Source organism: Hevea brasiliensis, chromosome 17, assembly GCF_030052815.1.
Source record: "Hevea brasiliensis isolate MT/VB/25A 57/8 chromosome 17, ASM3005281v1, whole genome shotgun sequence".
Lineage (NCBI taxonomy): Eukaryota > Viridiplantae > Streptophyta > Magnoliopsida > Malpighiales > Euphorbiaceae > Hevea > Hevea brasiliensis.
Genome location: NC_079509.1, coordinates 25356753 through 25428841, shown reverse-complemented (window position 1 = coordinate 25428841; position 72089 = coordinate 25356753). Strand labels below are relative to the sequence as shown.

At 34.2% G+C, this 72089-nt stretch overlaps 4 protein-coding genes across 5 annotated transcripts in view; 2 read left to right on the top strand and 2 right to left on the bottom strand.

Annotated features, from left to right (window-relative positions):
* LOC110661784 (uncharacterized) overlaps positions 1-973 on the top strand; it is a 4043-nt gene extending 3070 nt beyond the window's left edge. Inside the window, exon 5 of the mRNA XM_058139997.1 lies at positions 354-973. Coding sequence (XP_057995980.1) covers positions 354-620 — 267 coding nt within the window. The 3' untranslated portion in view covers positions 621-973. The remainder of the gene's footprint in view (positions 1-353) is intronic.
* Positions 974-45739: 44766 nt separating this feature from the next.
* LOC110661783 (two-component response regulator ARR12) lies at positions 45740-52086 on the top strand. 2 transcript variants are annotated; one of them, XM_021820541.2, is made up of 6 exons: positions 45740-46429; positions 46906-47058; positions 47289-47693; positions 47792-47868; positions 48247-49506; positions 51761-52086. In XM_021820541.2, the coding sequence occupies exons 1-6, from the start codon at positions 46294-46296 to the stop codon at positions 51833-51835; spliced, it is 2106 nt and encodes a 701-aa protein (XP_021676233.2). In that variant the 5' UTR covers positions 45740-46293; the 3' UTR covers positions 51836-52086. The 2 variants fall into 2 exon arrangements, with proteins under 2 accessions (XP_021676233.2, XP_021676234.2); XM_021820542.2 differs by having other exon boundaries at positions 45742-46429; positions 51764-52086.
* Positions 52087-66201: 14115 nt separating this feature from the next.
* Positions 66202-71023, bottom strand: LOC110661782 (calmodulin-binding protein 60 E). Its single transcript, XM_021820540.2, has 7 exons — positions 70508-71023; positions 70100-70175; positions 69601-69659; positions 68866-69365; positions 67905-68065; positions 67573-67776; positions 66202-67078 (listed from the first exon to the last, which is right to left on the bottom strand). The coding sequence occupies exons 1-7, from the start codon at positions 70618-70620 to the stop codon at positions 66344-66346; spliced, it is 1848 nt and encodes a 615-aa protein (XP_021676232.2). The 5' UTR covers positions 70621-71023; the 3' UTR covers positions 66202-66343.
* A 631-nt stretch (positions 71024-71654) lies between these two features.
* The window catches only part of LOC110661781 (uncharacterized), a 3126-nt gene continuing 2691 nt past the window's right edge, over positions 71655-72089 (bottom strand). The window contains exon 3 of the mRNA XM_021820539.2: positions 71655-72089. This exon is cut by the window's right edge and continues 117 nt beyond it. Coding sequence (XP_021676231.1) covers positions 71905-72089 — 185 coding nt within the window. The 3' untranslated portion in view covers positions 71655-71904.

Sequence of the window (72089 nt, the reverse complement as noted above, 5' to 3'; positions counted from 1 at the left end):
CAATCCTTCAATTTCATAGAAATTGTAAACCCTCATGTGAAGAAAATAATGCATGGTTATCAAACCAGATTTGCACATTGCTCAAATTAGTAGAAACTAGAATACTGAGGATCAAGCTTCTGTCATTTTCTTCCTATATCTGGCACATCCACAATTTCTCTCTGCTTATGTTTATGAGCATGGTTGTTATCATATGGTTGCTTGCATATACCTTTGGTATCAGACACCCCTTAATCGCAAATATATGCTCGTCTCATATGTGACTATTTACTCTACCATGATTCTAATTGGTTTCTGGTTGAATCTGTACATTTGCATTTTCATTGCTGATTTTTGTCATTAAACATTCCCAGGGAACAAATGATGACATTGTTGATTGGTCTCATGGGAAGCGCCTATGGGAACTTGCCAAGGAAAAGTACGACCCTTTATGGGTCAAAGGTGGTGGCCATTGCAACCTTGAAACTTATCCCGAGTATATCAAGCACTTGCGGAAGTTCATGAATGCAATGGAGAAAATATCCATTGCGAAACCAGCAAAGCAGCTCACTTCTAATCCAAGCATTGACATAAAACAGAACAAGTGCTTAAGATGGAAAAAGGCAGCAACTCAAGAGTAGTTCATTAATACAGATAGTTTCATCGCAAGAAGAATCCATATCCAAGATTAAATCTGCTTGCTTTGTGGACTCGGCAATTAGCAGCAAGCATGTTACTGCCTGGTATGTTTCTACAGATAAGGAATTAATCGCAATTACACCTTGTATGTTTGATCCAAGTCCTGTTAAGATAAATTTTTTAGGCTGGGGAGCTTCTATATCTGTCTTTGAAAACGATGTTCCTAATGTTGTATTGGAAAGGTAACCCAAATGTGCTTGATCTGGGTTTCTTGTATAATTTAACAGAGTTGTTGTGTGTAAAATCTGTTTCAGAAAAGCAAATACATGATAGTTCCTTTTGTTTCTTTTGACCATTGGCCTTTTTCTTTCTGTGAGTCTTCAATACATTAAACTTCAAATTAGTCTGCCTTGTGCCTTCCCATTCCATTCAATCTTTAAGTTGCACTTCTAATATATGATCTATCCATGCCTTTGTGGCATATTACTTGTAAGTGCATACTTAGGATGATTTGGCATTCAGCAGTTCTTTTATTTTTCTGAGATGTAACCATGGATCAAGTGAAACTATATATATATATATATATAATACTAGAATTTAGTAGAATTTGAGGACCATGACAGTATGTTCTTGAATGAGAGCTTTTCGAAGTGAGGTATGGAAACATGCACGGCATGCCGTTGTAAATTATTGGGTTTCCTTCTTTTCTTTCAAATAAATAATAAAGCCGCTACTAAATAGAAAATAATAACTCAGCAGTATTGTCGTCATCTTTCAAGACTAAGATCTCGAGTTTGAGATCTCGAGTTTGAGTCTCAGTTTGAGTACAACTAATACACAACTTTGTTCTGATGTGGCTCGCAGTAGGGTGACATTGAACATTCCATCTAACCCTCAAATATCAATTTCAATCTTTCTGTCCAAGATAAGTACCTATTCTAAGATGGAAGTTAAGATCAGTAATGCCCAACCTAAACTAGGCAGGCTTTGTTCTCGTGGAACAATGCTAAGGCCCAAACAGATTTTATTATTATTGGCACTAGTAGTTTAATTGAGATTCGAACTGTATCTCATAATTTTAAAGAAAACAAAAGTCGTTAGTTATATTTTTTTTTTATTAAACTAATTGAAAATAAAGCAAATGATGGGAAAAATTTTATAATTGATGTTATCTAATTTGAAATTAAGATTAAGTTGTTTATATTAAATTAGTTGGGTAAATTGAGATTATTAAATACTTGAATAATATAAAAAAAATATAAAATCATATTTAGTCTCCACTTAATAAATTTTCAATTTTATTTAAAAATATATTTTTTAAAATAAATATACTAAATAATTAATTTCATTAGAGTATAAAAATTAAATAATATTTTTTTTTTATTAAAAAAATTAAAATAAAATAAAACTATAAAAAAATATTTAATCGATGTTAACTAATTTGAAATATGGGGTTGGGTTTAGTATAACATTAATATAATATTTTTAAATATCCAAATAATATTAACAAAGTAACAATGACCTCTTATTAATTTCATATCAACCAATCCCAAATTCTACCCTTCAATCAAACACATGTATTAAATTGGTCGGGTAAGTTGACATTATTACCATTTGTCATTTGAGATTCTAGGTGCTTATTCTCATTATTGTATCCACTTTTTGTTTTTCAACGTGAATGAACGGCCACTGACATAAAATTGGTAATTCAAAGAGGGATTTCATATGCCATTGGAATTTCATCACTTGATAGACTGTTTTCTTCTCATGTAGAAAATTAAAATTTTAAATTTTGATAATTTTTTTTTAAAGAATTTTTATATACAAAACTATACTTAATAACAGCTTTTAAATAATGTTTGGTATTTTAGCCTTCAAAATATTATTTTTTTTTATTTATATTGTCCGGTTATATAATGTTTATATTATTATGTAGAGATTTAGAGAGTGGTTCATAAAAAGTTAATATGATAATAACATTATTTTTATATTTTGCAGGTAATTCAATAATTATTTTTATTAAATATTTTTATTTTAAATCACTATATAAATAATTAATTAATAATAATTAATATATAATAGCTAATAGTTATTAAAATAGTTAATACTGCTAAATAAGTCATTAAAAAAGTCATTTGAAATTTTTTTTACATTATTTAGATGAAGGTAAAATAAAGTAAAATTTCTAAAATAAGATTTTTTATAATTTTAAACCTTTATAATTTTTTATTATTTAAGAGAAAATTAAAAATCTTGAATGTATTTAGAGGTTTTGAAGTAAAAATTATTCTCAAATTGGTGAGTTAAAAAATAAAAATTTTCAAAAGCTTAAAAAAAACTTTTACGTTGAAAATTATAAATTCTCTCAAACATATAAATTCAGAATTTTTTTTTTAACTTTAAAAAATCTATCATTACCTTTGACATTAGAATGTTAATGATTTTGAGAAGGATATGGATAAAACATTAAATTAATACTTAAAATGAAAGAATATCTTTTAATGGATAGAAGATTAATGGTTAAAAATTTTATCAGCTTTTTTTTTAATGTATAAAAATAATTATATTTATAAATATATTATTGAGCTCAGTTAAAAATGAGTTTTAAAATATTTGTTTAAGTTAAAGCTTTTTTGTACTTCTTTTAGTTTCCCAACTAAACAGCCCATTGTTTATTAGGTTAATCCATTCTGTGTCCTTTGTTAGTGGCCACAACATGGCACAGATGAATTCATGGAATATCCCAAAAATATCTTTTACAACTGATCTAAATCTAATGATTAAAATTTGAATATTTTAAGAGTTGAATTATACCACTTTGTTTATTGAAAAAGATGAATTTAACACATTTTAATTTTTTTATCTAATTTAATTTTTAAATTTTAATTTAAATTTAATTTAACTTAAAAATTAAAAAAATTAAAAAATTAAACTTCTTAATTTTATATTTAAATCAAGAAATTAAAAAATTTAATCCTAATATAAAAAATTAAACTTCTTAATTTTTTTATTAAAATTAAAAAAGTTTAGTTCATAAATTTTAATTTTTAAATTAAATTAAATTAAAAATTTTAAATTAATTTAAATAAAAAATTAATAATAGACTAAATTAAAATTTTCTAATAAATACAGGTGTTAAATTAAATATTTTGCCATTTTAAGAATAACTTATATTTGGTAATTAAGCGTCTATTTAGTAGTGTTAATAAAAGAAAAAATAATTTAAAAAATTTATTTTATTATTTTAATATTTTTCTCAACATTTACCTAAATAGTAATATCAAACCAATGTTTTTCTTTTTTTTTTTTTTCAAAAATTTAAACCTTTAAGCCACTCTACTCATCTAGTGCTATATAATCTAATTGTGATGCTAATTAGTCCCATATTTATTTTAATTTTTTTAATTTTAATTGAATTAAAATTCAATATTTCTCACTTTTAAAAATGATTTGTAAATCATTAAATTAAAGTTTATGATAATGCCTCAAATATCATTAATTAGATAGGTAATATTATAGTTAATAGAGATGTTTTAGCATATACTTCAGCAAAATTAATCAACCTAAGAATGTCATCACATTAAATAATTTAGTTATAAAAAATATATTTTTATTTAAAAAAAAGAAAATAAAACTTTTATTATAAATAAAAACAGTGAAAACAATTTAAAATTATTTTTAAATTTTAATTAAATTCTAAAAAATTAAACGATTAATTTTTTATTCAAAAAACTGACACATATAAATACGAATTCTATTTTTTTAAAAAATTTCAAATAACTACCTCAATTTTCACAATTAAATAAATCCTAAATATTTTGATATTTATATATTAAACTCTTATTTTTCAATTACGTGCTATTAAGCTCACAAATTTTTTAATTTTAAAGAAAAATTAAAAAACTTATTTAACAGTAAAATAAAAATTACAAATTTGCTAACAACAATTTGAAAAATATTAAAGAAAGAGTATTATTTTCCATGCTTAAATTAAAATAATTATTATGGGGAGAGAGTTGTTGACTTGGATATTTTGATAATCTTAAAAGTCACTTAAACTTGAATTTGATTAATATTTTTAAAATTTAAATTAATCTCAAATTTGATTATTATTATTTAAAAAATACTTAAATTTAATTAATTTTATATATTTTAATTAATAATTTACATAAAATTTATTTTTCATTAATAATTTATATTTTAAAAATTTAATAATTTTATAAAATATTTAAATTCTTTTTTATTTAAAATAAAATATAAAATTTATAAATATTATTATAAAAAATATATATTTTATATTTAATTAAATATTAGATATTTAACATGTAAAACTCAATTTCGTTATGGATACTATTTTTCAAATTAGAATCCATCCCAAACCCGATTATGTATTACCCACATCTATCCTATTCGGATTTGGTCGGGTTGAATATCTGCGAAAATTCGACTTATTGTTATCCTTAGTCTAGTTTTTTTTTTTTTTTTTTTTTTTTTTTCTCTTTTAAGTGTCCTACATACCTGAATTTATAGTAATAAACATAGATAATCAATTTGTTTGAATGATATAGTTATATTAGTGGACCACAAATTTCATGTTTAATTATATGAAGTTTCTAGAAAATAATGTTTGAAAGAAAAATATGATTTTTAAAAACATGAAATGGAGCTCTTATCTGCCTAAATATTATTAAATTAAAGACATAAGACAATAATTTTTTTTATCCTTTAAAGAAAAGCCATAGCCAGTTGTGAGTACTAAACCACCAACTTAGAGCAATTAATAATTCTCTTAACATATACAATTGCAATTGATTAGGAGATCTATTAGACTTGGATGCATGTAGAGAATCATAATAAACTATCAAATTTTATTAAAAAACATATATTAAATTTATTAATTATAAAAATATGAGATTTACTTTTTTAAAAAATACTTTTAATTATATAATTCTACAATAAGACTATAGTATTAGTTCATCAATGAATCTCAAATGCAAGTGCTAATTTTGAAACAATAAAAATAAAATATATTATAAACAAATTCTAAAAATGATTAATTAATCCAATTTTATTATTATTATTAAATAATATTACTAATTAATTTTTACACATCATATTAAATATACATTTCAATTCAATAGTTTATTAAAAAAAAAAAAGCTTTTCAATGAAATAATAATAAAGTATATTTGAATGCATTATATGATTGACACTAGCTATAGTACTTTGTAGCTATGCCAACATTTTCCAAATAAAGTGGAACAAAATATTTTCTTAGGAAGGGATTATAGCAATTTGATTAAGAAAATGATTGAGAGCATATCCACTTGGACTTGGGTAATTTTTTTTTTTTTTTTTTTTTTTTGCAAGATTTGGGTAAACTTTAATTGAAGCTTTCATTCTCAACTTTAAAAGTGGAGATTGAAAGTTTAGCATAAAATGCCTTAAAAAAAAAAAAAAGCCACCAAATTCTCAACTTTATGAAGCCCTTTTAACAAGTGAATCTCTAAGCCACATGGCTAGACCTCATTTCACCTAATAGACTTTACCCTATGAAAATTAATGGGCATTTAGATGCAAAATGATTTGTTACTTCCTTTTGGTATAATTTTTTGGCTTTCTTTTCCCTCCAATATATTTCTTAATTAATTTAAAGACAGCTTTGTTCCCACTGCTTGAGGGAAGTGGGTCCTTGTCTTCAGCTTTCTTTTTGTTATTTTTAAGGTTTTATGTTCTGTTCCTGTGGTTGGAACATGTAACAAAAGTTTTAAGATTTTTTGAAATATTTTTCCTTTCCCATATTATAAAGGGAGCTCTAAGCTTAATTAAGCTTCTTTGATCAACTTGGATGACTAATTCAATTTGCAATTGAATTTACTTTTAAATTTATTAATAAAAAAAAATTAAATTTTGAGATCAAATTATAAAAATATTATTTTTTTATAAATTCTTTAATTTTGATATTAATGATTTAATTAATCATAGAGATGAATTTAACAGAATGTAAGAAAATTGATATGTAATATCATTTTACAAGCAATTTAAAAAAAAAAAAAAAAGGCTTTGATTGAAATGTTCTGTGGTTGGGGGACAAAGAACCAACCTTATATTGAAATTTTTATATAGCATCTCTATTTAAAAGGAGATGCTTATATTAATATGACATTGTTTGACTGTTTGGTTAGTATATACCTGCTCTCCTAAAACAAAAGTTCAATATTAATACAAGGGCTTGGTGGGTCCTCTTATGATAAATTATATAATAAAACAATTATTTCATATTAGTATTTCATATGAAATGATAATTCAATAATAATTAGACATATATGTAAATATAGTAACTATTTTTGAAAAAATATTAGAAGATGGTTATAAATTTTTGAGTCCTACCCATACATATCACTCATGCATATATATTCATTCACTATTGGGTTATCATTTCATATAAGATATCCTATGTGAAATAACTCGGCTCATGACTCTACTCTCTTAAATACTTTATTTCATCTCTCATATATATATATATATATATATATATATATATATATATATATATATAAAAGCAAAGATGGAATGTGTCACGACCCAACCTATGGGCCGGACCGGCACTAGGACCTGGGCCAGCCTAAAGCCCCCGAGGCCCGTAGTAAGCCTTAACTATTCATTAACCCAACTCTAAGGCCCATTTGGGCCCAATATCAAGAAAACAAACGGACAGAGTCCGGCCATAAAATGGACTTTCCAACGGGGAGTTTTCGACTCACCCGACCTGTAAACACAATAAACAATCCATTGGGGAGCTCAGCTCACCCTCCACATACTCATCAACATAATAATAAATGGGAGCTCAGCTCCCTCATCCAATCCATCAAACAGACTTAAAATATTAAGTTTACAGGTCCAACATGAATATAATATTACAGACCAATTTCAAATAATTACTGCTAACACATGCGGAAATTCTAGGAGTAATTAAAATTACACAATATTGATAAACAACCTGCGAGGTAAAAAGGCAGGTTAACCCAGAACAAAATATCCTCCTGTGGCCTGTAAAAATTTTTGAACAGAAGTGAGCGTTCGACTCAGAGAGTAAAATATCAATCTTAACTATAATCTCTATAACTATCTCAAACTAATGCAACCTTTGTAGAGTGAAATGCAACATACACAACATTTTCACATCATAACATCAAAAGGTAATTTGGAGCACTCACACACCTGTAGTATCAATCATAACATATGGGAGCCGATCCTATCTGACTCTCTTAAATCCAACATGGTGCGGTAATTACTCAAGCTCGGACTTCCACTTAATAACCAAATCGAGGGTCCCAGCGAATTACTCAAGCCGTGACTACCCCTCGAAGGAACGGGTCCCAGCGAATTACTCAAGCCGTGACTACCCCGTCCTATCCATAGTCCACACCACATCACACGCACGCCAACGCACGCACACTGCTCCAAATTACCACAACAACATCCATGGTACATCAACAGTTATGAATGCAACATAAATCGTGCCTAGAGTTTAACTACATAAATATATGCATATAAGTGATGCATGGGCATGCTGAACATATAATAATATCGAAATTATAATTAAAATTAATATTTTACTCACAGACTTGACGACAAATTACTGTGGCGGCTGGGCGGAGGAAGAAGGCTGTCCCGGCTCACCTGACAATCATATTACATTTATTTAATACAAATGACTCAATACAAATCAAGAAAAGACCCAATACGTCCTAAGTCGTGCCGAAAATCCGGCAGAGTCTCCCCTATACCTAGGACCTACCCAACCTGCAAAAGGGCTCAAAACACACTTCTATATCCACAATCCATATATATACAACTCAATCACATCACACAGCCCCTCCTGGGCCCATCAAATCAATCATTCATCACAATATGTAAAATTTCAATTTAGTCCTTATAATTGATCATTTTTGCAAAAACTGCTCAAATAAGCTCTAAAAATTATAAAACTCTGCCCCGCTGTCCTTAGAAATATTACTAAGCTATTGCAAAAAGAATCGTAATTTTCTAAGCTACCACGAATATTTTATGGATTTTCAATCCTATTTAAGCACTAGAAAATTACGAAAAAGCAAGGTTCGGGTTTACCTCTGCCGATTCCGACTTCGGGAACGCGCTCGGGATGCCTGACAATGGTGGGGTAGCCAAAACCTCGATCCAATTCGGAGACTTTTCCGGTAGCTGGTCTGTCTGGCCGGAAATTCACAGATCCGGACAACTGTCGAATTTCCGCGAATTGAGGATACCTACACGAAGCCCAATAATAATATATAAAAAATCAGGGGTGTTACATTCTTCCCCCCTTACAGAAAATTCGTCCTCGAATTTTACACAAGGCAGAATAAATCACATGATTATGCATTGAACAAGTAAGGGTACTTGCTACGCATGTCCCGCTCTGACTCCCAGGTGCACTCTTCCACTGACTGACTCCTCCACAAAACCTTAACCATAGGGATCTGTTTGGATCTCAGCTGTCTCACTTGGTAGTCCACTATGGCTACTGTCGCTCCTCAAATGTCAAGTTCTCTTTTAGCTCTATCACATCCTTGCAAAGACATGAGAAGGATCAGAATGTATTTCTGAGCATGGAGATGTGAAACACGGATGAACGTGAGAAAGGTTGGGTGGTAGCTCCAACCGGTAGGCAATCGCTCCACTCTATCAGTAACCTCAAAAGGTCCAATATCTTTGAGGTGCCAACTTGCCCTTTTCCAAATCTCATGACTCCCTTCATTGGAGAAACCTTCAGAATACATAGTCGCCCATCGCAAACTCCACATCCCTCGTCTGGGTCCGTGCATAACTCTTCTGCCTACTGAAAGTTGTTTTCAGTCGTTCCCTGATTAAAGGAACTACCTCTGAAGTGTACTGCACTAGGTCTACATCATGCACCTTCGCTTCCCCCATTTCCGTCCAACACAGAGGAGACCTACACTTTCTTCCATATAGTGCCTCATAGGGTGGCATCCCTATGCTGGAGTGATAACTGTTGTAGGCAAACTCCACCAAAGCTAGCTGCTCATCCCATTGACCTCCAAAATCCAAAACACTCATGCGAAGCATGTCTTCCAGTGTTTGGATTGTCCTTTCGGACTGTCCGTGCATGCGAGGGTGGAAAGCCGTCATGAAGTTCAATCAGGTGCCAAGTGCCTCCTGCAACTTTCTCCAAAACCGAGAAGTGAACTGGGGCCCTCTGTCAGATATTATGGAAGCCGGAACTCCATGCAATCTGACTATTTCTCGAATGTAGAGCCAGGCATACTGTGCCACAGAATATGTAGTCTTCACAGGCAAGAAGTGAGCTGATTGGTTAGGCGGTCTACAATTACCCATATCGAATCATATCCTTGCGTGGTACGAGGCAGCCCAGTCACAAAATCCATAGAAATCATTTCCCACTCCCATTCTGGGATAGGGAGCTCTTGCAACTTTCCTGACGGTCTCTCGTGTTCAAACTTCACCTTCTGACAAGTCAAGCACTTGGACACAAAGTCTGCTATGTCTCTCTTCATGCCATTCCACCAATAGCTATCTTTCACATCATGGTACATCTTGGTGGAACTTGGGTGGACATTGTACAGTGTATAGTGTGCCTCTCGCATGATTTCATCTCTGAGATTGTCTACATCTGGCACACATATCCTAGAACCTTGCACTAGGGTACCATCATTGGCAAATCCAAACTCACCACCTTCACCTTGCTGTACTCTTTCTATGATCTTCATTAATTGTTGGTCTCTGTGTTGGGAAACTCTAACTCTATCTCGCAAGTCCGCCTCACCAAAAACGAGCCAACAAGACCCCTCATCTGAAAGATCTAGGATTAAACCTTGATCCATCAACTCATGTACTTCCCGATTAACGGTCTCTTCTCTGTGAAATGTGCCAAGCGCGTAAGATTTTTACGCTTAAAGCATCTGCTACTACATTGGCCTTCCCAGGGTGGTAATGGATGGGGCACTCATAGTCTTCAAGAAGCTCCATCCATCTCCTCTGTCTCAAGTGTAAATACCTCTGTTGGAAGATGTACTTCAAACTCTTATGGTCGGTGTATATCTCGCACACTTCACCATACAGTAGTGTCTCCAGATTTTTAGTGCGAAGACTACACCGCCATTTCCAAATCATGGGTGGGATAGTTACGCTCATGCCTCTTCACCGCCTTGAAGCATAAGCCACTACTTTTCCATTCCGCATCAAAACACACCTAGGCCAACTCTGGTGGCGTCAAAGTACACGGTGTATCCTTCACCGATCATAGGTAGTGTTAACACAGGGGCAGTGGTTAGACACTCCTTATCCTCATCATTATAACTGACTCTATCGAGCTCTCTTCCTGTCCTTTGCATCTTATCCACTTCCCTTTTCCTATTTTTGGTATTGTTGGTATCATTTCAACTCATGTACTTATTCCTTAATTTTAGTCCTATCTCATCCTTACACCTTTTCCTTCAAAGATGTTTATCCCATCATCAACTTTAACTTTCTTTTTATGTCGTAGTGTTATTTTTAATACTTGTTTAATTACTTCAATAATTCTAACCCTAGTATTTACTTCTACAATCTAATTCTTCACCTTATGTAACACTTTTAATTACCCATTTAAATTTTTTTTTTTTTCTTGTATCCCCTTTTTTCCAACTTAACTATCGTAACATTATCATTCCCTATCACCTTAGTAGGAAATTGCTTATCCTGGATGAATATGAGCCCCATAAACTATAAGTTCCATCCGAACTAACACTACTGTAGGAAATATGTGTCATGCCTTAATTCCAAACAAGATACTTCACGTGTTCATTCTCCTTACTATAATCATATATACCGCCCATAGCTTTCTAAACTTCAACCTCAAATTACCCATCAAGAACAATTTCATCTATTGAATCTCAACCATAAAAAGATTTCCTCCTCATAGTTTAAAATAATTGCAAGCCTTAGTAGCTAACTCAATTTAACTCCTATCATTACTGTCATTCCTTTCATACTTAATACTAGGTATGCACTTACTGTCATTCTCATATCAGAAATTATGTATGAATTTGTGCCTACTAAACTCTCAATAACTAGGTCTCCTTGACTCAGTTTCTGTTCCTTATATAACCTTCTAGAACCAAAAGCACAAGCTAAACTTGAAAAGAAAGAAAAATATCCTCTTATATTCAACTACACCCGATTGTCATATTATAACGTTTCACCTAAGTTTCTTGGTCTTTCTCTCCAAATTTCATCATCTCCTAGCACAATTATGCTCTACCTATAAGGTATCATCTGCATGAACCCTTTACCGTACCATTTTCCTTCTTGACATAATATTTTATAATTTATTAACTTTACTTATACTCGACCTATGATTCATATCTATCATCATTTTTATTGTGCCCTTAACTTTTGTTGATTCCTGAAAGATTTCTCTCACTAATAAATTCTTCCAACACTAATTCCACCCTTATCTATGGTCATTAATTTGATCCTTGAACTTTCTAGTGATTTATAACCACCCAAACTTGTCTTTTTTTTTTTTATGGGTTGTTACATTCTTCCCCCCTTAAGAAAAATTCGTCCTCGAATTTTCGAAGAAACAAGAGATATGGAAAAGAAGATTATCGGAACAAGTGAAATCATTACTCCTCCAGCTATGCAGGGATTGGTAAAACATTTATTCTTCAAACTCTTGTAACTATTCATTGACCATTTTTCTGACATTTCAAGTATTCGCTACACCTCACTGTTCTTAACTTGATATCTCATAACCTCAATCAACTTTGGGGCTTACCCCACTTTTATTACGCCCTAACGTGTCTCTTGGTGACTTCAGTCCTCACTCCTTTGTTTCAATAATCTCTTTTTCCCCAACGACATAACTTATGTTCCTTATTCTATGGTATCCTATGAGTAGCTTTCCTATAGCACCTAATCTAGGCATCTTGTTCGAAATCTTTACTTGTCTTATGACCTTAATAGCCAACACCTATGCATCTTTTTACCTTCATGATACCTCAAATTTTTAATCTCTTTTGTGTCATTACTAAGGTACTACATTTACCACCTTGCCCAAAACCCTGTCAAATTAATGTCTCCTTTATCATATCATAGCTTTGTAAATCATCAATTCATAGTTTCGACCTTCTCTAAGTAGTAGGGTTGTACTTTATTCCATACTGATACACACAAGGTATTCTATTCTCACTAAGTTCTAAGCAAAACGTCTATCGTTCTGCAAAAACCATCCAAAATTCCATACCGAAGACTAGATGGTCTCACTCTATAGGTATCAACTTTACTTTGCAACTAGTCCGAAACCTGCAGTCCGATGGCAACTCTTCAGAACTCTAGCTCATGCTAGGGTAACTGAGTCACTGACTCTAGTTACCACCCAACTGTGACCTTTCGATATTCTAGCTCTAGACTCTTAACCAGGAGTTCCCAACTCCTTTGCAGATATAGAACTCTGTTCTGGTATTACTGTACCAAAATAGAGACTGCCTGCAACATCCTCATTATGGAGCACCACGGGGATGCACGCAGCTCTACACAATAATCTCATGTCGATCAGAATCTGCACTTACGTAATGTATATCGAGAACATTGTATAGTTACTACGATACGTCCGATGACTAGGTCTCACAATTTCTTATCTCTCTTGAATCTTCTATTATCAAAAACTTATTCTGACTGGGTCATCTACTGATGATTGCCAGCAGTGGTATCCTCATCCTTATCTAGGGCAATTGTACTTTCAGGACTTACTTTTATGTACTCGTGCCTTGCACGAAATGGGCACACTATTTAAAGCCATACAGACAGAAACATAGCATTTCTTGGAGTACGTATCCTCATGATAGACCTCACATGTCTACTAACTCTATTTCACATTTCTGTGTACTCCACGAAAACCAAGACACTAATTGAGGCACTTTTATATTTCCCGAGGTATAACGCAGAATCTAGAAACAAAGAATTACAGAAAAGACAAAACAGAATCCTATACTCCGCATGTAACATCCTAACAAGACTCCCTTTACACTCCCAATTATATTATTTCCCATGAATCTAGAGCCTAAGCTCTGATACCAACTTTGTCACGACCCAACCTATGGGCCGGACCGGCACTAGGACCTGGGCCAGCCTAAAGCCCCCGAGGCCCGTAGTAAGCCTTAACTATTCATTAACCCAACTCTAAGGCCCATTTGGGCCCAATATCAAGAAAACAAACGGACAGAGTCCGGCCATAAAATGGACTTTCCAACGGGAGTTTCGACTCACCCGACTGTAAACACAATAAACAATCCATTGGGGAGCTCACCACCCTCCACATACTCATCAACATAATAATAAATGGGAGCTCACTCCTCATCCAATCCATCAAATAGACTTAAAATATTAAGTTTACAGTCCAACATGAATATAATATTACGGACCAATTTCAAATAATTACACGCTAACACATGCGAAATTCTAGGAGTAATTAAAATTACACAATATTGATAAACAACTGCGAGGTAAAAAGGCGAGTTAACCTAACAAAATATCCTCCCGTGGCTGTAAAAATTTTTGAACAGAGTGAGCGTTCGACTCAGAGAGTAAAATATCAATCTTAACTATAATCTCTATAACTATCTCAAACTAATGCAACTGTAGAGTGAAATGCAACATACACAACATTTTCACATCATAACATCAAAAGGTAATTTGGAGCACTCACACACCCTGTAGTATCAATCATAACATATGGGAGCTGATCCCCTATACAGCTCTCTTAAATCCAACCTGGTGCCAGCGAATTACTCAAGCTCGGACTTCCACTTAATAACCAAATCGAGGGTCCCAGCGAATTACTCAAGCCGTGACTACCCTCAAGGAATGGGTCCCAGCGAATTACTCAAGCCGTGACTACCCCGTCCTATCCATAGTCCACACCACATCACACGCACGCCAACGCACGCACACTGCTCCAAAATACCCACAACAACCTCCATGGTACATCATCAGTTATGAATGCAACATAAATCGTGCCTAGAGTTTAACTACATAAATATATGCATATAAGTGATGCATGGGCATGCTGAACATATAATAATATCGAAATTATAATTAAAATTAATATTTTACTCACAGACTTGACGACAAATTACTGTGGCGGCTGGGCGGAGGAAGAAGGCTGTCCCGGCTCACCTGACAATCATATTACATTTATTTAATACAAATGACTCAATACAAATCAAGAAAAGACCCAATACGTCCTAAGTCGTGCCGAAAATCCGGCAGAGTCTCCCCTATACCTAGGACCTACCCAACCTGCAAAAGGGCTCAAAACACACTTCTATATCCACAATCCATATATATACAACTCAATCACATCACACAGCCCCTCCTGGGCCCATCAAATCAATCATTCATCACAATATGTAAAATTTCAATTTAGCCCTTATAATTGATCATTTTTGCAAAAACTGCTCAAATAAGCTCTAAAAATTATAAAACTCTGCCCCGCTGTCCTTAGAAATATTACTAAGCTATTGCAAAAAGAATCGTAATTTTCTAAGCTACCACGAATATTTTATGGATTTTCAATCCTATTTAAGCACTAGAAAATTACGAAAAAGCAAGGTTCGGGTTTACCTGCGATTCCGACTTCGAACGCTCGGGATGCCCGACAATGGTGGGGTAGCCAAAACCTCGATCCAATTCGAGACTTTTCCAGAGTCGGTCTGTTCGCCGGAAATTCACAGATCCGGACAACTGTCGAATTTCCGCGAATTGAGGATACCTACACGAAGCCCAATAATAATATATAAAAAAATCAGGGGTGTTACAGAATGGACCACACAAGAAGAAATTATTGTGCTAAATATGCCATTTAAAGGATTGGATTAAGACCCTAACTTAAGTACTTGGAGTTTACTTACCTTATGTTGACCACATCAAGTATCATTTCAGTGAAGGGAATATGTCTTTTAATTGGTCCTTATCTATTATTGTGAGAATTCAAGTTTAGATATTTAATCAAATTCTTGCCCTTTTTTTTTTCTGTTCCTAGTCTTCATCAAGCTCCAAATTGTGCCTTTAAGAAACTCCTTTACTAAACTAACCAACACACTATATTACATAAAAACCCATTAAAAGAAGCATAAATTTAAAAAATTCAACCACTTCAATTTTTTAATATAAATGAATTGAATCAAACTAAAAATTACATTAAAAAAAAAATCAAACTGAACCAACTAAAAAATAAAATAATTAAACTAAAACAATTTGATTTAATGTTTTAATCATACTCAAATTTTCTCACTCCTATTATTATATTCACATATATCTAAAGATATGTCCCAATAGGGCTTCAACTAAAAATTACCTAACCTTTCATATTCCCTGAGTGTGCATGCTACCTTGAACCACAAATTGTTGCATCACTCAAATTCACTTCTTCCTTATTTGGGTAGCCATGACCCAACCACTTCACCTGCAATTGCACTCATTTCCTTTTGTTGAGCATGTGGTGTGGGTTTTTAAAGCAATAAAGAAGCTTATTGCAAACATCACATGGGGCTCAAATTTCAACTATGAAGTTATTTGGCTGGCAATTGGTTGTCACTTGTCATCAAGGAGAGAAATGCATCTAATTCACATATACAATAATTAATTAATTAACCCATTAAGCTGCTTTAATCAGTCAACACATGTGATTTCTAATTATATAATGTTTTTATAAATCAAATATACCTTTGACTTGAAGGATTAATTAAATGTTTTTTTTTTTTACTATTATTTGGTTTTTTCAATTCCATTTTCTTACTCATAAGGATTAAATAGTACTTCTTAATGTCCAATATTGTTTGGTTGAAAAGCATCCAAGCCAACTCTAAAATGTTCTCTTCACTAGCCATTAATATTGCACACAAAATGATGAAGTTAAGCTAGCTAAATTATAAATTTAGGTATATCCTTAATGAAGCAAAGCAATTATGGGATATTAGCTAAGGTAAGGGTTCCTTTTAGTCAAAGAAATTCTACTATATATCCCATATTTATTTCCATTACCATTTGGTGTTGGTTCCAACATAAATTATTGCTATGCCTTCACATTAGCTATACTACTATGCATACTCTAAAAACTTACGATCAGAATAGTTTGGTTTAATAGTTAAAGATATATAATTCATTTAGCAGAGCCAAATTCAAGTTTTTATTCCTTTAATCTCTTGTTTAATATATATATATAAGCATTATTAACTAAATAACTCAAGTGGGCATAAACCAGTAGTGCCTACACACATATTGAATTTGAGAGACTCAAATTCAATTCTTCTCCTTCACACGTAATAAGGAAAAAAATAACCCAATAATAAAAGCAAAAAAGAAAAATTAACTGGCTCATAAAATTAATTGGGTCATAAGGTACTAAATGCTTCTATCCTTATAGGTTTTACTAACTTTATTATTATTTTTTTTAATGGTTGGCTAAGGGAAAAAAATATATTAATTTTTTTAATTATAAATTTTGAGAGTGTTTTATTTAATTTATAAATCAATTAAATTTATTTATAAATGAAAAAATATAAGTAATTAATATTTAATTATTCTTATATATATATATATATATATATAGAAATAAAAAAAACTTTTTAAAATGTATTCATGCAATTAATGAGTCCATTGCATGTTATGTCAAATCCTTCATTCAACTCTTAACAAAACTATGAAATGAAATGACTTCTTTTGATACTATGAAAGGTTTTGGAAAATGTGAATTCAGAATTCAGACTACGTGGGAGAGGCCCTCTCGCTTTAATAAATGCATTTTAAGAATTTTTTTGTATTACCATCATTTACTTATTATTATTTGCAAATTACATATTTGATCCATGAACTTTCATTTTATTGAGTTCTCATACATTTATTGTAATCCAACCATCCATGATTGAAGAAGTAATCATTGCTTCATCCAACAATCTCACAACGACACAATTGGTGGATTTTAAGATAATCCTAATCAAATGTGTCCATATAGTTGGAACAATCTCACTCATTGGCTAAACTTGCTCTTATCTTAGAGGTATTGATGAAAAGGATTCCTCCTCCCATTAGAGAGCTTGTTTATCGGGACATAATAAAAAAATTAATCCTAAATCATCTAGAATTAAGAGAGTATTTAGTTCATGTTTTAGATATAGTTGATAGTTGATAAATACCAAATAAATGAGATAGAGTATTTAATGAATTTGAAAAAATAAAACTGATAACTGATAGATAATTGATATGATATAGTTTGTATCAACTCTATTTGTAGAGCTATTTATTATCAACTGATAGCTGATTTGATTTTATTTTTTTATTTAAATTATTTTTTTCATATAATTTGAAAATTAATATTATTAATATTTTTTTTTCATTTATAATCTTAACATCTTAATTATCATAACTTTATTAAAATATTTTTTATTAATAACGTAAAATATAAAATATTTATTTATTATAATAAAATACATTTTTTACATCTAAAAATTTAAAATTAGCTAAAAGTTTTTTTTCAACAATAATAATTACTTTATTATTTTATAATTACAATTTTAAAGTTATTTAATTATTTTTAAAAAAAATTAATTATTTTCTTATTTCAATAATAAAATAAGTAATATAATATGATAAATAGGTAATTATATATTTATTTTAATAATATAATAAATGATGTAATAAATTAAACTAAAAATTATATATTTAATTTAATAATAAAATAAATAATATAATATAATATAATAAATTTATATTTATATTTTTATTTTAATAATAAAATAAATTATTTAATATATGTTATTATTAACTATTTTATTAAATAATTAATATAAATTAATTATTATCTATTATCAATTATTAATTAATAATAATAATAATTAACTAATAATAATAATAATTATCAACAAATAATTATCAATTATATTTATCGGTTAATAAGTTCTAAAACTAATTCAACCGTCTTGAAATTACTTCGTTTCTAATTTCCCTCGCTCTAACCAAACATGGCAGTAACAAAAGTATTCTGGTCGAATAATCCGGTACTACGCCGCAGCATGGACCTTCAAGTAGATGTTGTGTGGTCCCAGGAGAGTGCCACAGGTCCCGAAATGTCCTTAGGCTCTGATATCCTGCGACCGACGTGTCGGTATCAAGAAAGGCTGCATTTCTTTCTGGGTTTTGGAATCTCTAATGGGTCCCGCATAATGTGTTAGAGCTAATGAAAGAACGAAACGTGTCAAGCATCTGGAGCATGAGCAGGGGTGTATTCCGTGTCCACAACAACATGAGAAATGTACTTTTTGGTACTTTTAGGCAATGGCCAAAGCTGACCAAATTTCAGATTTTTTATTTTCTTTCCCACTCTCCCTTTACTGCCATTCACACACACGCTCCCTCTACTTATAGTTTCATCGTGGGAATGTGTGAAAAGCTACCTTATATTTTGTCACTTTAATATTTTAGGTTTTGATTTAAATTTTAGTAAAAATAAAATCTAAAGTTGTCTTTATAATCACTTAAAAGAATAAATTATATATATATATATATATATATATATATATATATATATATATATATATATATATATATATTTTACAGATAATACTAAGCTGATATTCAATTTTAATCAAATCGAATCAAATTAAATAATTAAAATTCCATTAACCAAATATTTATATTTAGAAATCAAATTGAATCGAAATAAATAAAAAGTAGAATAAAATTGAATCGCTCTATTTCTATTCAGTTAGGTTCAAATCGATAGGTTTCTGAATTTAAATTAGTTTTTTAATTTAGATTTGATTTTTAAATTATTTAGTTTGATTTTGACCTTAATTTAAACTTAATAACCATTAATCAATGAAAATAAATAATTTATATATTAAAATTATATATAATTCATAAATTCCTTATAAAAATAAATTAATTTAAAAATCTATAAAGTAATTCAGTTTAGTTCGGTTCAATTGATTTTTTTTCTCTCCATAATCAAATCAAACCGAAATAACTGAAATTCTTAAAATACAAAACTGAACTGGATTATCTTAAAATTGAACCTAATTATGAAATCAAAGTAGTTTGGCTCAGTTTATTCGATTTAAATTGAATAGTACTTACCCCTAGATAACACACAAAATAAGTGTGATATACTCTTCTTAACAAAATCATGATAAATTTATTAATGACTTAAAGTTTAATTATATTTCTATATTTATTAGAGAAGTTTAATTTAGTTTTTTTTTTACTTTTTATCCAAATTAATTTAAAAATTTTAATTTAAACTTAATTTAGCATAAAAATTAAGAAATTGAATCTCTTGATTTTTTGGCTTAAATAAAAAAATTAAGAAATTTAATCTTAAAATTAAGAAATTGAGCTTCTTAATTTTTTTTATTTAAATCAAGAAATTAAAAAATTTAGTTCATAAATTTTAATTTTTAGACTAAATTAAGTTTATATTGAAATTTTTAGGTTAATTTAAATAAAAATTAAAATAGATTAAATTAAACTTCTCCAATAAATATAGAAACTAAATTAAATATTTTACTATTTATTAATGTATACTAATTTATATATTTTATACATATACAACTCTCCGTAAGCCATATGAGATTTTGAAGAATCAACTCCCATATGCTTAGACACTGAAAAAATTACATACAGTATCTTACCAACACAAGCACTGTTATAAATAGCTTGTATGTTAGACAGTATAGAGAGAAAGAATTCCTATATTGTTAAAATATAAGAAAATGAAGGAATGGCTAGAGTGAAATATGTATAGAATTATATATATATAATTCAATATATATTATTCTATTATGGCACTTGACATGTATATATGTAAAATAAAATAATTATCATATTATAATTTTCGTAAATAAATCATAAACAGATGTGTTAATAAATAAACATGTCTATTGCACAAACAGTTGTATCTATTAGAGATAAACATATTTGTCTATCTAGAAAATGTGCCATGACTTTTCATTCTTTATAAATATGGATGAGTTTTTCAATTCAGAAATATATTACTTCTACTTCTTCTTCTTTTCTTTTAGTCTCTCTAAATTTAGTTCATATAAAGAGTTCTTAAGGAAAATCTTCAGAGTTCTTTGTCACAGATTTGTGCTTTGTTATATCCTGGAGGTATATTGCCATAACCTTGCAGCAATCTAGTAGGGGCAATTAATACCTTAAAGATAGTGATTCATTACGCCTCAAAGTCTATTCTCCATCCACTGCCTCAACAATTTTAAGGTATTAATCACAATAGAGTTTAAGGCTGTTTCCGTGATGAATCAAGAATTCGTGAAACTTGATCGTTTTAAGGAACAAATTATGTTCACTAAGAAGGTGAAAGCAGATTCGAAAAAGAATATGAATTGCCATACAGAGGTCATATTCTCAACAACTCATCAGATAGGTTATAAGATTTGTTTACATCCGTCAAGTCTCCAGGAGAAATCTGAAATTCGTTAGAATTCGAATACAATAAAAAAAAAAGGTATAGATAAATTTCTCATTATGAAATTTTTTAAATTCCAAATAGTTAATAATATGCTTATTATGGATAAGGCCATGAGTTATGTATCTTTGTTTCAAAGTTTAAGGATTTCAAAGTGATAGTTCCTAAATCACTGCAATTAGAGGAATAATAGCACATCATACTTCTAGTTTGAATGATTATAGGAAGAAATTACTGTATGTCATATACGACTTTTCTCTTAACCAGATTCAGAAACACTTACACATTAAAAAAAAATTTTACATGATAATTTATCTTTATGTTAATGACATGCTTATAATTAGAAGAAATATAAGGTTATATTATGATGCTAAAGTTCATGTCAAATGTATTAAAGAAGGTAATAAGATTTGTGCATAAGTCGAAAAATACTTTTTGTATGCATAAATCATAATTCATATTGATTGTGTCTATCACTAACTAGGTGGGGATATTGTTAAAAATATTAGTGATAGAAAAATTTGTCTCATTTCAAAAGAGTTATGTCTATTCATTAAAAGGCATCAAAATGAACTATTTATTACCGATAGTTATATCTGTTTTAAAAGGTATAAGTGAACAGATATAATTGTTCTAAGAGATACAAAGTGAATGGTTGTATCTATTGTAAAAGGTATAAGTGAACAAATATAATTGTTCTAAGAGATACAAAGTGAATGGTTGTATCTGTTCTAAGAGGTATAAGTGAATGGTTGTATCTGTTCTAAGAGATATAAATGAATTGTTGTATATGTTCTAAGAGGCATAAGTGAATAAATGTAATTATTCTAAGAGATACAAAGTGGATGGTTGTATCTGTTGTAAAAGGTATAAGTGAACATGTATAATTATTCTAATAGATACAATGTGAACTGTTGTATATGTTCAAAGAGATGCAAATACTTTATAAATAGAAGTTTGGAACAAAAATCTATTAACTTTTCTTTTTTATCTCTTCTCTTCATTTTTACCTATAATCAACATTATTATTCTTTAATTTATTCTTGAGAGAATTTTAAAATTGCTATCTAGATTTATATTTTGATTATTATCATTGAGGGATCTGCCTAAAACTACCTAACTGCAACATAGTGGAGGTTTTACTCTTTGTCAATTTCATTATATTGAGAGAAACAAATGCTCCATATGATATTTATTGCAAATTGACTGAAATTTTTAATAGAATAATTGCTCAAATTGAGTGTGCTATTGTTATTGGTAGCTTAATGTATGCTATGCATTGTATTACTCCTGATATTGCTTTTATAGTATGTAAATTGTCAAGATATACTAATAATCCCAGTATGGAATATTGAAAAAAAAATTTCAAGGTTTTTTAGATATTTAAAAAAGGAATTATAAACTATAGATTATTCTGCGATAAATTTTCAATTGTGCTAAAACCATATAAAGAGTTGTATCCATGCAAAGAGTTATGTCCCTTGGCCAAAAGATGTAACTAAATGAAAAGATGCAATTCTTCTAAATAGTTACATGCATGAAGAGATGAACTAATTGGCCAAAATGTTGATACATTTTGAGTTGTAAATATAAGAGCCTTACAAGTCATTTGTAAGAAGTGACAAAAGGACAAATGAGTATACATTTGTGTGTGTGTGCAAGTTTAGCTTAGTTCTTTATTTTTGGATGCTCTCATTTTAAATAAGATGGAGCAATTTATTTCTGCAAATAAAGTATATATTTATACTGAGAATTATTTATATAGTTCATGTTATAAACATGTGATTATATGGTTGACTAATGAAACAAATATGGTGGAGATTCTAGAGTTATACAAATGCCAATTGGATAAGTAGTACTAAGGATAATAAGTTAACCTTTGGTTGGGTGTCCACTTTAAGTGGAGGTTCTGTTTCTTGGGTATCAAAGAAACAAACTTGTATAACTCATTCTACGGTGGAATTCGAATTGATAACTTTGGCAAATGTTGGTAAAGAAGCAGAATCGCTGAAAAACTTGTTACCGGATATTAAATTGTGACCACAACCTGTGCCATCTATTTCTTTATATTGTAATAGTCAAAATAATGATGACTCAAGCTTATAGTAAAATATATAATTGAAAGTATATACATATAAGCTTAAGACATGAAAATGTAAGACAATTAGTCTCTAATAGTGTTATTACCATGTTATGTTAAATCCTATAATAATCTAGCAAATCCTTTAATAAAAGGGCTCTCGAGAGTTATGATCATAAGTACATATGCTGATTAGGATTTAGAATATTCCATTAAATTTACTACTGATGGGAACCCTACTTTATAGTATTATTACTAAATAAAGTTTAAAGGGTAACAACAAGTTATTAGTAAATGTTGTAATTAAGTACTTAGTGTACTAAGTTAATGGAATGAGGATGAGTTTTTATACTCTTAATAAAGTTTAATATTAATACAAAAGAAACTTCACCTATATGAACATAGGAAGTGGTGCCGCTTCAACAAAAGTGAGAATAACTTTTGTAAATGTTCATAAAAACAGGAGGTGGCACAAGGCCATATTCGTGCTAAAATTTTGGTGAACTTTTTAAGTCGAACTAATTGATTCGTGTGTGTAGCATTTCCGGTTCTATTTAATAGGAATCTAGGTTTAAGCTAAGGCTACCATGATTTCTTTAGAACTTTGAAATACTTACACTAAGGAAAAGTTTAAATCGAAAGATACTTTTCATTATGCATGAAGCAATGGGATCTAACAATACAAGCTAAGTGGGGGATTGTTATAAATAGCTTGTATGTTAGACAGTATAAAGAGAAAGAATTCCTATATTGTTAAAATATAAGAAAATGAAGGAATGGCTAGAGTGAAATATGTATAGAATTATATATATATAATTCAATATATATTATTCTATTATGGCACTTGACATGTATATGTGTAAAATAAAATAATTATCATATTATAATTTTCGTAAATAAATCATGAACAGATGTGTTAATAAACAAACATGTCTATTGCACAAACAGTTGTATCTATTAGAGATAAACATATTTGTCTATCTAGAAAATGCGCCATGACTTTTCATTCTTTATAAATATGGATGAGTTTTTCAATTCAGAAATATACTACTTCTACTTCTTCTTCTTTTCTTTTAGTCTCTCTAAATTTAGTTTATATAAAGAGTTCTTAAGGGAAATCTTCAGGAGTTGCTGTCTGCAGATTTCAGGCTTTGTTGTATCCTGGAGGTATATTGCCATAACCTTGCAGCAATCTAGTATGGGCAATTAATAACTTAAAGATAGTGATTCATCACGCCTCAAATCCTATTCTCCATCCACTGCCTCAACAAGCACAATTTTAGGTTTTCTCCTTTTGCAGGGAACACACACAATTTTAGCATAATTAAATTATTTTAATACAATTAGTTTGTTAATGTAATAATATAAAATAATATTTTTAATATAATGAGTTTTATAAATAATTAAGAATTAAAAATATAATAAAATGAGTTGAAATTTATAATTACTAATAAAGATAATTTATTTACTTAATAAAAATAAAAATCTTTAAATTCATTATTTATCTTTTAAATAAATTTCAAAAAAATAAGAAATCGAAAACCCAACTATATTTTTTCTACTTTTTGCCATAAACAAAGCAAATCAATCAATAATTTTTCTCTACAACGGTGAACATAGCCAGTGATAACTGTATATATATTTTAAGATTCATATCCAACCCTTTCCTTCCCTACATCTATCATAATAATTAAAAAAAAAAAAGGCTTCTCTCTCTCTCTCTCTCTCTCTCTCTCTCTCTCTCTCTCTTTTGTTAATGGGAGAAGTTCAATCAATAATCACCTCTGTTATTTCTCATCTTCTTTCTTTTACTTTTGTTGTGAAGGCCTCCTTTGCGAAGTAAAAAAAATTATTTCTCAATCATTAAACAAATAAATCAATGGGATTTAGCACAATGAAAATGGAGTGGTCTCCAGTTCTAAAAAATTTTAAATTTAAATTCTAATTTATGTTAAATGAACTAAAAAGATAAATAAAAATACAAAGCACACTTTGGTGTATGGATTTTCGCGTTTTTGCACTTCAGGGTTTAAAGTAAGTCTCATTGCAATTCAAGAATTTCACTTTCTTGCCTATTCATGCTAATAACATTAATGCCATGCTGATGTTAACTCCATGTTAAATGTCAAGTCAATAATTTTTATGTCTTTTTAATTTTTTGTGACTTAAGTGCTAAAGGTTAAAAGTCTCTAAGAACGTCGAAATTTTGAAACATAATGGAAAATATTTAGGAAAGAGAGGGAGAGGGACAGGGAGAGAAATTAAAGAAAAAAAGTGGAAAGAGCGAGAGGCATAGGAGAGATAGAGAGACAGAGTGGGAGAGACATGGATAGAGAGACACATAGTGAAAGGGAGAGAGAGAGAGAGAGAGATATATAAGGATAGAAGCATAGAAGGTTCACTTTGTCTTTCTCTTTCTCTCCATATCTCTCTCACTTTGTCTCGCTCTCTCTCTCCTGTAGAAAAGTCACTTTGCCTCTTCCTCACCCTTTCTCTCTCTCTTTCCTAATTTTTTATCTGTCAATTGGCCGAAGCCAAAGAGAAAGGGGGATAGTTGGATAAAAATTAGGAGATATGGGGAGAAAACAAGAGAGCTTTAGAGAAAGGCAATAGGAAGAGAGAGAGAGAGAGAGAGAGAGAGAGAGAGAGAGAGAGAGAATGCCCCTCTCCCTATATATCTCTCTTTCCTAATTTTTTTCCTATGTCCTTTTAAAAGTTTTGCACTTTTAGCATTCATTACTTGGACTTCGACCCCTTTGCATTAGATCACAAAATGAAAAAAGACATAAAATTGCTAACATGACATTGATGTTAGACATGGCGTATAACATGGACCTAACATTAGTGTGCCATGTCAATACCCTATTAGTCATTTCTTCATAGAAAAGTGGAATTATTGAATGCAATGAAAATTTTACTTTAGACCCTAAAGTGCAAAAGTACAAAAGTCTCGAGTAGTAAAATATACTTTGTCCTAAATAAAATTGAAACACAAAGCTGAACAATGTCTACTAGGGAAATTTTCTAAACCCATACAAAGACTAATCAATTAGCATTGAAGAAGATGATTTGAGCTCTAGATAAGAGCCATCAAGGTTTCATTTTGATTATTTCTTTCTTATATGGATCTAATTTTGATGGGAAAGAGCTCAAACGAATTAGACTAATTGTTTTGTGCATATGGATTTGAATTTACAGATTTAAGTGTTTATGAGACAAATATATTGACAGTGAATGATTAAGTGTTTGTGAACCATTGTTGTTGTACTTAGGTATTGATAAAAGTAAAGAACAAAAGGCAATGCTTGAGTAGCAGAGAGGGTGAGTCAAAAATAGATTTGTTGAGAACTTGATGGGATTGATAGAAAATGAGTTGATTTCCTTGCCTATTTCTTAGGGTTTTAGGAAGAAAAGTAGATCTATTTGATGAGTTTCAAACTTTTTATTTCTTATAAATTATTTTTATTAAAATTTTTCTATTAAAAAATTATTTTCATTTATTTATGAGACTATATTAAAAAAATTATTTTATAATATCACATTAGTGCTAAAATAATTTTTTTTAACGCTAATAGAGATAAATTCATATTTAGAGTGTCAAAACATGAAATTATATTTGTACTTTCCCTTTTTACTTTTACCTTTTAAACAAAAATTATATATAATTTACATGTTTCTCTAAAATTATAGATAGGGATGATAATAGATAGGATACTCGTAAAAATAACTTTAGTTAAATTTGAACCCGATTAATAATTTTAATATCAAAACTCGTCTCAAACTCAATTAAAATTTATTTTAATCTATCTGTATTTATCCCAAATCTAACTGCATATTACATGAACTCATTTAATTTAATATATTTTAGTTAGTAATTTATATACAAAATATTTTTATTAATAATTTGTATTTTGAAAAAATAATTATCTTATAAAAATGTTTAAAATCAAATTAGTTAAAATATAATATTCTAAAAATTTATAAATATTATTTTAAAATATAATATTTATATTTAATTATTTATTCATATAACAACTCAAATTCATAACTATTACCGGCACTAGGGACATGTAAACTGAAGACCACGGGAACCCATAGCAAGCTTGAATATGCTTTTTTGGATACATTCATGTTATAAAACTTTAAATAAATAATTCATAAAAACATAATTTTAATATTACTAGACATTGGTATGGCAAGCATAGTAACAAGGTATAGAATTTACATGATATAATCAAGAAGTTTCACAAAATGTATATATATCTTATATGCTAAACCAAGATAATAACATCTGGAACTCTTAGCTTGATGTTGCTGACTATGTCACTACAAGCTCTTTTACTTGTCCCTGAAAGGAAAAAGTAGAAAAAGGGATGTGATAGCCAATACTAGTAAGTATAGGAATTGCAAGGAAGTTAAACCAAACATTTTTATCTAAATATATTTCAAGCACATAAGATGCATCATACAAGATTCTATATTATATACAAAAACATTTTTATCAAATTCATTGATTTAAAATATCTAATAATTTGATACTTGAAATAACTTTTTAAAAAATAATAGATTTTTTTTTTTCTTGAAACATTTTAAAAAATAATAGTTAGTTTATTTGTGATTTAAAGGACACTACTACCAAATGGATGTGGTCACAACTCATAGATAAATAAAATAAGTAATCATAATTACATCCATTTTTGTATGTAATGATTATTAATGTTACGACCCAACCTATGGCCGGACCGGCACTTGGACCTGAGCCAGCCTAAAGCCCCCGAGACCCGTACTAAGCCTAACTATTCCTCAACCCAACTCTAGGGCTCGTTTTGGCCCAATTTCAAGAATCCAACCGGATAGAGTCTGGCCATAAAATGGACCATTTAACAGGGAGTTTTTGACTCGCCCGACCTGTAAACACAATATATATTAAATTGGGGAGCTTAGCTCACCCTCCATATAATCAAAATATCATAACTCAAATGGGAGCTCAGCTCCCTCATCCAATCCCATCATGCATACAATTAATAATCTTACAAGTCCAACATAACTTTTATTATACAGGCCCAAATAAATTAAGTGCTTCTAATACATGCGGAGTCTAAAAATTTAACTCAATGGTATAAAATATATTAAATACTATCAATGGACCTGCGAAGAAGAAGAACAGGTTAGCCACAACAATAATCCTCCTGTAGCCTAAAAAAATAGATGAACAGGAGTGAGCGTTCGACTCAGAAAGTAAATATTAATTTTAACCATACTCTCTATAGCTATCTAAAGTTAATGCACCCTGTGGAGTGAAATGCAATATCGTCAATATTTTCATATCATAACAGTAAAAAGGCAATTTGGAGCACTCACACACCAAACACTGTCAAACAATACATATATGGGAGCTGATCCCCTATACAGCCCTCTTAATCCAATCTCTACCAGCGAGTGTCTCTCAAGCCGAACTTTTGCTTAATAAACTAAATGCGGGGTCCCAGCGAGTGTCTCTTAAGCCGTGTCTACCCGTCCTGTCCATATCCAATACCATACCACAAGCACACCACGCACACACACTGCTCTAAATTACCACAAACAACATCCATGACACTTCAACAATTATGAATGCAATATAAAATATGCCTAGTGTTTAACTACATAGATACATATTTATAAGTAATGCATGGGCATGCTTGAATATATAATAATATCAAAATTACAATTAAAATTAATATTTTACTCACAGACTTAACTGAAGTCACTGTGGTGGCTGGGCAGAGGAGGAAGGCTGTCCTGGCTCACTTGACAATTTTATTACAATTATTTAATACATTTGACTCAATACAAACTAAGAAAAGACCAAAGATATCCTAAGTCGTGTCGAAAATCCAGCAGAGTCTCCCCTATACCTAGGACCTACCCAACCTACAAAGGGCTTAAAACGCACTTCTATATCCACAAACCACACACCCACAACTCAATCACATCACACAGCCCCTCCTGGGCCCATCCAAATAGTCAACAATCATAATATGAAAAACTACAGTTTAGTCATTATAATTATCCCTTTTGCAAAAACTATCCAAATGAGCTCTAAAAATTCTAAAACTTTGCCCCGCAGTCCTTAGCAATATTACTAAGCTAATGCAAAAGTAATTATAATTTTCTAAGCTACTACGAATATTTTATGAATTTTTAATCTAATTCAAGCACTAGATAATTAAGAAAAAGTAAGGTTCGGGTTTACCTATGCTGATTTTGACCCAGAGGACACGTTCGGGATGTCTAACAACGGTGGGGCAGCCAAAATCTCGACCCAATTCTAAGACTTTTTCGATAGCTTATCTGTCTGACCCGGAATTTACAAACCTAGGTAACCGTTGAATTTCCCAGAATTGAAGGAACCTACACGAAGCCCACAACATGGGGGTTAGTAGATAATATTTACAGAATTTTCTAAACTCATTTAGTGCTCAGAAAAACACTACGAAATTTCGCGAGACCTATCAAAAAATGGTGTCAGAAAATTTTGAAATTGGTATTGCCGCGAAGCTCTCGATGAGTAGAGCACTCCGGTACTCTTGGTTTTCTCGTGGGAATCACGGTTTGCAAGAAATTTAGCCCAAAAGTTGAAATAGGCTAAAACTTTCCAGACAAGAATTGGGCAAACTGCTGAATGAATTTTGGTGTTCTTGGTGTCTATGGAAAGCTCTCGAGGTGTAGAAGAGTTTTGACACAAGACCCGATCCGATTGGTGGTCGGATCGACTGGATTTTGACTGGAAAGGTGAAACGGAGCGCTACGCGAAGCGGAGGTTTCACGTGTCTTTTTCAGAGGCCTGGAGCGTCGGCTGGTGGTGGGGAGGGGCTGGGGTGGTGTACCGACGAGCTAGGAAGGCTGAGGTGGCAAAGGTGCGGCAAGAGGAAGAGAGAGGAGAGAGAAAATAGGAGAGAAAGAGGAAGTGTAGGGCTAAGGAAGAAGAAAAAGAAATGGTCAGTCCGATTCGACTAGTCCGATCCGGTCCAGTTCGATTCGGCCCATCCGATTCAGGATACAAAATTTTGAATTTTTACTCTGTCTTCGGACCAAAACGAGGCCCAAAAATTTTGAAAAAATTTTAGAAAACTCAAAAAAATTCGTAGAGTCCAAATATATTTTTAGTTTTACCATGTGGTCTTTAAATTAATTTTTAAAAATCATCAAAATTTTATATTTTCAAAAAATCGAACCCGATTTCTAAAATTTAAAAAATTTCAAATAATTTTCTAAAATTTAAATAAAATAAAATATTAATATTTACCCACAAAATAATAAATTTAAAAATTAGGGGTGTTACATTATTCCCCCCTTACAGAAAATTCGTCCTCGAATTTTACACTAGGCAGAATAAAGTACAGAATTACGCATTGAATAGATAAAGGTACTTACTACGCATATCCCGCTCTGACTCCCAGGTGTACTTTTCCACTGACTGGCTCCTCCACAAAATCTTAACCATAGGAATCTGTTTTAATCTTAGCTACCTCACTTGGTAGTCTACTATGGCTACAGGTTGCTCTTCAAACGTCAGGTCTTCTTTCAGCTCTACTACATCCGGCTGTAGCACATGAGATAGGATCAGGTATGTATTTCTTGAGCATGGAGATGTGAAATATAGGATGAACATGAGAAAGGTTGGGTGGTAACTCTAACAGATAGGCAACTGCTCCAACTCTATCAGTAACCTCAAAAGGTCCAATATATCGAGGTGCCAACTTGCCTTTCTTTCCAAATCTCATAACTCCCTTCATCGGAGAAACCTTTAGGAATACGTAATTGCCTACTACAAACTCTACATCCCTCCGTCGGGGATCTGCATAACTGTTCTGCCTACTGAAAGCTGTTTTCAATTATTCCTTGATTAAAGGAACTATCTCTGAAGTGTACTGCACTAGGTCTATATCATGCACCTTCGCTTCTCCCATTTCTATCCAATACAGAGGAGACCTACACTTTCTGCCATATAGTGTCTCATAGGGTGCCATCCCTATGCTGGAATGATAACTGTTGTTGTAGGTAAACTCCACCAAGGGTAGCTGATCATCCCATTGACCTCCAAAATTCAAACACACATGCGAAGCATGTTTTCCAATGTTTGGTTTGTCCTTTCAGACTGCCCATCCGTCTGAGGGTGAAAAGCGATACTAAAGTTCAACTGTGTGACAAGTGCCTCCTGTAACTTCTTCCAAAATTGAGAAGTAAACTGGAGCCCTCTGTCAGATATTATGGAAGTAGAAACTCCATGCAATCTGACTATTTCTCGAATATAGAGTTGAGCATACTGTGCAACAGAATATGTGGTCTTCACAGGCAAGAAATGAGCTGATTTAGTCAGACGGCCTACAATTACCCATATCGAATCATATCCCCGCGTGGTATGAGGCAACCCCATCACAAAATCCATAGTAATCATTTCCCACTTTCATTATGGGATAGGGAGCTCTTGCAGCTTCTCTGACGGCCTCTGGTGTTCAAACTTCACCTTCTGACAAGTTAAGCACTTGGACACAAAGTTTGCTATGTCTCTCTTCATGCCATTCCACCAATAGCTATCTTTCACATCATGATACATCTTGGTGGAGCCTGGATGGACATTGTACAGTGTATAGTGTGCCTCTCGCATGATTTCATTTCTGAGATTGTCCACGTTGGGCACACATATCCTGGAACCTTGCATAAGGACGCCATCATTGGCAAATCCAAACTCATCACCTTCACCCTGCTGTACTCTTTCTATGATCTTCATCAATTGTTGGTCTATGTGCTAAGAAACTCTGACTCTGTCTCGCAGGTCTGGTCTCACTGAAAAATGGGCTAATAATACTCCCTCATTTGAAAGATCTAAGATCAGACCTTGATCCATCAACTCATGTACTTACTGAATCAACGGTCTCTTCTCCGTTGATATGTGCACCAAGCTGCTAGAAGATTTTCTACTCAAAGCATTTGCTACTACATTGGCCTTCGCAGGGTGGTACTGCATGGTACAATCATAGTCCTTCAGAAGCTCCATCCATCTCCTCTGTCTCAAATTTAAATCCCTCTGTTGAAAGATGTACTTCAAACTCTTGTGGTCGGTGTATATCTCGCACACTTCACCATACAGGTAGTGTCTCCAGATCTTTAGTGCAAAGACTACAGCCGCCATTTTCAAATCATGGGTGGGGTAGTTCTGCTCATGCCTTTTTAGCTTCCTTGAAGCATAAGCCACTACTTTTTCATTCTGCATCAAAACACACTCTACGCCCACTCTGGAGGCATCACAATACATAGTATATCCTTCACCACTCATTGGTAATGTCAACACAGAGGCGGTGGTTAAACACTCCTTAAGCTTCTGAAAACTCTCCTCACAATCATCTGTCCAAATGAATGGAACATTCTTCCGAGTTAACTTGGTTAGGGTTGTTGCTATCTTGGAAAAATCCTACACAAAATGCCTATAGTAGCCAGCTAGGCCTAGAAAACTTCGCACCTCAGTGACTGTTGTAGGCCTAAGCCAATCAGTTACAGCCTCAATTTTCTTAGGATCCACTTGAATGCCTTCACTAGAAAACCACGTGTCCCAAGAATGAGATGCTTTCTAGACAAAATTCACATTTTGAAAATTTGGCATATAGCTGGTGCTCCCTCAAAGTCTGCAACACCATCCTCAAATGCCACACATGTTCTTTCTCGGTCCGAGAGTCTACCAAAATGTCATCTATGAATACGATGAAAAAACGGTCCAGGAATGGCCTGAACACCTAGTTCATCAAGTCCATAAAGGCTGCTGGTGCATTAGTGAGTCCAAAAGACATCACTAAGAACTCATAATGACCATATCTTGTCCTGAATGCTGTTTTGGACACATTCTCATTCCTGATTCTCAACTGATGATAGCATGATCATAGGTCTATCTTGGAAAAGAATCTAGTCCCTTGGAGCTGATTAAATAGATCATTGATCTGAGAAAGTGGATACTTGTTCTTCACAGTCACCTTGTTCAGCTGTCTATAATCAATACACAACCTTAATGACCCATCTTTCTTTCTCACAAATAGAACAGGAGCATCAGGGTGAAGTGCTCAGACGTATGAAACCCTTGTCCAAAAGCTCCTGTAGTTGCTCCTTTAGCTCTTTCAATTCTGCTGGTGCCATCCTGCAAGGCAGCATTGATATGGGGTTTGTACCTGGCACAACATCAATGCAGAACTCTATTTCCCTTCTTGGTGGCAACCCTGGAAGCTTCTCAGGGAAGATATCCATGAATTCTCTGACAACAGGAATATTTTTCATGTTGATACCTTCTACTGATATATCTCTCACCAATGCTGAATACCCTTGACATCCATGCCTCAACATTTTTCTAGCACTAATTGCTGATACCAAATTATATGGAGCCACGCTCCTATCACCATCAAAGCTAAACTCTTCCACACCAGGTATGTGGAAATACACTTTTTTGTTCCTACAATCTAAAGTGGCATAATGAGTTGCCAACCAATCCATTCCCAAAATTATATTGAAATCCATTACTGGTAGAGGAACCAAGTCTGCTGGGAGGATTCTTCTATCCACTACTACTGGACTACTCGAAAAAACCATATCTACATTAATATTATCACTAAGCAGGGTAGCTATAAACAAAGGGCATTTTAAAGTTGTAGGGTTCCTACCCAATCTCATGGCAAACGCTGGAGAGACAAATGAGTACGTAGCACCCGGATCTATCAAAACACGAGCCTCATAGGAACAGACTAGAATAATATCTATCACAACTGCATTGGAAGCCTGAGAATCCTAGTGGGTCAAGGTAAAAACCAAGCTTGACCCCTACCCTGCGTTGCAGAACCCTGATATTGACTTCTACCTCCTGACCTACCTCCAAATCCACGTCCTCCTTGTCCTTGGCCCTATTAGCCACTAAACTGACTGCTTGCCATGCTGGAAGCACCAGGATACAACTAACGAGGAACATTTGCAACAGAACCCTGTGACCCCATCTATGGCTCGTTGAACACTGGACATTCTCTAGCAAAGTGACCCTGCTGGCCACATCGGAAACATACTCCTGAACCCATCATACAGGGTCCTGAATGTCCTCTTCCACACTGTGTGCAAGGTGCAAAGGAGGATCCTGAACTAGACCCAGAACTGCTGTAACCCGAACTGTGACCACTGCTAGATCCGTACCCTGGTCTGAATCCTCGAGATTGGTGTTTAAAACCACCCTTCTTGTTGCTTCTACCTCTTCCTCTATAGTGACTTTGGTCACCACTATCCGTGGTACCCGTGTAGGGAACACTTGAAGAACCTTCTGCTCTATTCTTCTTTGCTCTTCCACTGTCATCTCCTGTATAGCTAATATTAATCTGTCAGGCTCGATCAACTACCATATCAAAAGACTGATCAGACATCATGGCCAGGTTTGCATACCTCCTATTCAGCCCCTTTAGGAACCTTTTACCTTCATACTTTCTGTAGCCACTGCTATAGGGGCATACCTGCTCAGTTCCAGAAATTCTGTAGCATATTCATCTACAGATCTGCCATTCTGCCTTAAAGCCTTAAAGGCCCACTGCTTTTGATCTCTGAAACTTCCTGGCACAAACCTGTTGATAAACAGTTCCACAAACTGGGTCCAAGATAATCCCTTAATAAGAGGTAGTACGTAGTCTGTCATCCACTGTCTTGGCACTGGCCCCAATACTGCAACTCCATCCCTGCTTTTTTGCAAGAATCCAAAAACCGATAGGCATTGTCTGACACATCATAAGTACCAGGCACCAACTTCTTGAAAATAATTATTTATTTGTAAGGTTCCCCTCTTTGTGCGGTGGGCTGCTGCTGTTGGGGAGGGTGGACCATATACTGTGCCATCATATCAATGGTTCTCTGCAATTTGGCTAAGGTAGCTGCCATTAGGTCCATGGGACCCTGAGCTATAAAAGACTGATCTTGAACTGGTGGCAGCTGCTCTTCTACTTAAGCAGCTCTAGGCCTCCTACCCCGCCTCCTCAGGGCAGCCGCCTCATCCTGCGTCCACACCTCGTCAGGCACATCCAGTTCTGGCGCAGTAGCAGCTCTTTTGCTTCTATGCATTTTCCTGAAATTCAACAGCATTAGCCCACAAAATTTCAAAATGGTATGTTACACAGCTCTATTGTAACACCCCTTATCCATCTACAGTGTAGCCAAGCAAGATATGCCACACAGTGTGCCAGAGCACCAAATCATATTTTTATTACAATTTACCCTTTTTAATTTATTTATTTATAATTTTGATTAATATGAATTTTTCGCAAATTTTATAGAAAATTCGACAGAGTGCCGGCTGTAAATTGGAAAAATAGTTCTTCTGAATCTGTTAAAAACACTTCCAATGTAATCATAATTTCAATCTCAGTCAACCACCAACATCTTTCCACAATTTCTCAAATGACATCAATATTTCAAAAATTCAATTCATTCATATCATACTCAATGCCATAAGAAAAACTCAAATTATTACTGAACATGGTTCATAAATAATTACATTAAAAGCATAATTACATGAGTTTAAAATATACATAACAAAAGTTTACAAATACAGAAGACCAAAAGTAGCCTAATGTCCTATCAATGCACTGCAAATGTGAGGTGACTCTGGACTCTATGTGCAGATCTGAAAGCTCACCCGGTATGAGGTCTGCTGGACTCTCCAGTTATGTCTCCAGTACCTGCGCGTGGCAAAAGTGATGCGCTAAGCAATTCTGCTTAGTGGTGACAATATAAAATAAAATAACTAAAATAAAGTGAATATGCAGAATGTATGTTTACATCTTTGGTAGACTTAATATCTGGCATTTATTGCAGTATTATTCGATTAAATTTGGTAAGATTCATTATCATTGCCCGAGTAACCCATACTAGTCGACTGGACTGGATAAACGGGTAAACTAGCACTGGATACTAAGTACCTCAGACCATCACACCATCAATCATATTGTGTTTTCCGGTGTGCAATAGAACAGTTAATAAGCTATAATAATCATCAGGGATAAAATTCAAGTATGATAACTCAATTAACATAGCCAAAGACTATTTTATCACAGAATGGCACGTGAGGCCATAAAACACAGAATGACATGAAGCCATATGTAGTACTGCTAACAGAACCCTATTCGCATACCAAGCTATCCAACCCAATCACATTAGGCCTAGTAGGGCATATTAAAAAATAATTTCTTGAATATTTGTATTTTACATGTAAGGTTACTATTCATTTCATTAGTCAAGTAAAATGTTGACTTTTTCATAGACAATAGGTATATTAGTTTTAATATCCCTAACATACCACATTTTGCATTCTAAAGTTATTGGTATTAGTTGCCAATACCATTTCTAAGCTTAATGTTAATTGTTCAAAATTTTCAGTTTTCAAGTTTTGTGTTTACTGTTCCATTAGTCATTTTTGTAGTGGGAATTTGGCAAAGTTGTCAACATGAAAGTTCTTCCTTATTGTGTCTAGTTATATTTCTTTTTTTGAATCACTCCATTTGGAGTTTTGTAGCTCAATTTGTGGCCTAAATACTATGACTGGCCGAATTGCCAACTTTCCATATTTTCTGGAATGACCAAATCTACAGTGTTTTATGCAGTGACTGCAGGTCACCTCTTGAACATGTTATGATCAAAATTTAAGTTAGGTTTCTTCATGAAAGTTGTAGATATATGTCTCAACTATTTTCTAGTAAAATTTTAGATCAATTGGACCTTTCTACACTGAGTTATGATCAACTGAATAAATACTGTTCATTTGGTCATTCTGCCCAGGCAGAATGCAGGTCACCCAGATTAGGGCAATCTTTAGGTCAACTTAGTTTGGTTTTCTAGGCATAGTTTCTTCACCAAAGTTGTACCATTATGTGTCTAGTTTTATGTCCAGTTAGCCTTGCACCAATTGAACCTCTACAACTCCAGTTATTGCTGCCCAAACCTGCTGGACTCATGCCCAGTCCTACAGGTCACCAAGAATAGCCACACTAACTTTAATTCCCACTAAACAAACCACTTCATTTCTTATTCACACACAGCCTAATGGTCAGTAATTGACCATTAAACTCTCTTTCACCAAATACATGAACAAAGTCTCAATTTGGGTCCAAACCCTAGCTCCACCATTCTAGATTGTTGCATTCACTTGCACTTCACCTTCCTAATCAATATATTAGTGTTAAGGGCAGCCATAATATCATTTTAATTCTAAGAAATCTTCAAAACTCAACCAAGTTCAAGGCTGCCAAAAATTTAGGATGGGCATACACATGATTTTTAACAAGTTTCTTTATAAATTTATACTCAATTATACTCCTTCAACATGAATTGAAAGAGAAAAGGCAAGTTAAGTTACTAACCTCTAATGGAGTGAATTTCAACCTTGCAAGAGTTCTTCTTTTACACTTCTTTTTGCTCCCAAAAGATTCACCAAGATGAAAGAGCAAATTTTGGTGTTGGGAACTTAGGCTTTAATGGGTAAAAAACCAAAGAAATCAAGCTTTGGTAAGCTTGATAATGGTGGACAATGGGAGAGAGGGTTTCAGCTTGGAGAAGAAAGAAGGAGCTTTTGATTTTTTTTCTTTCCTTTTTCTGCCCATTAAGTCTTTTTAAATAAGTTTGTGCCATGTGTTAACATTTAATTAGGTGGGAGGATTATAATAACATCATTATGATGTCATAAGTCCAATTTCTCTCATTTTCCATCCTTTTCTTGCCTATTTAATTCCAATTAAATTTTTAACAATATTTATTTACATTTTATGTCATATAAATTATTTATTTAACTGGACATGTTGGCCAAAAATCATCTCTGAAGACGAAATGACTAAAATGCCCTCCGATTGGCTTAACGAGCTAAAATTGTCTGTATCGATTGAAAAACTTTTCTAAGCATTTTCTTGGCATTCTAATGCCTTAGAAACCTCAATGACCCTTCTCTGGAGTCCCAAAAATTATTTTATGAATTTTTTCCTAGGTCTAGGGTTGTTAGCGGCCTTCACCGTCACTTCCCCTTCGGGTTACACATCACTGGGGTTTCGGCTCGTTTAACCTTAGTGTATTTCGTTCCTAAAAATTTTCCTTGATTTTATGAGCATTATTTGGTTTATTTATAACTCCTCACTCTAGTCTATTTATAATTTCAAACATTCTAGCTACCCGGACCGACATTAGTCGCTTGAACAGTAGACTGTACGAACTAGCTAAAGTGAGGATGTTGCATCTATAGACTTATATTTACACACAATTATATAAAGCAGAAACTAGAAGCAAAGATGACAATGCAAGATGAATGTGGACCCTATTCTCCGCATATGACTCCTATTAGACTCTTTCCAACACTTTAGACAGTTATTCCCTATGAATCTGGAGCCTAAGCTCTGATACTACATTTGTCACGACCCAACTTATGGGCCAGACTGGAACTAGGACCTGGGCCAGCCTAAAGACTTCGAGGCCCGTAGTAAGCCTAACTATTCCTCAATCCAATTCTAGGGCCCATTTGGGCCTAATTTCAAGAATCCAATTGGACAGAGTCTGGCTATAAAATGGACCATTTAACGGGGAGTTTTTGACTCGCCCGTCTGGTAAACACAATATATATTAAATTGGGGGGCTCAGCTCACCCTCCACATAATTAAAAGGTCATAACTTAAATAGGAGCTCAGCTCCTTCATCCAATCCCATCATGCATACAGTTAATAATCTTAAAAGTCCAACATAACTTTTATTATACTGGCCCAAATAAATTAAGTGCTTTTAACACATGCAGAGTCTAAAAATTTAACTCAATGGTACAAAATACATTAAATACTATCAATAGACCTGCGAAGAAGAAGAGCAGGTTAGCCACAACAATAATCCTCTTGTAGCCTGGAAAAATAGATGAACAGGAGTGAGCATTCGACTCAGAGAGTAAAATATCAATTTTAACCATAATCTCTATAGCTATCTAAAGCTAATGCACCCTATGGAGTGAAATGCAACATCGTCAATATTTTCATATCATAACAGCAAAAAGGCAATTTGAATCACTCACACACCCAACACTGTCAAACAATACATATATGGAAGCTGATCCCCTATACAGCCCTCTTAATCCAATCTCTGCCAGCGAGTATCTCTCAAGCCGGACTTTCGCTTAATAAACTAAATGCGAGATCCCAGCGAATGTCTCTCAAGCTGTGTCTATCCCGAAGGATTAGGTCCCAGCGAGTGTCTCTCAAGTCGTGTCTACCCGTCCTGTCCATATCCAATACCATACCACACGCACGCCCGCACACACACTGCTCCAAATTACCATAAACAACATCCATGACACTTCAACAATTATGAATGCAATATAAAACGTGCCTAGTGTTTAACTACATAGATAAATATTTATAAGTGATGCATGGGCATCCTTGAACATATAATAATATCGAAATTATAATTAAAATTAATATTTTGCTTATAGACTTAATCGAAGTCACTATGGTGGTTGGGCGGAGGAGGAAGACTGTCCTGACTTACCTGACAATTTTATTATAATTATTTAATACATTTGACTCAATGCAAACTAAGAAAAGACCAAAGATATCCTAAGTCGTGCCGAAAATTCGGCAGAGTCTCTCCTATACCTAGGACCTACCCAACCTGTAAAAAGGCTTAAAATGTACTTCTATATCCACAAATCACACACTCACAATTCAATCACATCACACAGCTTCTCCTGGGCCCATCCAAACAGTCAACAATCATAATATGAAAAATTACAGTTTAGTCCTTATAATTAACCCTTTTGCAAAAACTATCCAAATGAACTCTAAAAATTCTAAAACTTTGCCCCGCGGTCCTTAGTAATATTACTAAGCTAATGCAAAAGGAATTATAAATTTCTAAGCTATCACGAATATTTTATGAATTTTTAATCTAATTCAAGTACAGATAATTAAGAAAAAGTAAAGTTCAGGTTTACCTATGCCGATTCCGACCCTGGGAATGCGCTTGGGACGTTTGACAATGGTGGGGTAGCCAAAATCTCGGCCCAATTCTAAGACTTTTTCGGTAGCCTATCTGTTTTATCCGAAATTTACAGATCTTGGCAACCGTTGAATTTTTGCGAATTGAAGGTACCTACACGAAGGCCACAACACGGGGGGTTACAATATAATTTTTACCGAATTTTCTAAGCTCATTTAGTGCTCAGAAAAATACTATAAAGTTTCGCGGGACCCATCGAAAAATGGTATCGAAAAATTTTAAAATTGGTATTGCCGCGAAGCTCTCGACGAGTGGAGCACTCCTGTACTCTCAGTTTTCTCTTGGGGTTCACGATTTGCGAGAAATTTAACCCAAAAGTTGAAATGGGCTAAAACTTCCCGAACAAAAATTAAGCAAACTGCTGAATGGATTTTGGTATTCTTAGTGTCTATGAAAAGCTCTCGAGGTATAGAAGAGTTTTGACAGAAGACCCGATCCGATTGGTGGCCAAATCGGCCAGATTTTCGCTAGGAAGGCAAAACGGCGCGCTGCACAAAGGGGAGGTTTTGCGCGACTCTTCCGGCGGCCTGAAGCGTAGGCCGGAGGTAGGGAGGGGCTAGGGTGGCGCGTCGGCGAGTTGGGAAGGCTAGGGTGGAGGCGGCACGGCGAGAGGAGGAGAGAGGAGAGAAAAAACGGGACAGAAAGAGGAAGTGTCGGGCGCGTGCGTGGTGAAAGAAGAAAAATAAATGGCCGGTCTGATTCGATCGATACGATCTGATTAGGTTTGATTCGACAGGTCTGATTCAGGATACAAAATTTTAAATTTTTACTCAGCCTTAGGATCGAAAATGAGACCTAAAAATTTCGAAAAAATTCTAGAAAACTCAGAAAAATTCGTAGAGTCCAAGTATATTTCTAGTTTTGCCACGTGGTCTTTAAATTAATTTTTAAAAATCATCAAAGTTTTATATTTTTGGAAAATCTAACCCGATTTCTAAAATTCGAAAAATTTTAAATAATTTCTTAAAATTTAAATAAAATAAAATATTAATATTTACCCACAAGATAATAAATTTAAAAAATTAGAGGTGTTGCAATTAATTTACTTTAAATATAATTAATAAATTATCATTTTATTATGTAGATTTTTTTAATGTTATAAAAAATATAATATAATCATGATTACATTACAAATTCAATTACTCTATACCAAATATGACCAACATTGTTCTAAACTTTTTGAATATGAGAATATTCATTAAGTTTTCAACTCTTGCAAATCAAGATTCATCGTTTCTTCTTATTAAATAATTTTTTTTATCAATAAATTTTTGTTTAGCTAGGGAGATCAAATTTAAAAATAATATTTTATTTTTAATATTATAAAATTTAAAATATAAAGTTTAATTACATGTTATATAATTTATATTCGATATAATTCTATAATTAAAATTTCTTAAAATATATTAAACCACCAAAAAAATTTATACTCTCTAAATATTATATGAATAAAATTTATCCTTATTATATAATTTAAAATGGATTTATTTTTGATGTAGTCTAGTCCGAAATCTGAACTTAATGGGTTGGATCCAAACCGTATGGGTCATGCCAGTAGAAAATAATCACCTCCGATCTAAATGAGATCGGTGTGATTATCTCTGATATGAAGAAGATCAGTGTGAATGAAGGATGTTCAGTCTATTAGCACTAGGTGTTTGAGAGATTGGTTGGGAGATTGGTATGGTTATAGGATAAATGCCATTGAGTGCGCTTAGCGTGATTACTGTTACGTACAGCGTGCGGAAAGCTCAGATTGGCTTAGGGAATCCCAATAATCATGCTATGGTATCTCTTAACATCATATAAATGGATAGTCAATGCCTACTTAGGAATTTTTTTTTTTTTTTAGATTCTCACAATATTACTGTTTCATTGCCATATTAAATAGCATCACTAATTTGAGTGTCGGAGTGACTGCTAAACGACCACGAGTCTCTCTCTTATGTGTTTTCAAGCAATCATGGATGTAATTATTCTCATCTGTCAATCTAAAGAACCAAGGCAACATCAATTTCTAATTTCAAAATACTCTTAATATGATAAACTTTGTTATAATGAGTAAATTTATTTTAATCATACATAAATTATATTTAATATTTAATTTTAAATTATTTATTTTAAAAATTGTGTGTAAGAGAAAAGTGACAGAGAGATGGGGGAGTTAGAGAGATATAGATAGGAGAAAGAGAAAGAGCAGGAGGGGGGAAAGAGAATGAGAGAAAGATAAAAAAGAGTGATGCTGCCATGAGTTTGTTGGTATTTGAAACTTGTAACCTTAAGATGTGAAATAGGTTGGTTGGCCTTTGGCAACCATTCCAACATCTAAGTCAATAAAGAATTCATTAAGAGTTAAAAATAAATAAATATTGAGTTCAACAGAGTAAGCATATCTGGCATTTAAGGGTGAAGACCTTATATAGACCATTTGGAAATCGTTGTAGGCTATTAAAAAAATGTTCGTAGGATCCCAAGTTATTTGTGATTAGTTGGATAAAGGGTCCAAAAATCTTAGGTAGTAATATCTCTAGATGGTTGATAAAGTTCGAGTGACAATTGAACCATTGATCGTCTGAGTCATGAGATTCGAACCATCATTACACCGAACAATGATCCTTCTAAGAGAACGTGTTCAAGCAATTTTTAGGAGAGTCATACTGAAACGAATATGACTTTGAGTCTTTGGATTTTTGATACTTGGTTGTTCGAACTGTTTATTTTAGCTTTTGGAGGTGTATTGTATCTTAGAGAGAGAGAGAGAGAGGGGGAGAGAGGAGAAAGAAAGAGAGAGAGGTAGGAGAAAAAAAAATGTTGGAGAGAGAGAGAGAGAGATATTATAAGACTCTCAAAATCTAAGAAGTAGGGCATTTAAAATGAAGTACAAAGATTGTTAAAAAAAAGAAAGTTCCAAAGATTTATAGTACAATAAGTGAGGCTTTGTGACTTCGGTGAGAAGATTGAACAAACTTACAGGCAATGGTAACCTCCCAATGAGGAAAACGATTTCAATAATAGGGATCAACTTTTTCATTCTTGGATTCAAGAGGCCTTCCCATCAAAGATGTTTTAGATTTTTATATTTGGTATTTTAATTTTTTTAAAAAGAAATGATCAAAGTGTAAAAGAATTAGAAAAACATTAGACCTAAACTATTAGATTAATGCCGCATCCCATTAATTAAAAACTTCTCCTAGTATAATATATATTATATAAATATAATTTTTGACATACAATGCACATCTAAATAGTAGTTAAGCACAAAAAAATCACTTAATGCTTAGGCTCCACAGAAAATATTTTCTAAAATATATTTCCCATGAAAATATTTTTTATTGTTTAGTTACAATATTAAACTAATGGTATATGTTTATATTTATATCATATATATATATATAAGTTTTTTTTTCACATTTTAATAAAATTATTAAAATTTAGAAAATGATTTCTTATTTTGAAGAGAAGAATTAATTTTCCTTACAAAAGCTTAGCTTTCTCTTTAATTAGTAAATATTTTATTAACCCATTTTTTTAAATACCCTAAATATTAGAAAATACAAAAATTATCTTTTTAGAAAAATATTTTTTCCGAAACAAATGGAGCCTTAAATAAATATTACAATTAGTAAATTACCATTAATATATATATAATTCAAAATACCTAATTTATCATATAATATTAAATTCATCTCGAGAGAATTAAAAAAAAAAAATCTTTATGGTATTAACTTTACAATTTAAATTTAATAAATAACGTGAGAAGAAATTTATAAAGGAAAAAAATGTCATTAATGAAAGAATATTGAAGAGAGAGAAGAAATTATAAATCTAATAACTTAAATTTTGTAATTGATTAAATTATTTTTTTTTTCAAAATTATAAATGATTTTTTATTAATGAAATATGTGTATCATAATTTAAAATTTAATAATATTATTATTTTCTTTAATTTATAAAGTAGATGATGCTAAAACAAATTGGGCAAAAAAGATGATAAAAAATTGCAAATTGTAATGCATTACTTTCACCCATTTCTCTTATAATAATAATAATAATAATAATAATAATAATAATAATAATAATAATAATAATAATAATAATAATAATACAAAGGTGTGAACAATATGGAAATAGACTTATGCCTCTTTCTCATTGTGAAAGGATCAAATCAATCAAAGGTATATACTTAAGGTCTATATTAATCTTTAATTAATTAATTAATTAATTATTATTAATTAGAGTGACAAATAAGGGATGCCTAAAGATTTCTCATTTTTCACATGACCAAAATATGAAAGAAACATAAATTTGAATAGGCTTTTCCACTTTTATTTCATAGCTAATAATAATATTAATAATAATATTGCATACTTAGTTTAATTAAACCGTAAAGAAAGTTTCTTTATTTTTTTACACATAATTACTCCTTTTAGTAAAAATTTTTTTTCCACTTTTATCTGTAATTTTTTCAAAATTAATTTATCTAAAATTATTTGTGATTTTAAAAAAATTAAAAAATATTAATTAATTTTTTCTAATTTTACTTTTATCTTTACTAAATACAATAACTATTCCTACAATTTCTTAAAATTCATTTTATTATCTCCTCTCTCTTAATTAAGTAAAATAAAGAATATTTTAATCAAAATAAATAGAAATTTATTATAATTTAAATAATTTAATTACTTTTTTAATTATCATAAAAAACCTTAAAACGATATATAAGAGGGAATATATGAGGTGTTAAAAAAAAATTTAATTCCTTTAATAATTTTTACCGAAAGAAAAAGGAAAGACATTACTTCCTTTTAGCTTCAAATTAAGCAAAAAGACAAATTTGGACCTATTTAAATGTCATGATAGAGAAATAAAAATAAAGTTGAAGGTTAAATTGTCCTAAACACATTAATTATTAATTAATAATTACCTAATAAGCCTACACTCAGCAACCTCTGATCAAGGGGCATTTCAAAACCAAAGAAAGAAATTCTTTCAAGAATTTTTAATTTCATTTTTGGAAAATCAGAAAAATCATTAGCATTTAAATACCTAAATAATTAGTAGATCCTCATTGGATTTTAACCTTTTATTTTTTTCCAATTTTAAATTTTTATACAATCACTCGACCATTATAGTCTATTATTATTTATATTTATTTCTTAAAAAAAAAAATAAATTCACACTGAGCGATCAGAACCCATCAGAACTTAATGAACCCTCCCCTCTTATTGCCCTACAATTTTGCATCAAAAGCACACTTATCTGGCGGGAACAATCGTTAATTGACAAAATTTTGTGGGCACCACCTTAAATATACCACTAGGAAAGACTTTGGAGGGTCCCACTCCCATTCCCAGAGCGAAATCTGGCAGGCAGTATTGGTGAACATATACAAGGTATTTTGCACATGATATACAGATAATCATTTCTTGAAGGTCTTCTGAGTTCGTATGGAGAGAGAGAAAAGGAAAGAAAAAAAAAAAAGAAAGAAAGAAAGAAATATAGAAAGAAAGTCACCATTATCATTATATAAATCATAAACAATGCGAGGAAAAGAAAAAGGCTTTTGTGTTCTGTTAGGAAGAAGGGAAAGGAAAAGCTAAAGACAAATACGAGAGAGAGAGAGAGAGAGAGAGAGATAATAGGTTTCTGTTTTGTTGGGGTTGAAGCCTCCCTTCACTCTCTTCTGGCCATCACTATCATTGTCCCATTTGTACAGCTTTTGTTTTTTTACTCGCTTCCATTCTCTCTCTTTCTCTCTGTTTCTCTGTTCTCTTTCTGTTTCTTCTTTTGATTCACTCCCATTGAATCTCTCTCGTTCTTTATCTTTTTTGTAATCTGGGTTTTGTCGGAAAGGCTCAATAATTCGAGTAACAAAAGTTTAAATTTCAATATTGTGGGAAAAGTCTTTCTTTTTTTTTTTCTTTTTCGTTTTGTTTTGTTTTCGGGTTTGTGATATCTGTTTCATCTTCTTTTCTGTGTGTTTCGAGTTGCTTGATTCACAATGACTGTGGAGGACAAAAAGTGTGGTTTAGTCAATGAAGATAAGTTTCCAGTGGGCATGAGTATTTTAGCTGTTGATGATGACCCAATTTGCCTTAAAGTTCTAGAGAATCTGCTTCGGAAATGCCAGTATCAGGGTATACTTTTCTGTTTCATTCTATGTGACACGTTTGTGAATTTGTTCTTCCCTTGATTTTGGAACGTGGGTCGTTTGTTTTCCAATTCTTTTGTTGATTTGATCTTCAAAACCAAACTCTCTGTAGTACTGAGTACTCTACCAAGGTGCTCTGTTTCGTTTGTCTGTGTATATTCTAAATCTTTAATTCTACAATTCTGTTGACTCAAGTCTTTTTTGTGCCTGGTAATTGTTGGTTTCAATTCTCTTGTTATTATTAGTAAATTTGTAATTTTGGGTTGATTTTGATTTTTGTATATATTTGTTTGGTTCCTCCTAGCAACTTGAATATATTACTGTTACCCATATTGTGGGTTTTATGGATTTTTTGGTCCATGAAAATTGATCCATAATTATGGTATGAATCGTGAGTTTTGACTGTGGACGTTCTTTCAATTTTTGGTTTCTTTTTCTCACTGGACATTCATGATTCTGCAGTTACAACTACCAATCAAGCAATCACAGCTCTGAAAATGCTTAGAGAAAACAAAAACAAGTATGATCTGGTTATCAGCGATGTTAATATGCCTGACATGGATGGCTTTAAGCTACTTGAACTTGTGGGGCTTGAAATGGACCTACCTGTCATCAGTAAGCAAGGACCCTTTCCTTTATAATAGTGAATTATAGTTACTGTCTCCCTTTTTGCAATTTATGATTGTTGTTGTAAAATGCGAAAGAATCTTGATCAAGATCAGCTGAATTTTCTTGATATTTCATATAGTGCCTATTTTTGTTGTATCTTAAATACTACACGAAATTTCTTTTAAACAATGGATGGATTAGATTGAACATAGTTGTTTCTTTAAATTTTCTTATAGTGTTATCCGCACATAGCGACAAGGAGCTTGTATATAAGGGGGTTACACATGGTGCTGTTGACTACTTGCTAAAGCCTGTGAGAATTGAGGAACTCAAGAACATATGGCAACATGTGATTAGAAGAAAAAAATTACAACCTAAGGACCAAAAAAGGTCCCCAAATCAAGACAAACCTGTTGATGGAGAAGGAGAAGGTGGACAAGGAGTGTCATCAAGTGGTAGTGCGGATCAGAATGGAAAAGTGAATAGAAAAAGAAAGGACCAAGATGAAGACGAGGAAGAAGAGGGTGAGGAGAATTTACATGAGAATGAGGAACCAGGGACTCAGAAGAAGCCCCGAGTTGTCTGGTCTGTGGAGCTGCATAGGAAGTTTGTTGCAGCTGTTAATCAATTGGGTCTTGACAGTGAGTTCCTTTACATAGAAGTTGTGTTTTACATTTCTGTAACAATAATTCCTTTGTTTCTTTTCATTATACCTTAACTTTACATGAATCATTTGCAGAGGCTGTTCCAAAGAAAATTCTTGACCTTATGAATGTTGAAGGGCTTACAAGGGAAAATGTGGCAAGCCATCTGCAGGTTCTAAATTTACCAATTGGCTTCTTTTCCACAAAACTGTAGAAATGTCATGCATATGATTGAATTAATGGTTACTGGTCCTAGAATATATGGGGTAGCCATAAGCTATTTGTTAAGTGGCAAATTTGGTAATATCTCAAGACTTATGCAAAACAATGGAAGAAAGAATTTAGTGAAAATTCATGACCCTCACTATTTATATTTAAGTTATAGATGGTTAATGATTAATCTGGCAGTATTTTTTTTTTATAGGAATTAATATGGCAGTATATATGACAATTTGAGTAGATGTGCCTAATGAAATTCACACCTTAATTCAAGGAATTTGGATCTGAAAATGTTTTGGAAGAAAACTTATTGTTTTCCATTTTGTCACAGAAATATAGGCTTTATCTGAAAAGAATCAGTAGCGTAGCATCCCAGCAAGCCAATATGGTTGCTGCATTTGGGGGTAAAGATTCCTCTTATTTACGCATGGGTTCTCTAGATGGATTTGGAGATTTTCGCACTTTGAGTGGACCGGGGAGGCTTTCAAGCACATCTATATCATCATATTCTCCTGGCGGTATGCTTGGCAGATTGAACTCCCCCGCTGGTTTAGCCTTGCGGAGTATAGCTTCTTCTGGTCTTCTCCAGTCAGGTCATTCCCAAACCCTTAATAGTGCTGTTAATACTCTTGGAAAGCTTCAGCCATCTCTTTTGCCCGCAAGCCAAGGTGCAAATTTGCTTCAAGGTGTTCCATTATCAATGGAGCCCAATCAGCTGCAGGGAAAATCCAATACCCACATTGGAGAGTATAATCACAATGATGATACAGCAGGCTTTACACTTGCAACTAGCTTCTCAGATGCCAGAGTGACTATTGGAAGCTTGAATAATACTGTGCCCAGTCCCGCAAGTAACCCTCTGATGCTACAAGTGAACCCTCAACAAAGTCAGAGTAGGGGAGCATTTGCAACTCAATCTTCTCTAAGTGTGCCTTCATTGTATCAGGAATCTTTTGATGTTGGTGTCCATGGTTCTTCGAATTTTCTGGATCATAGTAGATGTACTGAAAACTGGCAGGGTGCAGTTCAATTGTCCAAATTTCAAACAAATTCTTTGCCTTTGAGTGAACCATTCAGTCATGATCCATTATCCAGTAGTAACTTGAGAGGCAATATATCATCCACCAGCTCCCAGATAGGTAACAGCCCGAATGATTTTTCTTCTTCTAGTGTGCTTGCCACACCTTTAGATTCCAGAGTAGACATGGAAGGGCAAACAGACTTGATTGGTAATATTGTGCAGAATATGAGTTACAATTCAAGGCAGAGGTGGGAAGAACATAGCCAGGATTATAATCCAAACCTAAATAACTCATTCAGCACCATAAACACAATGGTTTCTGGCAATGGTGGTGTGGGTTCATTGAGCCATAGTATGGACCAAAGAAAGAAGTTTGATATGCCTTTGGCTGGCCAATTAAACAGTGTAACTCCATGTATTTTCCAGCATGCTGAGGCTGAGAAATCTGCCTTTGACCCGAAAATGAGGCCCAATGAGAACTATCTTTTGGAGCAGACAAAGTCTCAGAATGGTTTTGCTCAAAATAACTATGATTCTTTGGATGATATAATGAATGCGATGATCAAACGGGTATGATCTCATGTCTTACTAGTTGTCTCAGTTACAATTTTTTGGATGTGTTTTATATTGTTTTTGAATGTGTTTCTTTTGCTTTTCTGATCATAAATTTTAGTTGGTTGTGTTTTATTAGATAAACAACAATAGAAGTCTATGTCCAATGCTAAATGTATCACTTCCCTTGTCTAAGCTCATGTGCAAAATCCAATCTGCTTCACGAAATTCTCTGTTGTCACTTTTATGTTCTGAAATAAAATTGTTTTATAAGGTCTTTGTTAAGTGGAAGTTTAACAAGGATAGGACATCAGATTCATACTAGCTTAGTAATATGAATCCGGGAATTTTTTTTTAATAGTGTATCAGAGCTGCGATTGTTGGTATCCAGAAATGTGGCATGAAATTTATAACTGCTTCAAAATGATATGAATTCTAAAATTTGTTAATGGAGTGTTAAATCTTCTAAATAACATTTATGAAAATTTTCAAAATTTTCTACTCTAATCCACATGGCATTATAATTATTATTATTGTTGCTGTTGTTGTCCACTTGTTTTTTTATGGCCTCTGTTTTGGTGGTAATAGGACGCACACAAAGAAATGATAGAGGGAAATGCCAGGGTTTGTAGCTTAGAATAAAAATATGGAGCTTCTAAATAAGCTTATTAAAAATTCATTTGCTAACCCTTCAGGCACATTATGATTGCATTGGCTCTAAAGGTATTTTAAGAATATTATATATTTCTTAACTTGCCAAATCTAAAAGCCATTTGGAATTTAATTGTTGTGATTGGACTGAAATCTGGGAAAGAGTTGTAGTGTTAAGAAAATGTTGTTCTGACAAGTAATTAGGAGCAAGACTCAGGCACTCAAATGTGATTTCTTCTTTATCTTTTTATTTCTGTGAATATTTTCTTATTTCCAGTCAAGACTTTTCAGAAACTTGTTGCTTTTCAGGTAAAAGTATTTCTAGCTATCTTCCAAAATACCATTCCAGGAGAAACTTAAAATATGGTCTTACACGGAACTATAGTGCTAAATGTTCTGTATTATTATTATTTTTTTCAACTGAGATAAAATATCAGGAGAAAATAAACTATATAACATCAATTTTCTGTTTGATTGGTTTTATCATGGGCATTCCCACTAAGTATTTTAATTCTCTGTTGTAGGCCAGACAAGCTCAAGTTATTTTAATCTTTCTTGAATCTATTAATTTTGCTTCTTTAGCATAAAGGAGAGTTGTAGTTAATTGGTTTTAGAATGTTGCATCTACATGGCTGCATAAGTTAATACTACACTTGTTGGCTACAACACATCTACGATGTCTAGTATTATAACGATGTAATCAGACCCATTAACCTAGGAATGCCATGGTAGTGATTTCAATAGTGCAGTGGGTAGTAGTAGAAGAATATAATTTACTCATTCTCTCTGTTTCTCTTTAACATTAAAATTAAGATAGGTACAGATCCTGCTTTAGTGAACCTATGATTTTGATGATTCGTTTTTCTAGTTTGCACTTTGTTCTGGCAACTTGTATTTGAGTATAATTTCTGTCAGACTTGCAAAAAAGCATCACTTAATGCATATTGAACGGTATATGTAGGCAGAATCAGCTTAACACTCTCCTTTCTTTAATATATATTTCTGGCATGAATCTTGGTTAGGAGCAGATTATAGAAAAATTTGTGGGTGTCAGGGAAGTTTGCTTATGGTCATGATGATAAAAGAGATGACTGAATTGTGAAAATTCAATATGCAAAACTTGTCGAGAAAAACAGAACCCTTTTTATTTGATCTGATGCTTGTAAACTGAAACAAGACCAAAGCACAAATGTTGTGATTAAATTATAAAGGAAAAGCTGGCCTGTCTTTGCACAGTCTTTGTGGTGCAGTAGTATGGGTTCAATGACTTTTGAGCCAATGCAATTTACCTACTGAAAATTTTATAACTTTTGACACTGGAGACAATGTGGTCTGTTCTTGGAGTGAAAGAAATGAGAGATTTTCTAAGTGCCAAGTTCTTTATTCACCCCAAGTGTAATTATTTGTGTATTATATTATCAATGATCAACTGTAAGTGTTGAGAATGGCTGATAAAAGGGAAGATCTTAATTATTACTACATTTCTAAATTTTTATTTATATTGCTACAGCTATTGTTCTAATTTAATCCAAAATAAGAGTAGTTTCTTTCGTGTCTTCTCTTTTACTCTGTTATCCTGAATTTTTCTTTCCTTCTGCAACTCACATCTGTGTATTTGAAGCAGGAGCAAAACGAGTCGATGCTAATGGATGGAGAGTTTGGATTTGATGCCTACTCCCTTGGATCATGTTTGTGAGACTTTGCTATAGCTGATTTGTAGAGAAACAGGGCAGCCAAAATCCCAAGTCCATTCTTCTTCTGGAGGAATTTGTACCATCTTGTAATCTATTATGAATTTATTTTTTCTTTTAACCCCATCTTCCCTTTTCCTGCCCTCATTCCCATATACTTTCTTCTTGCCCTTTCTTTGTTATTTCTCTGTTGCTATAGTTAATTCTTGCTTAAGATTTGATAGCATAATTCCTAGTTTCTTAATTTTTTTCTTAATCTCTTTATTCTTGTTGATAAAATTGCATATTTTCTTTAATTTCTCTTTGCAAATGATTATTAGATTGCTAATTCAGATTGCTTTGACTACTTAATCTGTGGGGTGAAAGTACTTGCAAATTGGGAAAAGAGGAACAAAGAGATTAACTCAGGTTCATTGATCCAGTTCGAAGTAGGGGGAAATAAAAAGAAATTAATTTGAAAATTATAGGAAATTTGATGTAGAAGGAAATGGTTTTGATTAATTATAATTTGAAATATAATCAAGGCAAATTATTCAAACAATTTAAGGAAAAAATTTTTCATTTAATTATAAATATAACAAAATTAAGGAAATTTGAAAAACAAAATTAAGGAAAATATTTAATTTCTTGCAATCATAATATAATTAAGGACAGAGAAAATCAATACATATAAGATAAACAGTATTTTATGATTACTTGATTTTATAATAAAATAAAATTATGTTATTACTGAAAATGAAATTATTATAAATTAATTCTTTTTTTCATATAAATAGTTAATTATGAAAATTTTATTAGTTCAAGAGAAACAACTAAAGTTTCTTTATATATAAAAAATACATATAATAATTTTAAAAAATTCAATAAAAAAATTATGTGTCAAATTTCATTAAAAAATTGTAACAAATTACACATTCATTTGAAAATGTCTTATGTAAAGTGTGTGAGCATATGAGTACTATTTTAATTATTTTAGTGTTTCCTATGATGAATATGTAACCTATTCCTATAATTTTTTTTAATAAAATTTGTCTTGCATAATTTATCTATTAGATTCATAATTTATCTATTAGATTTTTTTTAAAAAAATAATATATATATATTTTTTTATAAAAAAACTTTACTTTTTTTATTGGATTAATAAAATTTTTGTAATTAAGTTAATAAAATTTTTATAATTAGTTATTTTATAAAAAAATATTAATTTATAAAAATCTCATGTAAAATTTCCTTAAATACTTTTATTTTTTTTATAATGAAGTAATTTTACTTTATAATAAAATTAAATAATCATAGAAAACACCACAACATAAATATAAAAAAAATAACATAATTGAGAAAAAAAATAAAATATTATCATTGACATAATTTAGAATTCAATTGGACTACTAGTTTGACTCGTTCATCCAGTTCAAACTAGAAACAAACAAAAAAAATTAAGATGAAAAATAAAGAAAATTTGATATACAAGAAAATTTTTCGGATTAATTATAATTTGCAACATAATAATAAATGCAATTTAATCAAATTATTTAAGGAAAAAAATTTTCATTTAATTATAATTATAACATAATTAAGGAAAATTGAAAACAAAAATTAAGGAAAATATTTAATTATAATTAAGGAAAGCGGAAATCATTACATATAACATAACAATAAAAAAAATTAACATACTTAGAAAAATAAATAAAACTAATTAAATAATTATAGAAAATTAACATAATTGAAAAAAATGAAATAGTATAGTTGACATAATTAAAGGAAATTAACATAATTACTATACATAATTAAATAAAAAAAGTAATTTGACTAATTTTTTTTTTTTTTTAAAAAAGGGAAAAATAATTGAGGACTTTTGATTCGGTTTAGGACCAACCCTGACCACGAATCGAAATGGAACCTAGGCGCCATTTTCTTTATTTTTTTTTTTTAATTTTTTACTTCAGTTTTAGTTTACTATTATGTTCACTGAAACTTGATCTGGTAGTTTAATTATGTTGAATTGGCAAGTCAGTTGAATGCCTTAAAAATTAAAATTGAAAGTATAGATTATTTAAAAAAGAAAAAAGCTCAACTTGAAGGATTTTTTTCGTATTCTATTCTTCAAAGTATAGATTTTTTTTTTTTGTTTTGATTCTTCACCAAAATTTGAATCAAAATCGAATCAAAATCGAACCAAAATCATGCTAAACTAAAATAAACAAGAAATCAAATTAATGCGTGATTGTGGAGGTTTTTGGTTGGCTAAGTTTATTGTGTGGCTGGGGATCTGTACTTCAATGTAAGGATGGCAACGGTTAGGGTATTCGTGAAAATCACCCTACCCGAATTCAAAGTCGATTTGTAACACCCCAAAATTTTAAATTTTATGAGCATTTTTGGTATTTTAATTTTATTTAAATTTTAGGAATTTTTTTGAGATTTTTCGGATTTTAAAAATCAGGTTCGATTTTCCGAAAATATAAACTTTGATGATTTTTAAAAATTAATTTAAAGACCACGTGGCAAAACTAAAAATATATTTGGAGTCTATGTATTTTTCTGAGTTTTCTGGAATTTTTTCGGAATTTTTGGACCTCGTTTTCGGTCCCGAGGCAGAGTAAAAATTTAAAATTTTGTATTCTGAATCGAACCGGCCGAATCGAACCGGACCGGATCGGACCGATCAAATCGGACCGGCCTTTTCCTTCTTCCCTTTTTCTTCCCCGCGCGCGTCGTTCCCTCTCCCTTTTCTCTCTCTTTTCTCTCTCCTCCCCGCCACGCGCCACCACCCTGCCACCCCACCATCGGCCGCCACCGCCACCACAGCCGGCCGCCGCCCGGGAAACGCGCGATCTCTCCTCCTCGCACGCTGCAGCTGCTTCGCTTCCTCGCCAACCGCCGATCCAGCCACCAATTGGACCGGGTCTTGTGTCTAAAATCATCTACTCGGCGAGAGCTTTCCATAGACACCAAGAACGCCGAAATCCATCAAGCGGTTTGTCCGATTTTTGCTCGGGAAGATTTTAGCCCATTTCAACTTTTGGGCTAGATTTCTCAAAAACCGTGAATCCCACGAGAAAACCGAGGCTACCAACACGCTCCACTCATCCAGAGCTTCGCAACGACATAAATTTCGAATTTTTCTGACACCGTTTTTTGGTGGGTCCCACGGAACTTCGCAGTATTTTTCCGAGCATTAAATGAGCTTAGAAAATTCTGAAAAATTTATGTACTAACCCCCGTGTTATGGGCTTCGTGTAGGTATCCTCGATTCGCGGAAATTCGACAGTTGACCGGGTCTGCAAATTTCGGGCCAGACAGACCCGTTACCGGAAAAGTCTCCGAATTGGACCGAGGTTTTGGCTACCCCCCCATTGTCAGATGTCCCGAGTGCGTCCCCGAAGTCGGAATTGGCAAAGGTAAACCCCAACCTTACTTTTTCGTAATTTTCTAGTGCTTAAATAGGATTAAAAATCCATAAAATATTCGTGATAGCTTAGAAAATTACGATTCTTTTTGCAATAGCTTAGTAATATTGCTAAGGACCGCGGGGCAAAGTTTTATAATTTTTAGAGTTTGTTTGGGCAGTTTTTGCAAAAATGATCAATAATAAGGACTAAATTGAAATTTTGCGTATTGTGATGGATGACTGATTTGATGGGCCCAGGAGGGGCTGTGTGATATGATTGAACTGTGGATATATGGATTTTGAATATAGAAGTGTGTTTTGAGCCATTTTGCAGGTTGGGTAGGTCCTAGGTATAGGGGAGACTCTGCCGGATTTTCGGCACGACTTAGGACGTATTGGTCTTTTTCTTTGTTTGTATTGAGTCAAATTTATTAAATGATTGTGATAAAATTGTTAGGTGAGCCGGGACAGCCTTCTTCCTCCGTCCAGCCGCCTCAGTGACCATCGTCAAGTCTGTGAGTAAAATATTAATTTTAATTGTAATTTCGATATTATTATATGTTCAAGCATGCCCATGCATCACTTATATGCATATATTTATGTAGTTAAACTCTAGGCACGATTTATGTTGCATTCATAAGTGTTAACGTGCCATGGATGTTATTGTGGTAATTTGGAGCAGTGTGCGTGCGTTGGCGTGCGTGTGATGTGGTGTGGACTATGGATAGGACGGGGTAGTCACGGCTTGAGTAATTCGCTGGGACCCTATCCTTCGAGGGGTAGTCACAGCTTGAGTAATTCGCTGGGACCCTCGATTTGGTTATTAAGTGGAAGTCCGAGCTTGAGTAATTGGCACCAAAGTTGGATTTAAGAGAGTCATAGGGATCAACTCCCATATGTTATGATTGATACTACAGGGTGTGTGAGTGCTCCAAATTACCTTTTTGATGTTATGATGTGAAAATGTTGTTGATGTTGCATTTCACTTTACAGGGTGCATTAGTTTTAGATAGTTATAGGGTTTATGGTTAAAATTGATATTTTACTCTCTGAGTCGAACGCTCACTCCTGTTCAAAAATTTTTACAGGCCACAGGAGGATATTTTTGAGGTTAACTCGCTTTCTCCTCGCAGTCAATTATTTGTATAAACTTGTTAAATCTTAGAATTTCCGCATGTGTTAGAAATGTTTATTTGATTTGGAGTCTAAACTAAATTATTATTTTGGGACTCAGAACTTAATATGCTATGCATGTTTGATGGATTGGATGAGGGAGCTGAGCTCCCATTTATTTTTATGTTGATGAGTATGTGGAGGGTGAGCTGAGCTCCCCAAATGACTATATATTGTGTTTACAGGTTGGGTGAGTCAAAAACTCCCCGTTGGAAAGTCCATTTTATGGCCGGACTCTGTCCGTTTGTTTTCTTGAAATTGGGCCCAAATGGGCCTTAGAATTGGGTAAATGAACAGTTAGGCTTACTACGGGCCTCGGGGGCTTTAGGCTAGCCCAGGTCCTAGTGCCGGTCCGGCCCATAGGTTGGGTCGTGACAGATGTGGTATCAGAGCTTAGGCTCCAGATTCATAGGGAACAATTGTCTAAAGTGTTGGGAAGAGTCTACTAGGAGTCACATGCGGAAAAATAGGGTCCACATTCGTCTTGCATTGTCATCTTTGCTTCTAGTTTCTGCTTCATATATTGTGTATAAATATGAGTCTATAGAGCTGTGTAATGTGCAGTTTTAAATTTTGTGGGCTAATGCTGCTGAATTTCAGGAAAATGCGTAGAAGCGGAGAGGCGCCATTGCACGAGCGGATGTGCTGACGAGGTGTCGGCCAGGATGGCGCCGCGAGGAGGCGGGGTAGGAGGCCTAGAGCTGCTCAAGTAGAAGAGCAGCTACCACCAGTACAGGATCAGTCCTTTATGGCACAGGGTCCCATGGACCCCATGGCAGCTACTCTAGCTGGTCTGCAGAGAACCATCGATATGATGGCGCAATATATGGTACACCCTCCACGATCCACCGCACCAAGAGGGGAACCTTATAAACAGATAATTAATTTCAAGAAGTTGGTGCCTGGAACTTATGATGTGTCAGACGATGCATATCGGTTTTTGGATTCCTGCAAACAGGCAGGAACAGAATTACAGTTGACTGATAGGAGACTGATAGAGTGTATGCAGCATGTCATGGGGCCTATGCCTAGACAATGGATGAATGACTACGTGTTACCTCGGATGGAGGGTTTGTCATGGGCTCAGTTTGTGGAACTGTTCATCAATCGGTTTGTGCCAGAAAGCTTCAGAGATCAGAAACAGTGGGCCTTTGAGGCCCTAAGACAGAATGGCAGGTCTGTAGATGAATATGCTACAGAATTTCTGGAATTGAGCAGATATGCCCCTACAGCAGTAGCTACAGAAACTATGAAGGTGAAGAGGTTCCTAAAGGGGCTTGACAGGAGGTATGCGAACCTGGCCATGATGTCGGATCAGTCTTTTGATGTGGTGGTTGATCGAGCCAGACAGATTGAGATTAGCTATGCTGTGGATGACAGCGGAAGAGCAAAGAAAAACAGAGCAGAGGGTTCTTCAGGTGTTCCCCAAATGGGTACTCCGGATAGTGGTGGCCAGAGTAATTACAGAGGAAAGGGTAGGAGCAAGAGAAGTGGTTTTAGACACAGACCACGAGGATTCAGACCAGGGTACGGATCCAGCAGTGGTCACAGTTCGGGGTACAGCAGTTCTACGTCTGGTTCAGGATCCTCCTTGGCACCTTGTGCACAGTGTGGAAGAGGACATTCAGGACCTTGTTTGATGGGATCAGGAGTATGCTTCAGGTGTGGCCAACCAGGTCACTTTGCTAGAGAATGCCCCGTGTTCAGCGAGCCACAGATGGGGTCACAAGGTTCTGTTGCGAATGTTCCTCGACAATTGTATCCGGGTGCTTCCAACATGGCAGAGGCGAGGACAAGGGGCGTGGATTTGGAGGCGGTCGGGAGGTAGAAGTCGATGTCGTGGTTACGCCACTCGGGGTAGGGGTCAAGCTCGAGTTTTCACCGACCCACGGGATGCTCAAGCTTCAAATGCAGTTGTGGCAAGTATTCTTCTGGTCTGTTCTTATGAAGCTCGTGTTTTGATAGATCCGGGTGCTACGCACTCATTTGTCTCCCCTGTGTTTGCCATGAGGTTAGGTAGAAACCCTACAACTTTAGAGTGCCCTTTGTCAGTAGCTACCCCACTTAGTGACAACATAGATGTAGATATGGTTTTTCCGGGTAGCCCAGTAGTAGTGGATGGAAAGATCCTCCCAGCAGACTTGGTTCCTCTACCAGTAATGGACTTTAATGTAATTTTGGGGATGGATTGGTTGGCAACTCACTATGCCACTTTAGACTGCAGGAACAAAAGGTGTATTTCCACATACCTGGTGAGGAAGAGTTTAGCTTTGATGGTGACAGGAGCGTAGCTCCATATAACTTGGTGTCAGCAATTAGTGCCAGAAAAATGTTGAGGCGTGGATGCCAAGGGTATTTGGCATTGGTGAGAGATACATCTGTAGAAGGTGTCAGCATGGGAAATGTTCCTGTTGTCAGAGAATTTATGGATGTCTTCCCAGAGGAGCTTCCAGGGTTGCCACCAGAAAGGGGAATAGAGTTCTGCATTGATGTTGTTCCGGGTACAAACCTCATATCAATGCCACCTTACAGGATGGCACCAGCAAAATTGAAAGAGTTAAAGGAGCAACTACAGGAGCTTTTGGACAAGGGTTTCATACGTCCGAGTACTTCACCCTGGGGTGCTCCTGTTCTATTTGTGAGAAAAAAGGATGGGTCATTGAGGTTGTGCATTGACTACAGACAGCTGAACAAGGTGACAGTGAAGAACAAGTATCCACTTCCTCGGATCGATGATCTGTTTGATCAGCTCCAAGGAGCTAGATTCTTTTCCAAGGTAGACTTGCGATCAGGCTACCATCAGTTGAGAATCAGGAATGAGGACGTGTCCAAAACGGCTTTCAGGACAAGATATGGTCATTATGAGTTCTTGGTGATGTCTTTTGGACTCACTAATGCACCAGCAGCCTTCATGGACTTGATGAACAGGGTGTTCAAGCCATTTTTGGACCGTTTTGTCATCGTATTCATAGATGACATTCTGGTATACTCTCGGACCGAGGAAGAACACGTGTGGCACTTGAGGATGGTGTTGCAGACGTTGAGGGAGCACCAGCTATATGCCAAATTTTCAAAATGTGAATTTTGGCTAGAAAGCATCTCATTCTTGGGACACGTGGTTTCTAGTGACGGCATTCAAGTGGATCCCAAGAAAATTGAAGTTGTAACTGATTGGCTTAGGCCTACAACAGCCACTGAAGTGCGAAGTTTTCTGGGTTTAGCTGGCTACTATAGGCGTTTTGTGCAAGATTTCTCCAGGATAGCGGCTCCCCTAACTAAGTTGACCAGGAAGAATGTTCCATTCATTTGGACAGATGACTGTGAGGTGAGTTTCCAGAAGCTTAAGGAGTGTCTAACCACTGCCCCTGTGTTGACACTACCTGTGAGTGGTGAAGGATACACCGTGTATTGTGACGCCTCCAGAGTTGGCCTAGGGTGTGTTTTGATGCAGAATAGAAAGGTAGTGGCTTATGCTTCAAGATAGCTGAAGAGGCATGAGCAGAACTACCCCACCCATGATTTGGAAATGGCGGCTGTAGTCTTTGCACTAAAAATCTGGAGACACTACCTGTATGGTGAAGTGTGCGAGATATACACCGACCATAAGAGTTTGAAGTACATCTTCCAACAGAGGGACTTGAACTTGAGACAGAGGAGATGGATGGAGCTTCTGAAAGACTATGATTGCACCATCCAGTACCACCCTGGAAAGGCCAATGTTGTGGCAGATGCCTTGAGCAGAAAATCTTCCGCGATTTGGCGCGTTTGAGAGAAGAGACCATTGATTCAGAGGTACATGAGTTGATGGATCAAGGTTTAATCCTAGATCTTTCAGATGAGGGGGTATTGTTGGCTCACTTTTCAGTGAGGCCAGACTTGAGGGACAGAGTTAGAATTTCCCAGCACAGAGACCAACAATTGATGAAGATCATAGAAAGAGTACAGCAAGGTGAAGGTGGTGAGTTTGGATTTGCCAATGATGGTGCCCTTATGCAAGGTTCTAGGATATGTGTGCCCGATGTGGACAATCTCAGAGATGAAATCATGCGAGAGGCACACTATACCCTGTACAGTGTCCACCCAGGTTCCACCAAGATGTATCATGATGTGAAAGATAGCTATTGGTGGAATGGCATGAAGAAAGACATAGCAGACTTTGTGTCCAAGTGCTTGACTTGTCAGAAGGTGAAGTTTGAACACCAGAGACCGTCAGGGAAGCTGCAAGAGCTCCCTATCCCAGAATGGAAGTGGGAAATGATCACTATGGATTTTGTGATCGTTGCCTCGTACCACGCGAGGATATGATTCGATATGGGTAATTGTAGACCGCTTGACCAAATCGGCTCACTTCTTACCAGAAGACTACATACTCGTGGCACAGTATGCCCTCTACATTCGAGAAATAGTCGATTGCATGGAGTTCCGGCTTCCATAATATCCGAGAGGGCCCGATTCACTTCTTGGTTTTGGAGAAAGTTGCAGGAGGCACTTGGCACACAGTTGAACTTCAAGACTTTCCACCCTCGCATGACGGATCAGAAAAGACAATCCAAACATCGAAGACATGCTTCGCATGAGTGTCTTGGATTTTGGAGGTCAATGGGATGAGCGGCTAGCTTTGGTGGAGTTTGCCTACAACAACGATTACCATTCCAAAGATAGGGATGGCACCCTATGAGGCACTATAAGGAAGAAAGTGTAGGTCTCCTCTGTGTTGGACAGAAATGGGGGAAGCGAAGGTGCATGATATAGACCTAGTGCAGTACACTTCAGAGGTAGTTCCTTTAATCGAGGAACGATCAAAACAAATTGGTAAGAGTTATGCACCCAGACGAAGGGATGTGGAGTTTGCAGTGGGCGACTATGTATTTCTGAAGGTTTCTCCAATGAAGGGAGTCATGAGATTTGGAAAGAAGGGCAAGTTGGCACCTCGGTATATTGGACCTTTTGAGGTTACGGATAGAGTTGGAGCAGTTGCCTACCGGTTGGAGCTACCACCCAACCTTTCTCACGTTCATCCCGTGTTTCACATCTCCATGCTCAGGAAATACATTCTCGATCCTTCTCATGTACTGCAGCCGGATGTGATAGAGCTAAAGGAGAACTTGACATTTGAGGAGCAGCTTGTAGCCATAGTGGACTACCAAGTGAGACAGCTGAGATCCAAACAGATCCCTATGGTTAAGGTTTTGTGGAGGAGTCAGTCAGTGGAAGAGTGCACCTGGGAGTCAAAACGGGACATGCGTAGCAAGCACCCTTATCTGTTCAATGTATAATCATGTGCTTTATTCTGCCTTGTGTAAAATTCGAGGACGAATTTTCTGTAAGGGGGGAAGAATGTAACACCCAAAAATTTTAAATTTTATGAGCATTTTTGGTATTTTAATTTTATTTAAATTTTAGGAATTTTTTTGAGATTTTTCGAATTTTAAAAATCGGGTTCGATTTTCTGAAAATATAAACTTTGATGATTTTTAAAAATTAATTTAAAGACCACGTGGTAAAACTAAAAATATATTTGGAGTCTATGTATTTTTCTGAGTTTTCTGGAATTTTTTTGAACTTTTTGGACCTCGTTTTCGGTCCCGAGGCAGAGTAAAAATTCAAAATTTTGTATTCTGAATTGAACCGGCCGAATCGAACCAGACTGGATCGGACCGATCGAATCGGACCAGCCTTTTCCTTCTTCCCTTTTTCTTCCCCGCGCGCGTCGTTCCCTCTCCCTTTTCTCTCTCTTTTCTCTCTCCTCCCCTCCCCTGCCGCCGGCCAGCCGCCACCCTGCCACCCCAGCCGACCGGCGCCGCCACCCTGCCACCCCAGCCGGCCGGCCGCCGCCCAGAACGGCCGAAAAACGCGCGCGATCTCCCTCCCTCGCGCGCGCGGCGTTTCGGCTTCCCCGGCCAAATCCGGCCGATCCGGCCACCAATTGGACCGGGTCTTGTGTCTAAAATCATCTACTCGGCGAGAGCTTTCCATAGACACCAAGAACGCCGAAATCCATTGAGCGGTTTGTCCGATTTTTGCTCGGGAAGATTTTAGCCCATTTCGACTTTTGGGCTAGATTTCTCGAAAACTGTGAATCCCACGAGAAAACCGAGGCTACCAACACGCTCCACTCGTCGAGAGCTTCGCAACGACATAAATTTCGAATTTTTTCGACACCGTTTTTCGGTGGGTCCCACGAAACTTCGCAGTGTTTTTCCGAGCATTAAATGAGCTTAGAAAATTCTGAAAAATTTATGTACTAACCCCCATGTTATGGGCTTCATGTAGGTATCCTCGATTCGCGGAAATTCGACAGTTGACCGGGTCTGCAAATTTCGGGCCAGACAGACCCGTTACCGGAAAAGTCTCCGAATTGGACCGAGGTTTTGGCTACCCCCCCCATTTTCAGACGTCCCGAGTGCGTCCCAGAAGTCGGAATCGGCAAAGGTAAACCCCAACCTTGCTTTTTCATAATTTTCTAGTGCTTAAATAGGATTAAAAATTCATAAAATATTCGTGGTAGCTTAGAAAATTACGATTCTTTTTGCAATAGCTTAGTAATATTGCTAAGGACCGCGGGGCAAAGTTTTATAATTTTTAGAGTTTGTTTGGGCAGTTTTTGCAAAAATGATCAATAATAAGGACTAAATTGAAATTTTGCGTATTGTGATGGATGACTGATTTGATGGGCCCAGGAGGGGCTGTGTGATATGATTGAACTGTGGATATATGGATTTTGAATATAGAAGTGTGTTTTGAGCCATTTTGCAGGTTGGTTAGGTCCTAGGTATAGGGGAGACTCTACCGGATTGGTCTTTTTCTTTGTTTGTATTGAGTCAAGTTTATTAAATGATTGTAATAAAATTGTCAGGTGAGTCGGGACAGCCTTCTTCCTCCGCCCAGCCGCCTCAGTGATCATCGTCAAGTCTGTGAGTAAAATATTAATTTTAATTGTAGTTTCGATATTATTATATGTTCAAGCATGCCCATGCATCACTTATATGCATATATTTATGTAGTTAAACTCTAGGCACGATTTATGTTGCATTCATAAGTGTTAACGTGCCATGGATGTTGTTGTGGTAATTTGGAGCAGTGTGCGTGCGTTGGCGTGCGTGTGATGTGGTGTGGACTATGGATAGGACGGGGTAGTCACGGCTTGAGTAATTCGCTGGGACCCGATCCTTCGAGGGGTAGTCACGGCTTGAGTAATTCGCTGGGACCCTCGATTTGGTTATTAAGTGGAAGTCCGACCTTGAGTAATTCGCTGGTACCATGTTGGATTTAAGAGAGCTGTATAGGGGATCAACTCCCATATGTTATGATTGATACTACAGGGTGTGTGAGTGCTCCAAATTACCTTTTTGATGTTATGATGTGAAAATGTTGTTGATGTTGCATTTCACTCTACAGGGTGCATTAGTTTTAGATAGTTATAGGGATTATGGTTAAAAGACATATAATACTCTCAGAGTCGAACGCTCACTCCTGTTCAAAAATTTTTACAGGCCACAGGAGGATATTTTTGAGGTTAACCTGCTTTCTCCCTCGCAGGTCAATTATTACTGTTTGTATAAACTTGTTAAATCTTAGAATTTCCGCATGTGTTAGAAATGTTTATTTGATTTGGGTCTGTAAACTAAATTATTATTTTGGGACCTGTAAACTTAATATGCTATGCATGTTTGATGGATTGGATGAGGGAGCTGAGCTCCCATTTATTTTTATGTTGATGAGTATGTGGAGGGTGAGCTGAGCTCCCCAAATGACTATATATTGTGTTTACAGGTCGGGTGAGTCAAAAACTCCCCGTTGGAAAGTCCATTTTATGGCCGGACTCTGTCCGTTTGTTTTCTTGAAATTAGGCCCAAATGGGCCTTAGAATTGGGTAAATGAACAGTTAGGCTTACTACGGGCCTCGGGGCTTTAGGCTGGCCCAGGTCCTAGTGCCGGTCCGGCCCATAGGTTGGGTCGTGACACGATTAATATTATTAAAACCCTAACCCATCTCAAACACGATTAAAATTTATTTTCAACTATCCAAACCCGTTTCAAACTCGATTATTATTATCCGAAAAAGATCCGAACCTATTTAATTTTGTATATTTTAATTAATATTTTGTATAAAAATTATTTTGATTAATAATTTATATTTTAAAAATTTAATAATTTCATAAAATATTTAAATTCCATTTTATATAAAATAAAATATATAAAAATTTATAAATATTATTAAAAAATTATAAATAATACCTAAAATGTCAAACTCGAACTCGAATTGGATCCAAACTTGTTACGAATATTATTTTTTAAATCCAAACTAATTCCAAACTCAATTATATAATACTCAAATTCATCCTATTAGAATTCAATCGGATCGAATACTCATAAAAATTCAAACCATTGCCATCTCTACTTGAATGCTTGCAGTACTCCAAAGTCTTCTTCTTAGCCCATGCATAGCTTGCGACTTGGGTTATAGACTGCTCTTTGTAGAGCTAGATTCGAAAGTTGTCCTTGAATTTCTCGCTCATGCTGATATATCTAACTTAATTTAAATTTAATATCTATAACGGGTGGATCAGGATCGGGGTTTACATATTGAGTATCCATTATCTAAACTTATTTATATAAATATTTAATTAAATATAAAATATATATTTTTTATAATAATATTTATAAATTTTTATATTTGTTATTTTATATAAAATAAAATTAAAATATTTTATGAAATCATTAAATTTTTAAAATATAAATTATTAATAAAAATTATTTTTTATATAGATTATTAATTAAAGTATATAAAATTAAACGAGTTCGGGAATTTACTTGATAATAGTAATCGAGTTAAGTAATTGAGAATAAATTTTGATCGGGTTTAGAATGGGCTCGTATTTTAAAAATATTAATCGAATTTAAGTTCAGGTATACTGATTTTCACTAGTACCCTATCGGCCTAGCCATTGCCATTCCTTAATCTAACCCGAGATTCGTGAATGTTTTCTCGTAATGCTGGAATTCCTTCAACTTCCTTAGCACGTGTTTTTGAGTCACTGCTATCGGGAGGCCAATATAACCTACTTCAAAACTTAAATACTAATTAAGTATGACTTTTACAGAAATAATTGTATAAAATTGTTTCAAGAATTCAGAACCAAACTGAATTAAAACAAAAAAAAAAATGAATAACCGAACCAAAATCATATAGAAATTTCGATTCGATTCTCATTTATAAGCAAATCCCAAACTAGAACCGCACACCCCTAATGGGGGGTGTAAAACTACCCCTATTTTCCTTTTCTAGGTAGCATAAACCATAGACAACGTGCAATTAATTGTTAGAGAATACAAATAAGTGTTATGCCCATCTTTATTTTGGAAAAGTTTTGTCTAAACTCAATCCCAAGACAAAGATCCATATATTTAATAAATAAATCGCATCATACCGCTTAAATCTTGGATGCATAATTGATTTAGTTTAGATAAAAAAAAAAAAAAAAATCTCTCAATCTAATCTTCCTCCCAAAGAAGCTCCTTGACATTCTGTCAAAAAATTACCAAAATGCTAGTCATAAGAATGAAATTTAAGAGTGAAATTTTTTTGACTAACTAACTCTAGCGGTTTCTTTATCTGTTCCCAGTTTTGCCTTATTGGGAAAAACTTACAGTCTATCCTAAACTTAGGATACAAACATGTGAATTCTACTTATTTTACGTGTACATACATATTATGTGTCTTATGTCCATGATGGAAATGTGTCCAGGCAAAAATTTGCCTTATTTGGTCTACAAGAATGTATGCAAAGAAAGCAGAACCAGGAATAATGCAAGAGCCTATTCTATCCCATGTAAATAACTTAGAATATTCGCATATCTTCTCTAAAATCAACGGAGTATTAAACATTCAAGTGCACCTAAACTCGTACAATATCAGCAAAGTTAAAATTAGATTCATACATTGAACTCAATCAAGCTCAACTAGTTGAGCTCTTCTCTCTGCAGCTCTCTTCCTTATAAATATCCCCCAACGCAGAGCTGCTTTCAGCTTAAGCCATCCCACAACAGCCTTCCCTGAGCCCCTGCCACGTTCCTGTGTGCATGCTTGATCCATCTGAGGCTCATATGCTTGAATGCTGTAAGAGTAACAAGCCTCATCAGGATGATCAAGACCACTTCCCATTCCAACTTCAACACCCACACAGAACGTTTTCAGAAGTCTCTGCATGTCATCACTCTCTAACATCTCTGAACTCCTGAGCCGGATTTCTTCAGCAAAAAAGTCTTCCAATCCCTGCCCATTTCTTGGTCGAGACCAGTCTCCTGCAAAATAAGCACCCCCAGCAGGAGTTCCAATTGACATGTGATCCATGCCACCACCAGCTAATGCTGCTTGTGGATTATTTACGGTTATGACTGCATTATGATCAGAGCTTGCAAATGGAAATTCAATCAACTGAGGAACTGATGTGTGGTTATTTACAGCTTGGCTTTGTGAACATTGTATAGATGAGATACATCGCTGCTGCCCGTTGTGGTTAGAAGTAATATAGTGATTTGTGTCATAGTTGTCAACTAATGGTGCAACTGAGGCTCTTTTTCCATTCTTAGTACTAGTTAGGGCGTTCAGGACTTTGCCATCATATTCTATGACTTGATGCCAATTTTCATATGCTTGCTTGACCAGAGAATCTACTGATACCTGTATGCAAATTCAACATGAATGAGCCATTTTACTTGTAAATAAAGGTGACACAATTGTTCACTTTCTACGTTGTATATCTCGTGCTGCTGAAGGCGAGTTCCATTGCAACATGTAAAGCAAAGGAACATTGCAAATGAACTGCCACTTCTCAGTGTCTGATTTAGAGCATCTCTTATCTGACAAGTTAGCTAACTAACCATTCAGTTATAAAGGATCCTGATGGTCTGTTAATCAAACACTAATGGGAAAATTGTAATGTGATTCTTCACTGCGTTATATAAATTAAGCATGCTTCATGTTCTGTTTCTTGTCATGGTTGTAAATTTTGCTTCAATTGTTCCTTAATGTCTAATTTCAAATCATTTTACATATTTGAACACCAGCGGCATTGATTCTGGAACTCCCATTTGAGAAATTATAAGTCAAACTATATTTATCATGCGCTAAATGTTGTGTGATTTGGCTGGGATTTCTGAATGTAGGTGACTCACCTTTTGATTACGGTGAAGCGAATCCAAAGGGAGAAACTGCCCATCAGAAATAAGGCCTCTGAGTTCATAAATATGGTTGAAAAAAACACCAGTGCTGCGAGTTGCATCTGGGAAGTAAACATAAAGCCTACCCCCCAAGACGCAGGTCTTAGCATGCTCCACAGTATTTTCCCACATCCTATTGGACATTCCACTTCCAAGTATCTGTATTGCAAACATCAAAGTGGAAAACAGAAAATGAAATATATCAATAAGGAAAGAAGGAATATGAAATGAAAGGAATAGAAGTTTCTAATCGCGTTTTGTGGAAAAAGGAGGGAATGTATTCTTACATTTCTCAACTTCTGTGGATCCCGCACAAGAAGCCGAAGAAAATCTTCAACTGTTACAATTTGAGCCTTTAACAGTTTTTTGTGCAGAGCTCCATCCTTTGCTATTCTGTCCAATCTCCAAACTTCATCTTGCAAAGCAGGTGGATAGTGCTTTTTGTATACTGCAATTACACTAGCAATGTCAATTAGAACAACTTGCTCGAGAGGAAGTCATCTGAATTCTATTAAAATGTAGACTTAGGAAAGGCAGCATGGCAACTCAGGGTGCTAACTGACAACACAAACCAGAGAAAGCATCAATAAAATTAGTTGAATTAGAGTTTTTGCATTGTATTTTGAGGTGCACAAGAAAATAATTGGCTTTCAACCTCTGTAATAGGTATTTAAGCAAGGTATGCATGTTACTTGATAGCACATGCGCATGCATGTGTTATTTGACAAAGTTCCTTTCTAAAGAGTTGAAATTGAACTAGATATGAGTATGTTTTATGCATATGAATTTCTAGCATCACATATTTCCGCTATTATGTCACAACTGGATGTCCTAAGTGTGAGTCCAAAATTTATTCTGCACCATCCAAAACAAATAGAGAGAATTATCATTCAATCAGGCAAAGCATTCTGTCCTGGAATTTAGCAAAGTGAACTACAATACAACCTGTCATAAACCAGCATTCTCTGCATTACACAGTGGAAGACTGCTAGCTTTCACCAAATGTTCCTTTCTCATAAAATAGCAAGTAAGCGTCTGACTACATTGTGGTTTAAGGGCCTTATTAACAGTCCATCTTTGCAGCGTAAGTAGAAAAATACGCCCCTCTAAAGTTAAGGTGCGACCATTTTAGGTTCTGCTATAGTTAGTGCAATTCTCATGCATCTACTTATTATTCCTACCCAAGTAGGATAGCAGTGAACAGTACTTAGCCTATCAATCATAAACAAGAACATGTGGAAAACTCACATTCTCCCCGGTGATCTTTAACAGCAAACGCCTCTGTTTTAGCCTCACGAACACGCATACCTTGATTAGCTTCACAATATCCAGAAGCAACCTTAACTCCAAGCCTGAACTTTCTGCTCCTTATCCAGCTAGAATTATCGGTAAAAGACAGATCTCCAAGAGTTCCTACCCCTTCTTTCAGAGTCACCTGTAGATCCCCAGTCAGGAGAGGCCTTTTCCCTTCACGCTCTTTTACTTCATAGCCTTCAAAGAGTTCTGCAGTCCAATCTTCATCAGCCTCCTCATTGAAGTCACCTTCAAGAACCACAACATTTAGTTTGGCTGCTGATTCTAGTCCAGTTTGCATGATGCTGCCTGTGCTAGCATCTAGCAAGACAACATGAATAGCTGCTCCTTGTTCCCCCTCAACCTTCCCACCTGTGAATAGGTGAGGAGGCATCCTTGTTCTGAAATGAAGCTGTAGATTTCTTCCTTCTGGCCCTTGTATTTTTTGTGGTGACCTGATGTAAGTAGAAATGCAATTCGAGATGTCAAATATTTGAGGTTATTGCCTATTTCCCGTGGAAATATTCAAAAGTTCCCTAGTTTCATCACTTCACCAACATTAACAAGCGAATTTTTAACATCAGATCAGGCCAATGAGTGCTCTGACTAGAAACATATAACTATCCTACTTACATATAAGATGAAAGAGGAATATCAATTTTAGCATCTAAAATTAATTGAGGAGCTCACCTTGCAGCTAATTTAGCATGGCCCATTTTTGTAAGAGCACGCTCCACTTCTTCACTAACCTGTTCGTTCATTTAAATTTCCAAAATCAACAAAAGAAAAACCTTCCAGAATTGAAATCAGAGAGGAGATTGAGCCACAATAATGCCTTTGATAAATTGAACCAACGGCCACAAGAATATTGGATGAAAAGAAAACATTCATATATTGTCTAGGATTTTTACATAACATTATTTTGCAACAAATCAAATTGAACTCAGGGTTTTCTGCACATCTCTTCCTCCCAACCATTTCCATTACAACTATAAATATGGTCTAACAGGCGACTTCAGCCCCACCATACAGTCAAGTAGTTGTAGATAGAGAGCAGCAGCAGTATCATTACACCATTGAAGTTTTCAGTACAATTTCATTGTTCTTTTATCTAGCACCGATATGCATCAATTCACAACCCAGAATTATTGCAATAACAAAATAATAAAATAAAGAATTTATGACTCACAATTTTGCGAAGTAGAGGCTCCAAAGACGAGCAAAGTCTTTGCAAACTATCCAACTTCAAAGCTTCCACAATAACACTGCATGTAGATTAATTCACATATCATTGGAATGGCCTCACAAACTTGCCACAGAGAACACTTGCACAAAGTGGAGACCAGGCAAACAAACTGAAATAAAAAATTTCAATATCTCGATCAAATTAGCTACGAGTTTAAGATTCAGATCCGCTTTGGATTCTAGTTCTAGTTAACAAAATTCAATCACATCCTAAATAATCTTCCAAGCCAAGAAACAAAACTAGCACCAAATTACAAATTGCTTAAACCATGAACCAAAAATAACAAGAAGAATCAAATAAGGAACACCCATCAAGAAATTAATAACGCGAAGTATAAAATGAAAAAAGAACCTTGCTAAAGCTGGCATTTTCGCCTTCTTTGGATCAGGCAAGTGGTCAGCTTCATCTTCAACACTTTGCTCATAACTCCTTTTCTCCACTCTCCTTCCCCTTGAATTTTCCATTTATAGAAACTTTAAAAATTCCAAATATTTTTATTTGTCTTTCCAAAAATAGAATCTTAGACTCCAAGAAACTTCACAGAGAAACACCATACAACGAACATTACCAGTGCACTGAAAATTTCAGACCCCAAAAAAACAGAAAACTGCTTTTGATGACGATTTTTGGATCTCAGTTACTCTTAAGGATGGTCTGCTAGGTCAGTTTTGGAAAGATCCAATAAAAGTTGTTAGCTTTTAATGGGCTAAGATCTAAAATACAATATAAAAATTGCTCCTTTCTCATACATTATAGTAATGCAAACAAGAAAGTGAGCAAGACCAGTTACAGCTGTGTTTTAATGCATGAACATTGAATGTCTATGAAACCGCGTTCGTTGGTGAAACTTTCTCTCTCTCTCTCTCCCTCTCACAAATCAAGTGGTGTTGGATGGTGGTGGTATTTGACCGCTTTTTCTTGTTTAATGAGCTGGAAAGAAGTCAAATGCTGGCGGTGGCACGTTTGGGTCCCACTTTATTTCATATCTTGTTTTTTCAGAGTTGACGCATCTTCCTTTTGATGCTACTGTGCCCCAAAACTCCATTTCTGAATTCTGATCCAGTTCTTATCAATTTGGTTTTTTGAGCATTATTATTGTTCATACGCATTGACTAGATTTCAAAAAGTAGAGAGTTTCAAGCAAATAATACCGTATTTTTCCTCATAGTTGAAGGTAGACCATCCACGTCGAGACTAAAGAATTTCATATTAGAAGAGGCCTAATCTTGATCAAGAAAATGAAAAGTAAAAAATTTATCAAACGAGCTCTCAAAATTTTTGATATGAGCACATTAAGAATTTATTTTACCGGCATAAATTCGGAGTGTCAGAATTTCCCATAAGTAAAGAATAAAAAATTTTAATATTTCAAATAAATTAAGATCATATAAGAATTCGTTATCCCTGCATGTAAATTGGAATCTTATGTTCTCAAAGTTTCCTGTTGAATAAAGAGTACTAGCAGAGAATAAAAAAGCCTGGCTGAGTGGCATGGGGGTGACATAAACTGAAATAGGGATTAAGAGAATTCAGGTACTGCTGCTTAAGCTTACAGATCTATAACATGTCAATTACAAGTAAAAATTGTGAACGCATGTATCATTTGCTTGGCTTCAGAACACAAACAATTTGTGAGAGTTTTTGCCTTTGCTAGATGACACAAGCAATCTGCTTGCCTCCTATATAAATAATTGGCATAATTCCCCTAGTTCTACCGAAAGGAAATTTTGCATCACTTTTACAAACAATTATTCTCCTTCCCAACCAAGTTGGCGGGCCCGTTGCTCCCATAAGGAAGTAACTTTCCTCTCCCTGATAAGCAATGCCTCAGCCTGCTCCCTAGCTTCTTCACATGTTTCAGTGGCAGTATTACATTTTTCAGCTTCCCTTTGGTACTGGGAAGCCACCCGCTTCGCTTCAGCAAAAGTTACGT

Excerpts from the sequence above, each read along its gene's own strand:
- LOC110661783 (XM_021820541.2), top strand. The coding sequence starts at position 46,294 with ATGACTGTGGAGGACAAAAAGTGTGGTTTAGTCAATGAAGATAAGTTT. Across the intron at positions 47,694-47,791 it reads TAATCAATTGGGTCTTGACA|AGGCTGTTCCAAAGAAAATT; the intron begins GTGAGTTCCTTT and ends AATCATTTGCAG. Across the intron at positions 49,507-51,760 it reads TGAATGCGATGATCAAACGG|CAGGAGCAAAACGAGTCGAT; the intron begins GTATGATCTCAT and ends GTGTATTTGAAG.
- LOC110661782 (XM_021820540.2), bottom strand. The coding sequence starts at position 70,620 with ATGGAAAATTCAAGGGGAAGGAGAGTGGAGAAAAGGAGTTATGAGCAA. Across the intron at positions 69,366-69,600 it reads CATGCTAAATTAGCTGCAAG|GTCACCACAAAAAATACAAG; the intron begins GTGAGCTCCTCA and ends TACTTACATCAG. Across the intron at positions 68,066-68,865 it reads TAAAGATCACCGGGGAGAAT|TATACAAAAAGCACTATCCA; the intron begins GTGAGTTTTCCA and ends GTGTAATTGCAG.